This window comes from Quercus suber, unplaced genomic scaffold (genome assembly GCF_002906115.3).
Source record: "Quercus suber isolate HL8 unplaced genomic scaffold, Cork oak 2.0 scaffold_92, whole genome shotgun sequence".
NCBI classification, from domain to species: domain Eukaryota; kingdom Viridiplantae; phylum Streptophyta; class Magnoliopsida; order Fagales; family Fagaceae; genus Quercus; species Quercus suber.
The window spans coordinates 1,324,553-1,384,681 of NW_027069557.1; the positions used below are offsets into that span (position 1 = coordinate 1,324,553).

The 60,129-nt window shown below is 35.7% G+C and overlaps 2 protein-coding genes and 2 pseudogenes across 6 annotated transcripts; all 4 read right to left on the bottom strand.

The window, feature by feature from the left end:
* Window positions 1-2,923: 2,923 nt before the first annotated feature.
* LOC111986420 (uncharacterized) lies at window positions 2,924-11,586 on the bottom strand. 2 transcript variants are annotated; one of them, XM_024018047.2, is made up of 11 exons: window positions 11,179-11,586; window positions 9,762-9,837; window positions 9,599-9,684; window positions 8,989-9,082; window positions 8,816-8,892; window positions 8,459-8,586; window positions 7,465-7,536; window positions 5,199-5,269; window positions 5,018-5,093; window positions 3,426-3,569; window positions 2,924-3,343 (listed from the first exon to the last, which is right to left on the bottom strand). In XM_024018047.2, exons 1-11 carry the CDS (start codon window positions 11,536-11,538, stop codon window positions 3,304-3,306), a joined length of 1,224 nt encoding a protein of 407 aa, XP_023873815.1. In that variant the 5' UTR covers window positions 11,539-11,586; the 3' UTR covers window positions 2,924-3,303. The 2 variants fall into 2 exon arrangements, with proteins under 2 accessions (XP_023873815.1, XP_023873816.1); XM_024018048.2 differs by having other exon boundaries at window positions 9,779-9,837; window positions 11,179-11,215.
* Window positions 11,587-15,237: 3,651 nt separating this feature from the next.
* Window positions 15,238-38,309, bottom strand: LOC111999901 (disease resistance protein RUN1). Of its 4 annotated transcripts, none has more exons than XM_065774459.1 (9): window positions 37,692-38,309; window positions 33,446-34,544; window positions 33,033-33,329; window positions 31,625-32,923; window positions 30,827-31,546; window positions 17,734-17,788; window positions 15,914-16,145; window positions 15,665-15,829; window positions 15,238-15,590 (listed from the first exon to the last, which is right to left on the bottom strand). In XM_065774459.1, the coding sequence occupies exons 1-5, from the start codon at window positions 38,174-38,176 to the stop codon at window positions 30,890-30,892; spliced, it is 3,837 nt and encodes a 1,278-aa protein (XP_065630531.1). In that variant the 5' UTR covers window positions 38,177-38,309; the 3' UTR covers window positions 15,238-15,590; window positions 15,665-15,829; window positions 15,914-16,145; window positions 17,734-17,788; window positions 30,827-30,889. The 4 variants fall into 4 exon arrangements, with proteins under 4 accessions (XP_065630531.1, XP_065630529.1, XP_065630528.1 ...); XM_065774457.1 differs by having other exon boundaries at window positions 15,238-15,417; window positions 17,734-17,914; XM_065774456.1 differs by having other exon boundaries at window positions 17,734-17,914.
* Window positions 24,407-27,778, bottom strand: LOC111999902 (uncharacterized; annotated as a pseudogene).
* On the bottom strand, window positions 27,706-30,817 carry LOC136061274 (uncharacterized; annotated as a pseudogene).
* Window positions 38,310-60,129: the final 21,820 nt, after the last annotated feature.

Consider the following 60,129-nt stretch of genomic DNA (forward strand, 5'->3'; position numbering starts at 1 on the left):
ATGAATTGTAATTTAACCTTGAATTTGGGCTTCAGAAGTTAAAAATTAATGAATATTTTTTCAGTTCAAAATGAATTTATTTCTCCCCACTGAAGCAGTTTTGCATTAGAGATTGTCATCAGAAGCAGATAGTTGCACATTCTGCACATGCTCAAAGTCAAAAGGAAGCGACTCTCCATATTATAGACTTAACTATACCCCATATTATAGAGGTTGAGGTTGAAGATATTTTTCGATTCTTTTACCTTGAACTGTTGTGTTGATTTCGATTGTTCGCTGGGATGACACTTGTGTAGCCCACAATCTGGGCTATTGGGCCTTTTGTTGTAATAGAAACGGACTCGTCTCATTCCCATCCCATTTCTAATCTTAAAATATATTTCTGGAACCCAAGCATTAGAAAGCTAAAGATGGTTGCTGCTCCTTGTTTCCTTCAATACTTGTCGGTTGCTAAATTTGCTATTGGATTTGCTTCAAAACAATGACTTCAAGATTCTCAAACTCGTGCCTTTTTTTTGGAGGGCCCGTTGAGGTCGAGATTTACACATTGACTATGGATTTGTGGAGAAAGATTGAAATATTAGTGGACTCATTAAATGAGTCATCTATTATTGATATTCATCTATCACCGTGTTTATTTTTTAATGGAGCTCTGCACTCTATAGCAACTTATGAGGGGAACTACAAATTCATTTTGTCCTTTATGGCCTGTTTGAATGTTTAAAAATAGAGGGGGAGTAGAGTAGACGGATGACATGTTTGGATGTTTAAAAAAGGAGGGGGAGTAGAGTAGAGGGAGGGAGAGTAATGCAATTACCTTGTTTGGAAGTTTTTTAAAGAATGAGGGGGAGGGGTTTGGAGGGGTTTGGACTCCCTCTAACCCCCCAATTTTAATTCCCCCAAATTGGAGAGATTTGGAGGGGGAGTAGAGTACATAAACTATTGACCAAGTAAATTACCTAATTTACCCTTATTATATTAACAAAATTACACAAGGGGAAGGACTAATTACTCCCTTCTCCCTTACTAATTTTAAAAACATCCAAATAAGGTGGAGGTGAATCATTCTCCTCTACTCTCCTCCCCACTACTCCCCTTACCTCTACTCCCCTCTACTCTCCTCTCTCTCTAAACTTCCAAACAAGCCAGGAGGGAGAGTAATCCAATTACCTTATTTGGAAGTTTTTTAAGAAATGAGGGGGAGGAGTTTGGAGGGGTTTGGAGGGGTTTCAACCCCCTCTAATCCCCCATTTTTAATTCCCCCAAATTGGAGTGATTTGGAGGGAGAGTAGAGTACATAAACTATTGACCAAGTAAATTACCTAATTTACCCTTATTATATTAACAAAATTACACAAGGGGAAGGGCTAATTACTCCCTTCTCCTTTACTAATTTTAAAAACATTCAAACAAAATGGAGGGGAATCATTCTCCTCTACTCTCCTCCCCACTACTCTCCTCCCCTCTACTCCCCTCTACTCTCCTCCCTCTCTAAACTTCCAAACAAGCCATTAATGTCGATGACGAGAGATTTCATGGTTTAATGCTGCCTCAAAATTATTTACACAATTATTTTGTTTCTAAATGTCTTGCATTGTTCAAGGGATCGTTGGCTTTGATTACTTTCTCTTATTCTATGCTTTACAAGAGTGAAATGTGCCACGTATGGGTGATGAAGGAGTATGGTGTGTCTGAGTCTTGGACTCAAATAAGTGTACCAATGGGAAAAAAAATGAAAGGTTACTTAGCTACCCAGTTAATGGTGAACTTATTAAGAAGAGTAGCGATATTAGTGTCCGAGTTGGCTCACTTGACCATCAAAGTTTAAAAAGGGAAATTCTTACCATTCCACTAATTAGAGATATGGTTTACACAACTAATTTTGTATTTAGTTTTAATTGATGGGTAGACATCTAAAATCGTAGGTTGGAGTTTCTAGTAGGCAGTCATCCCTTTTAAATTCACATTTATTTTGGTATTTATGAGTAAGTAGATAAGTTATTATCCTCTGTTTTCTTTTCGTTTGTTATAGATTTTTTTTTTTTGAAGTGCGTTTGTTATAGATTTGAAAGCATTGCTTTTGATGTAAAAAACTAATTTTATTAAACAAAAAAGATCCCTTTGGGGACTATGGCTTTTATTTGTTAAAATAAAAAAAGTGAAAATGTTGTGCCTATTCTAAAACCAAGGCATGTTATGGTTTTAACATGCATGCTTAGTGGCCTAGGTCCAATTTTGCCAAGTCTACGCTATTTCAACCATATTGCCTTTAGTCCTTCGTGCACATAATAAGTAATCTTTTTATTTTTTGGAGGGATCAAGTGGTTTTTTCAAGACAAAAGTGATGCATAACTCATTTGAGCCTATTAATAATAAGGGTCATGTTAATGAGTGCCCTTAGAGCAATTATTAATAATCAATATTATGAAAGTTTTAACACTACTTTCATGAAAAATATAAAAAATTAAAAAAATTAATTGCTTTATCATTTTCCTATAAAATGTTTCTAAAAATAGTTCTTAAATCGATACTCTTATGGTGTTTTTGGATGACATGATTTGAGTATTTGAATTTGGATTTGGGTAATTTAAAATCCAAATAACTTGCTTGAGATGTTTAAAAAATGTCAAGGATTTGAATTTGACAAATTCACCAAGGATTTTAAACCTTTAAAATGCTTGGATTTGAAATAACTTCTAAAATCAATGGATTTGAAATCCCCGATTTCAAATTTATTAATTTAAAATCCAAATTCAAATTCAAATTCAAGTTCCCAAACGCAACATTAAAGCATTTGTTAACATTTCCCTAATAATAAACCAGCCACATGCATATAGAATCACGATCAACCCCAAAATCAAACATGTTATATTTGCAAATGTAATCACCATAGACTTCTTCAAAATTAGAACAAATGTCCATATCTCCAAGGTCTCAAAAAAATTAAAATATACATTGTTCAAATTAGTAAGCATCAGTCATTACTCTCGGTATATCAAGGTTTGTGTAATCACTATAGTTTCGACCATAATGGCATGGAAAAGGTTGGGAGGCTTCTTGGCTCGTTAAATTATTTTCGTAGAGATTACATCAATTTTTCTAATAATTTGACGAATACACATTTTGACTGTTACATAAATTGATTACATCAATATTCATCACCTAATATGGAATACTTCAAATTGAGATACATTTACAGTGAAGAACCTTCATAGATAAAAAAAACCAAATGGTAGTACATTTGATTATAAACACTTGCAAGAGGCCAATCTTTGGGTTGTATTTTATATGTAGGCAGCAAATTTAGAAATATACTCTCAAAGCTTCTATAACTTTCTCGGGCCTGTTAAAATGAGATAAATTTCAAGATTTTGTTAAAAAGGATGAACTTGTAATGCTCATTAATCTATAACTAAAATCCTTACCAGTCCTCTTGTGGCATATGACCAGCACCTTCTATTAACTTAAGCTTAATGGCAGTTGGATTTCCTTCCTGAAACTCTTCTGCAATAGATTGAGGCAGATACTTGTCTGATATTCCCCAAACTAGCAGTATCGGTTTATCCCATCTATAAGTCCAGAATCCGTTAATTCACAATTGGTCAGCAGAAAGTTGAACACCATATTAGTAACACAAACAGAGTTTGTAAAATACACAACTACATTTATTTGAACTACGGAAATATGACCATTGTCAACTTTATAAGACCATCCACAATTGCTATTGAATATAGCCATGGGTGTGATAAGGTAACTACAACATTGCATATGCATGTACCACAATTGTTCTTGGCATCAGTTTGTATAGTTGACACACTACTGCATTGAAGTCAAACCCCAGTTTTATTTTAGTCAAGCTTGCAAAGGTATGAAGCATAACTTAAGATGCCTACTAGACTAAATAACTAAGTTTCAGACGCATCATAACTCATCTTCAAATGAAAATTTAAAAAGATTTAGCATCGTGCAGGGGACAGAAAATGAGGAAATTTTCTACCATTAAGTCACCCATAAAAAGTTATAGAATTGTCTATCATTGAATAAGAAAGGACATATTGAATCTCTTGTGCATACAAGAATCAAGAACTAGAATGCAAGACTCATGAACATCAGTTTGACCAAAAGGCAGGCACTTAAGCTTGGAGCTGAAGCAGTTTGCTCATGGAACAATGTCTACTTGTTTGATGTTGATATGGAGTATTGGGTTATAAAGGAAAAAGAAGGGCATTTAAGCACAAGGGGAGATTATTAATATGCAGTTTCTAAATACTAAAATGGTCTGAAGTCATTTAAGCGCAGGGTAAAAATGGGCATCCTCTACTAGCTTCTTTGAGTTCTTTTTGGTTCTACTGATGCTCTAAAATTCAGAATTTGATTCTATTCTTTACTTTCCTTTTTATGTATCATCTTTATTTTATGGTGATCCCCTTTCTATACTTCTTTGAGTACTTGTCTTGTGCCTCTTTTGTACTTGCAGGAACCTGGGAAAAGATAAAATAGAAAAAGATGCTATCTCCTTTTTGCAACCAATTGAATGTTAATTGATGACAACTCTGGGCATTTAGAAATCAAGTGTTGGGCATGTAGTTTTCTATCATATAAGATACATAAAAGAATTACTAAAAGCTGAACCAGCAGCTTAGTACTTATTAGACCATTTAATTGCAGAGATTGATTGCTCTTCTCTAGCTCAACAACATTTCATTTAATTCAGGTGTCAGTATTACATCATATCATATTAATCAAATTTTAATCGTGTTAAGCATTAGAATGCAATCATTGGCTCAAGAAAAAAGGTTAAAATATGGATCTAAAATATTGTAGGAAAAAGAAGAAAAATAAAGAGAGAGTTTCTAGTTCTTTTGTCTAAGAGAGTATTGAACTAGAAATTACATTTCAGAACATGCATCACTTTCTTTTACCTTAAAGCATAAGAACTTGTGCCATAAACATATAAAGATGAACCAACGCATAAAAATGTTCACATCCCACAGGGAGAAAAAGAAAAAAATTATACCTTCCAGATGCAAAGCCTTCTGCTATTTGGCTTAAGATATCTCTAAAATTAACCTTTCTTGCAGCTTCAAGCAGAGCTGAAACACCAACATAGAAAACTTAAATAACACTGGCAAAGAAAACTTAAATAACTACAATTTTCAGGGGTCAAATATTTTCAAAAGCATAAGTGTACCACTCACCAAACCCAGGTCCACCACTTGACAAATATGGTAACCGATACACATCAGCCTTTTCCAGCTTCAAGACATAACTGCCAGAAGCATAGATTCTTTTGTAAGAGCAATAAACGCACAAGTATCAGTTCTTATTCTATAACATAAATGTTACATGCTAAGCATATAACTTAAGGGATGACTAATAGCTTCTTAAGAATAATGTTGGTATTTTATTTTGATAGCATATTAGGAAACAAATTAACTGTAATTTCAAATAATACTTCCACTACTTACATAAACAATGCCTGGTATGCAATTTCTACTGCAGCTTGCACACATATGCAAATAGCTTCACTTGAAGACTATTACTTTTTCTTAAAAAATTGAACAGGATACCTAATAGCTAGAATCAAGTGCTTTTGAGTGTGTGTTTAGGTGCTTATAATAATAAATGGAAAATTTACCATTGATACTAATAGCTTTTCTATATTAGGATGCTAGTGACAACAGATTTTTCCATAATCAGTTTTAGCTTTCAGAGATGAGATTGTAGGTATCTAACTAAAGCTATTAATCCAGTGGGCCAGGATCATATTACCTGTGAAGTAGGCACAGGTATCAATGTCTAAGCCCAAAATAAATGTCAAATGTGCCCAAACAATAAATCTAACAAGACCTGTATCCTGTAAAAATCAGGACTGTAACGTCCTTAACATTACACATTAGTTAGATCTTCTCTGTCTCTCTCTCTCTCATTGTTTTAGGTAGCAAGTTCAACGGTAAGTGATGTCTCCAAAATCAGCATCCTGTTTCTCTGGTTAATTTATTAGTAGCAGTGAGCTTTTCTTTGATATCAGAAAAGGACCACTCACTAAATTTTGAGGCTTAATTTTTGTCTGTTTCAAACACTCAACATGGGATTTACTAATATTGTTACTATGAAATCTACAGTTCTCCAAATGAAAAATGAGGTATTCTTACTCACTTAGTTGAATAGTAGGCAGGATACACATGAATGACTACATTTTGCACTATGAGAAAAGTTCATTTCAATAGCATGCTGGCATATTCTTCTGTTCTTTGAATCTAGAAACCCTAAGAGCTTGTGAAAGCATATGACTTTTGACAAACATTATATTTACATGTTCCATTTGAAATTGTATACACACTTCTTTCCTAATTTCATTTTGGGATAATAAACAAACCTTGGGGAATTCAATGCATGATATTACCATTTATCAACATATGCTCCTCTTCTTCTGGACTCTAAAAGCATTATACAAAAGTAAGTGAAATGCTTAGGAAGTTTCGGGTCCTAGAACATTAATAAAATTAAATTCGTACCAAACCACTGGTTAAACCGTGAAACCCGTGAACCAAAGCATTATCCGGAATGGTTTGGTATAAAATACTGGATATGCAATAACCCATTATCAAACCGTGTAAACTGATGGATTGCACAGGTTAATCTTTTTAACCTGTGGAAAAAAGAAAAAAAAAAAAATACCATGTGTATTTGTGAAAAAACTCAAAAAGACAATGAAGACACTGGACTTTGAAGTCATGAGTTGTATTTGGAGATTTAAATAATTTTGTTAAGCTCTAGGGTTTAATGATTAAGCTAAAAATTTATTTTGAATTTTAATGAGATATGTTGTTTCAAGACTTTTGGACTATATAACTTGGTTATTAGATGATTTATGTGAATGGCGTGTTTATTTATTTATTTTTTTTTATACTCTCTAACTTTATGTCATATGATGTAATTTTTTATTGTTATAATTTATTAATTTACCTAAATAGAGTATGTTTATTTCATTTTAGTTGCTTAAAAAATTACAAAATATATATTTAATTAATTAATAAATCTACAAATTTAACCAATGAACCATTGGTTGAACCAGTGAACCAATTTTTCAGCCAAGTTAACCTCCGGTATGGTTTTGATAACTATTCTTTTTAACTACTAAAAAAACCTGTAAGTGATGTGATACACTGTTCCTGATGGGTACTCTCATTTTTTCTAATACATGCAAGTCTGTTTCAGTCTTAAATACAGAAGGAAGCAATACACAAAATTAAACAAGGGTGGACTAGATTCCAGACTAGGTAGTCCAGCTCAAACATACTGCACAGAAGTTCATATATGAAATTAAAAAATAGATCAACTAAAAAACTTTACTGAAGCTCTAATATAAAACCCCTAGCATATATGAAACAGAAGATATTACCGACAGGAATCAGAAGTTAAGTAGTATCTCAAAGAACTGGATACACTTTGGATACGTACGGGCTACCTGCTTCAATAAAGCGCTCAGCCATAATAGCATTCTGGCATGTAAATTCACCATAAAGAGGGATTCTAGAAAGAAAAAAAAGGAAGTGGGAATGAGAACATGTAATTAAGAAAAAAAAAAATTAAGAAACTGTAATTTTATTGATAAGTTACAATGGATGAAAAAAAAGGAGTAGAAGCAGAGCTTCAGTCTGATGCTCATTATTACATAACAGGAAAAAAAACTGTCAGATATCAACACCAAAAATGGTCTATAGTCAACCACGTCATATATCAATCAATACTCCCAAGACATTTTAAGGCACATGACTTATAAACTACCTTTATAGTATTTGCCAATACAACATAATTATCGAAGCAAAAGTTTGAAGAATATACATTAATTTATGAAATAACTTTTTCTTTTTTGAAAAAATTCCAGGCATGACATATATAATTATTATACGTTAGTACAACCACATGCTAGGATTCTATATTAAGGGAACATGAACATGAAGAGTACCAAAACAAATGGATAAACATAGAGCTGAAGGACAAGAAAGAAACTTAGGCGGCTGACGTAACAATGGAATTATAGAAAAAGATAGAAAGGATGCAATTTTTAATGCTTGACATTTGAGACATATTAGCAGTCCAGGTGACCTAATTACTTCATTAGGGCGCTAAGTAATGCTACCTTTATGCAGGACATGGTCCCAATTGTCATGCAGTGATTTCACCAGGCCAAAGTTTTAAGGACAAATTGATTAAACCAAAAGGTCTAGAACAGATTATATATATTTTCATGGTAATTTTCCTATTTATATTAGCAGTAAAGAGCTTAAGCCTGCACTTTTTCATGACCGTGAAGGTAGCCATAATGAAGAGCGAAGCACGTATAAGCAGCAAGACTATGAATCAAATATAAGCAATTCACATAGCTAATTCTGTCAGCAAGATGATGAGTGAAATATAAGTATCCCACTGATGGTTAATATAATAACTGAACCTTAGCTTTTGAAACAGTCCAGGGATAGGAGATGAAACTGTCAACGGACTGTTTAAAATTGCGAGCTTCAAAATCTTGCTAGGGTTCTTCAAGGCCCATGTTAATCCAAATGAACCTACAAGAAACCCCTTCATGGAGAACGTGAGAGAACACATTAGATGAAAAATTTAATTGCAAAGGAAACCATAAGATCATTGTAGTCATGACTTGACTAGATGTTTACTAAGTCTTCCCCAGCAGCATATTCCTCTGAAAATTTAGGATACCTTTGTACGTTCTATAAAATAAATAATATAATGTTTACAGTTCATCATAAATACCATTCCTATGGATTTTCCTTTGCAAGATTTTTCAAACCTGAACAACGAGGAAAAAAGGAGATTTGACCCCCAGCACATCAAGTAATTTATCAAATTCCTCATGGAACTCCTTTTCTGTAACAGTGGAAACGTAAAACATTTATAATCATGACCATTATAGAGCAAGACAGATATTATATGGTAATGATCTTATTAATGAAATATAGAAACCTGTGTAATCAAAACCATATCCTGGCTGTGGCTTGTCACTAAAACCAAATCCTATCCAATCAGGCGCAAAACAGTGGAACCCATAATCTGACATCTAGACAAGATGATAGCAAAGTTAAACATCATTTAGCATGAAGTCACTTGAGGGCAGATAAGAGTAGAAAAAAAATCACAATAAATGGATGGACAAACTGAAAGGATAGGAAGATGGCATATTCAAGATGTGGTTAATAGCAACATCTTATAGAAACATCTGAAGGCATGTAGATGTTCTAAAGACAAAAGTTTAGATAACCTTAAGGTCCTTAACTATATTTGCTTGAGCTGCTATTACAAGACAACTAAGAAAAGTAAACCAGGAAAAATAAACTTGGTGGAGCCTGCCTTGCTGGTTTACTGGCAATAGTTTACCAGCTTTTGAGTATTCAGCAAGCCATGTTCTAGATCATAAGTTTGTGTCAGACTTTAATATTCTTTCTTAAACCATAATATAAGAATTTATATGTTTATGGAAGAACTGTATGTGTAAACAAGAGAAGGAAACTTATAGTAAATAATTTATAAAATAGAGGTATACTGTAAGATCTAAAAGAAAATTCAGCCTTACAACCTCAGACATAACAACTCGATAGCTGTAAGATTGTGTTGGAGCCCCGTGAAGGAAAACAATTGTTCCACGTCGGCTCTCAGCAGAACCTGCAAGAATGGAATCAACTTTTCATAAATCCAAGTTGATAAATAAAAGAAACTAATGTTGCTGCAGAGAAATTTACCAGTTTCTCTTACAAACCATATAAACTCTCCAGATTTGATGTATGAGCCGTATTCCTTTCCTTTGTCTTCTATCCTCTAGAATTGGAAAACAAGAAAGTTGTATGATACCAATGGATATGACATGTATTCAAAACCTTTCAACAAATCACAAACCAGACAGCATTAAAAGTTTACCAAAGGCACCAAAATGGAAAAAGAAAATAAGAACTTAATTCAATTGACTGATGCCCTAACTAAATACAATATCCATCCAACACATTTATGGTGTTTCATTGAGATTGTCAATGAAAAAGAAAATTGTATGCAAGTAGCAAACCAATGAATGCAAGTTAAACCAACTTCCAAACCTTAATCAACATAATTGAGTTAGAGGTCAATCAGAAAATTTCACCCATATCAAATAAGGCTAAAACTTATTACACAGTGTGTATACGCGTGTTTTGTAACTAAAAACATGGGTTTAAGCCATGATTTCAAACATGAAATCATGTGTTTTAGTTATAAAACACGTGTATAAACACGTGTGTAACCAATGGTGCTCATCAAATAAATAGCTCAAACAGGAAGCTACATGAAGTGTTACACATATGGGGCCTTTTCAATCAAACAAAGTACATAGTAGAGGCTTCATAGCTACTTCATTCTAAAGGAATTCGAAGATATAAGCTTTTAATTAAGGGCAGTCTCGCTACCTATTTAGTTGCTGCCCCTTACTTGCACATCCACAATTACTACCACAAGAAAGTCACCTGTATCTCTAAGCGTGGTTTTGGCCATTCCCTCATTTACAAGAAAGGGCTGATTGAATTCAGTCATTCTTTCACAGGGCAGCCAAATCTTTGGGACTATTGATTAGACAGTTACAGCATTTAACAACATTTGGTAGAATAAAATGAGTAACCCATATGAAGATTGAGAAATAGTCAATTTCTATAACTAGTTTTGCCCAAATATTGGGAATATTGATTGAATTTTTAGAGAACTGAAGAATTGGATCTAGAATTTGGTGAATTAGAAAAGAATAAATTCCTGGAAGAAAGCAAAATATAACAATAACACTTAATTTTAACCACACAATCATCAAGGATGATACCAATAAGCAAGAATCTGAACAATATCAATTGAGAGGTTGAGTTTAAGTACAAAATTTCATGAATTCAAAAATAAAAATAGAATAAAAATCTCTAAATCCTAATTAAAGTCCACAAGGTCCTTAATTTTAAGAATTTGCTAACTGATAAAAAGAATAAAAATGAGTAGCCAACCCAACAACATGAACTGAACAAACATACCCTCTAATAAAAAGTAAAAATTCCCATGAATATAAATGATTGAAACTATATATATAATAAGCGATAACAGTGTTTGAGAGATACCCAGCTGAAGAAAATGGTGAGTGAGAGTAAGAACACATACATAAAGCATTTCCCCGACATTGCCATCTTCAGCAGGGCTCTCTGGAAGCTGAATGGCTTCGCGGCTTGATGGGTTATCGGTTACAAAGGCAAAGGGACTGAAACCAGAAGTAGTGTCTTCGTCTTTGTCGTTGGGTTGTTTTTGGTCAGCAGCATTGGCTCTGATACTGGTTGTTCTTGTTGTTGTTGCTGCTCTACTTGTTTTAGTGGTGAACCTCTGTGTTCTGTTGAAGTTGGTCTTGGTGGTGTGAGGGAGTGAGAGGTTGAGAGATGGAGAGAATAGAGCCCAAGCCATTATAGGTGTCTCTAAGGTGGAGAGAGAGAGAGAGAGAGAGCTCTTGAAAGTTAACGCATGTAACATGTAACATTAGCCACTTGCTTCTCACTTTCCATATTCTCGTGGATGAGGACTATTGTCTATTAAGGCCACAACTTTTTTCATCCCAAACTTCTCTCTCATTTTATTTTATTTATTAAGATGTATAATTATGTTCTTCTCAAATTAATATGATGAAAATAACAATTGCCCGAATTAAAAGGTATAATTTTTATTTTTGTCTATAATCATTTATATTAATGTCACATCCTATATAATAAAACTTTAATTTGTTTTCACAGTATAACTTTTTTAGATAATTGTTTTGACAATATAACATGAAGTAATTATAGTTATTTATTTCTATTTGTTATTTTTTTTTGGAGAAAAAAGACAGTTCATTAAATAAAATTAAAGCGCGGCCAAATCAGCCTGAACAAAACGTAAGGTGCAAAACAGAACATCCTTCATCCACACGGTACAATCGTGTGTGGTCAAAGCTAGCCTAGCTAAACTATGAGCAACTTTGTTGCTATCTCTCATAATGTGAGAGTATGACAATTCTGAAAACAAACTTGAAAATAAAGAGATATCATTTATCAAAGGTGCAAAAGAAGTTAAACCATTATCCTTGTTCCTCAAAGTCTTAACAATCACCTTTGAATCACCCTCCACAATAGCATAACCCACTCCCAATTCGCTACCAAACTCCATTGCTCTACACGCAGCAATTGCCTCCACTTCCACAGGCTGATATGCTTGATCCAATTGCTGAATTAAGGAAGCAATTACCTCTCCATTACAGTCCCTAATTACCACTCCAACCCCTGCTTTATTCTCCTCATCTGAAACCGCTCTATCATAATTTATCTTGTATGTATTTGGTGGTGGAGCTATCCATTTTGGCTTTGGTTCAGGTCTTACCTGGTTTAGCAGTGGATTGACATCTTCTATTTGTTATTTTGTATTGTTTAATTTTAATTATATTATTAAAATGTTTTATTTTTATGTTAAAAATAAAAGCTGGCATTTAATATTATTATGCTCCTATTTGGCCATGCGGTCATCAATGTCAAAAGCCCTTTTTTCAAACAAATTTTCCTGCCTTTTCTTTGTTTGCAAGTAAGGAAACAATCAAGGAAGATATAAAGTCTACTACTACTACGACTAATAATAATAATAATAAGAAGGCAAAACTACAATATTGGTCCTTAAGTTTAATCTGTGTGCGCAATTGGTCATTCAAGTTTGAAGTGTGCGTAATTGGTCTCTTAAGTTTGTAAAATGAGCAATATAAGTCTTTTTACTAATTGTTATTAACAATGTTACTTATGTAGCTAACGGACAACCACTTGATATTTTATTTTAGTGATGTGACATATTTTAATTAAAAAATTACAAATTAAAAGTACACCTAAGAAACTTTTTTTTACAACGGTACCAAATTAAAAAAACTCTTCTTTTTTGTTTTTTTCTACCAATTGTAAATATATCAAAATTTGTGGGACCCACTGATGTGAACACAGACAACTTCTTCTTCTCTTCTAAATGACTTTTTTCTTTTTCTTTTTTTCAGCTCTTGCACGAAACCCACTGATTGTCTTCTTCTTCTTTCTTCTTTTTCTTTTTATTTCCTATCTTTCTTGCACGAACCCACACACTGGTGGTCTAAGGTCTTCTTCTTCATTTTTTTTTTTTTTTTTGGGTGTTTACTGTTTTGCTGTTTTGGTGGTCTTCTTGTTTCAAATAAAATAAAACCCAGTTGAATTTAACCCCACCAACAAAACAAAATTCATAAAAATAGAATCTCAAACCCAGAAAACAAAACTCATTTGAGTTTAACCCTCACCCACAAAACACAAACCAAATCAAACATTTAGAGAAAATAAAATAAAACAACAAAAGAGAAGCAAAGATGCTGCGAAGTGCTATATGATACATGCCCTGCTTTTTTGCTGCTATGCCTCTACTGGGATTCCATGGGTTTTGTTTCAACTTGTGGAGTGTCTGCAAATTTTTAGCTATTTTAGTTTACTCTGTTTTTGTATTTTGTTGCAGTTCTGTGTAGTTGTTGTGTTAATATATGTCTTGTTAGTTTGTGTATCTGTATCAGCTCGGTTGGGTTGTGAAGTTTGCGGTGTTGTAAGACTTTTTAAAGTGTGTTTCTGTTTACATTTAATAAAATTCCAGTTTACGCAAAAAAAAAAAAAAAGAAAAAAAAAGAAAAAAAAAATGCTAGGATCTGTTTAAAAAAAAAAAAAAAAAAAAAAAAAAAAAGAAAGAAAAAAAGATGCTAGGATCTGTTTCTGTAATTTAAATTTGTAATTTTTTAATTAAAATATGCCACGTTATTAAAATAAAATATCAAGTCATTGTCCGTTGGCCACATAAATAACACCGTTAATAGCAATTAGTAAAATGATTTATATTGCTCATTTTGAAAATTTGAGGGACCAATTGCACACGCTTCAAACTTGGGAGACCGATTACATACACATGATAAACTTGAGGGATCAATATCGTAGTTTCGCCTAATAATAATAATAATAATAATAATAATAATAAGATATATGGTCTTGCTCTTGCCTAAAAAAAGAATATGTATAGTCGTCTAATCTCAGCAACAAAAATATACTCATTCCTTCTCAGTTTGTTTGTCCTTTATTCTATTTTGAGATGTCCTAAAATATTATCCTGTTTCTAAAAATAAAATTAATTAATTTACTAATATTCTATTATACCCCTATTTTATTTTCAAAACTATTTGAAAAGAAAACTAACAAATATTTAAAAAAGCAATCTAATTGGGCTACCTTTTTAGTTACCTCATTAAGAATAACTCTTTAAAAAAAAAGTTGATAAATTTATTTAAGGGTAATTTTGTAAATTTATACATTTTTATAAGACAGACAAAATAATAAATAATGTTCACTTAAAAAGTTTGACTTTTCAAACAGGACAAATAAATTGGGACGGAGGGAGTACATTTATACTGTCTAAAAAACTTTAAAAGTATGTAAGGTCAAATCTCAAATCTCAACTCTCAAGTCTCAACACTTACCACCCATTTATTTTGAGTGGTATATTTGCTCTAAAACATGTCATTTAAGTGGTAACTTTTACAAAGTTTCTAAATGAAGAGGAGATTTCTACAATATTTGAAACATGTATCAATTTTTTTGTGTGTTTGAGTGTAATGTATTTCTAATTGTAGATTTTTTTTTTTTCTTTTATTTAATCTTCATGTGTAAAATAGGGGCTTGGGGGAAAAAATCTTACACCAGTGAGACTATTCATATTCATTTTCTATCTTTTGTCTTAGTTAATGTCTTCTTCTATTAGTGTGTTTTTCTATTTAAAGACCAAATATTTTTTTAGATTAAAAACTGCTGCCATTAGGTTGCAAGCACTATAAAGATATATGGGTCTGGCCTTTCCCCCTTCTGTGATTGATTTAAGGTATATGCACATTCATTTCCCAGGTTAAATGCACAATTGAGATTGCAATTTTAAGCTAAATAAATTTGACTGAGCAACCTAAAAAGGGATTGGACCTGGATGCACAGATTTGGGCTTGGGTTTTGGCATTAGTGTTTAGGAAAAAATAGTTATATAACTCTTTGGTAACATGGGCGTTCCCTTTTTTTGGTGGGAAGTAAAAGTCCAACAAATTGCTACTTTTAGCACTTTGCCCTTTTTGTTTAAAGCACAGAATGCCGTTGCAATGATACATAAGAGAGACTCAAAACTGATTGAGAAATCTGTAACATAGATGCCATTGCTAACAATATCTCAGACTACCAAAAAAAAAAAAAAACGTATGATAGAGAGCACAACAAAAGACATTTACATAACAGACATGCTTTAGGCCTAAGCAAGATCTTCCACAGAAGGCATCTTTTCCTCCAGATTCAGACATGTCAACTGAACATAGGCAGTCAATAAAAATTTTAGCTCCTGAAATATTCTTCTGATAATATTGATAAGAAAATTCTTTGGAAAATAAAAAACTTCAGTGTTTCTATGGACTTTGCCTAATATCAAGTGCTTGTTCTAGCAATTGAATAGGAAGCACCAAAGGAGATAATTACCAATCCCTGAGAAATGAGCAATGTAATTAAGAAGCATGTACACATTTGAAGTTCCTATAAAAGTTAAAAGAAAGTAGTACCTTTGCAATAGTTGCAGGATCCACTCTGGAGGTATCAACAGCTTGATTTTCAATAGAATGCAGAAGCCATACACCTTCAGCATTTGCAAGTACTTTGATTCCATTTTCACTTGTTGATACAGCAAGCAGTATCCCTTCCTTGTAAAATTGAATGCAAGGAGTAGCCTATAGGATATTCAAATTAAAGATTGTTTAATTATAAGAGCTTCTTCAAATTACTATCAAGAAAAGGGCTTCCATGACCATTACCGGTTATCTACCCTCTGCGGCAGTAATTGTCAAGAGGTAACCATTGTCCATGTCCCAAAATTTTAATTTGAACGCATATCCAGTAGCTAGGAATCGGTTCTTCATTGTATCAAATGGCACAACCACCACAGACCGCTTCCAAAAACCATGATATACAAGCTTGATATCTGTCTAACATTCACCCAATTCCACAAGGTATGGTTGTCCTTTACTAGTCACACATATGAATAGCCTTTGATTCACAAAATAAAAGAAAAATGAGCAATCACCCAATCATTGTGAAAATTTGAAGGAAATAAACAGTTGGATTAGTAGTAAACATTTGCATTTCCCATTTGACAGCTCAGACCATGAATCCTGCTTCACTGCCACTGTTACTCTCAATAATAATAAACCAAATCCACTCAACAGGAGAGGGGGGACCAAGTGGCAACTTTATCCTTAGGGTGTGACAATTAAGCTTCAAATTTCCCATTTTTAGTACCATGAAAATTGCAATATATATTAACCATATGGGTTATTAATGAAAGCAGGGAAAATAATTCAGATGGAAAGAAGAAAGCTTTTTTGACAAAACGAAAGCAATGAAGAAATCTATCGGCTCTTATTAATGTACTGATTAATGCACGAGCCCCCTGCCCCCTTTTGCAAGCATAGCCTTGGTATAAAATAAGTGCACCAGAATATTTAGGTGAAGCTGCTTAATTATGAATAATAGCCTGGGCCTAAAACTCTGGCTGAGGCATGAGAAACAGGCCCTAGAAGTCTCATGAAAAGTAAAAAAAAAAAAAAAAAAACTATCAACTAGCAAAATTGCAAATAAAACAACTGCATACATGAAGGTTTTCCTTATTATGAGGGCACATGGAGTAAGCTGGTGCTTTATGCCCTTCAAAAGTATACAGCTTATTACCAGCAACAGCATTCCACACTTGCACAGAAATGAACTTTCACAAATGCAGTCCAACATTGTTTTTATACTGAAAGAATATGCCAAGTAAAGTAAACCACCACAAGTTATGATGCATAGTTTTCTGTTTTGATTTGAAAAGGTGAGATCATTAACCTTACCGAGATGAGCATCAATCTGAGAACAAAAAATTCATGGCAAATACACAATTATTAACAAAAGGGGCTAAACAAACCAGTTGGCATCATAGATGGTATTGCAAATCATCACCACTATCATAGGAATATATCTGCACTATGTCTTCCGAATATACACACTTGATATGGAAAGTTTTAAATTTCAGAACAATGGTTTAACCCACACTAGGGAGAGTGTTAGAACAATGGTCAAATGATTGAATTCACACTTTCCTAATACTTTAAACTTTTGGGACAAATGGTAATTTAATAATAAAAAACCAATAAATAAATCTCCTCAAAGTAACATACCAAAAACAGCACCATCAGGACTACACATCACACGGTATACATATAATCATAATTATTGGCCAACAATGCCTATCATCTAGTGAAATAGAGATTATTACCCTCATAAGTTTTCCTAGCACACATATTCTCCAACTTAAAAAAATTATATACTAGTTACGTTAGTCTATGTAGATATTTGTCAAACTTCCAAGGCCATTGAACAGGCTCGAATGTCCCAAACATTGAAGTTTTGAGAAACAAGCCTTTCCCTCCTACCTACTTCCCAAATTGTGATATCACAAATATTCATTCCAGCTGAATTTGATAGAACATAAAACACATAATAGAATAGAATTTTAGCTAAAACAACTACCCCTTGACTACCTCATAGTACAGAAATTTGAAGATGTATAGTATCAGCAGCAGAAGCAGCAAGAGCTTACCAAGAAGCAAGGTTTGTTGCAATGGATGAAAATTTATGGTGTTGACAGCAGAGCCCTGATTCAAGTTGACAATGACAACAGCAGGACATTAGAGGACTCAGATGGGATGAGAGTCTATAGAGGCCCCCACCTTCTTGACAAAATGCTTGTGATAATGTGGCAGAGGAGAAAGTCCGGTAGACTGCTTATAATGTCAATATCAGTGTCATATAAAGACACACCATGGAATTAGAAAATATTAAAAACAGAGGAGGCACTGCTTATGCTTTATTTTAGCAATACAAACATGAAATTGGAACATTTATTAAAAGTATTCAAGTACTAAGCTTTGGCAAAGCCTAGACAAATTTTTTTGATAAAATAATGAAACGCCTATCCTTAAGTCTTACTATCATGATAAATATGGATCTGACATCGACAAGAAGTATTGGAGGTTTTCAATTATCTTAAATATGCAAGAATACAGGTTTATTGACCAAATCGGAATTTAAACTAGCCGTAACTTAGGAACCTTAATCATTAATTTAGTTATAAAGCATGGATACTTTTCACATATCTTAGTACCTATATTTCACCAATAATATTGGTCAAGTCACCAGGTTTAATTGAAAGCTTGGTCATTAAGAACTATCACTTACTACTTCTCACAAAAAACTAGGCAAATTTTTATAGGGAACTAAACATTCACATTGGTAGGCAAACAATAACTGGAGCTTGATTTTAACAAAAAGGTCTGGATGATGACAGAATCACTATCATTGTAACCATAACTTTGGTATATACACTATTTTGAGAAGATCAACCTATTAAGGTTTATCTTCTATCTTATAAGATATTGTCTCTATTAAGTCCATTAAAATCAAACATACTTCTAAATTAGATTATAGCCAGGAATATAGAAGTAGAACTGGATGCAAAAGTTGTGGTGGAGTGGGTGTCTGATCCTTCTCTTGTGAACATTGCTCATTCTGCTCTCATTTCAGATTGCAGGAACTTACTGGGACTATGATTCCAAGAGTAAAGATTAAGCATTGCTTCAGGGAAGCTAACCAGTGTGTAGATCTTCTTGCAGCAGCTAGATTTTATGCTTTTTGATGTTCCCCCTTCGGATATTAAGTTTTTGTTGTATTTTGATTGTATGGGCAGATTCTCTGAGAGGATTTGCCTTATTTCCTTTTAGTTGCTTTAATATAACAGCGTTTATTAGCACCCAAAAAAAAATTTTAAAATTTAAAAATGGTGAAAGTGATTTTGTATCATCAACACATCCATTAAGCCCAAAGTCCAGTTTAATATATTAAAAGTCATTGCAACATGTTACCCAAAAACCGTGAGAAAATAGGTTGTAAAGGATTTTAAATGTACAATAAAAGCACTGCAAATAATTTTTTTTTTTGAGAAACAAACACACACACACAAGGGAGTTAATGTATTATATATATATATATATATATCAGTAAACTATATCAGATATGACTACAAAATAATTTATATAATTAGTGTAAGGACCAAAATGGTCGTGATACAAAGCCCACCGAGTGTAATAGGACAATCTAGTTTAAACTTTGGTCCAAGCCAATAAAATTTATAAGAGATGGAATAGCACAACAAGCTTGGAGTCTGCTCACGAGTTTTCTCTCACTCTAAATCTCTGAACTACTCTCCCTAATAGCTCTCCACTTTGTTTTCTCACTTCACCCCCCACCCAAAAAGTCCCCTTGTAGAATCCCAAACCTCCCTTTATATAGCCTGTTGCCATTTCATCCTCTCCATCCATCTCTACCTGGCTTTCGTCCCCCTTCCAACACTTGTCACCTTCTCTCTCTGATGCAAGTGGTAGTGGTAGCTGGCGTAGCTGTGGCCGACACTGTTCAAGTCATTTCCCCATTTAATGCGGCTGACAGAACTGGTGTGCGCCATTTAATATTGATGTGACAGGGGGCCGTTGCCCTGGCAGCTTCCTATCTGCCATTGATCTCCACCTCCTTTAGCTCTGCTCTTTTTCCTTTGGCGCTTGGTGCGATGCTCCAATGGATCTGGCTTATTCCTCGGGCACTACTATTCTTTGGGCCCCTGCTAGTGTTACGCTCGACCCGATACTTGGCTTTTCCCATTCCTCCTTGGGCCTTAGGTACCCACAATAGCCCCCTAAAACTTTCACTATCTCGCCTAAGGCAAAAGTGAAGTTTTAGCTTCGCAGATGAATTACATACGTGCCGTATGCATTCACACGAGTCAATGTCTCTTCACCTGTCATTCACATGCTCCTAACGCTTCGGAATCCACGAACTCTCATTTATGGCGCCTGGCAGCTGCCTGTTTCCCCATGTTCTACAGTCTGATTAGGATCGTACGGCTTCCATTTCTCCTCATTTATGGGCGGGAATTTTACCACTCATTTTTTACTTCCTATAAAAGGAGCGACCAAGGCTGGCTGAGGCTCATTTCTGGCATTTTGGCATTTTTACTTTGGCGAAGAGGAAACTACTCCCGAGGAGCATTCTTTATTTTCCACAGTAGGTGTGTTGGCTTCCCTTCTGTTTTGTTCTTTTTCAAGTTTCATACTTTGCCCCTTCTTGTTCTTTTGCAATCCATGGGTAGGTATGCTAGGTTAGTAGGCTCCGAGGCGGCTAGGATAGCTTTTAGGGCCCAGTACAGGATTCCCGACAACATAGAATTTAGGCATTGTGAGGAAGGCGAATGGTTGGTTTTGAATCAGCCTCCTGAGTCCGTGGTAATTCCCATGATCGCCTTTATTGAGGGTGGGATGGAACTTCCCATAGGCCTAGTGACTAGGGACTACCTCATAAATTATAGGTTAACCCCGACCCAGTGTTCCCCCAACATCTTTAGATTCCTCGGGTGCGTAGAGGCCATTAATCGTAGAATGGGGACTCACCTTACATGGCATGACGTGAACTGGGTCTATAACTGCCAGAAGGGGGAGAAAACCAAATACTATATGAAGAGTAGGGTCCCCGCAGTTAGGTTAATCTCCTGCCTACCCGATTCAAGCAAGGGCATGGACGAAGACTACCTTCTTGTCTCGGGTGAGTGGCACGATGGGCGGCACTGTCCCACCTAGGAAGGGGAACCAGGTAGCATTCCCGAGGACCTGGGTTATCGTTTTAGGCCTTTTAGAGGAGCTTCCTTTTTTTGTGTGGTAGTTTTTTGTTTCTTTTTTATCCCTTTGCTAACAATAACCATGCTTTCTTATGGCAGACGAGTATCACACCGCCCCGGCAAAACATCTGGTGAATTTTTGCGACCTGAATCGAATTCTTAGGTCCGAGATATTCCTTCACCGAGACGGGCAACTCTGGGCAGCGCATGTCATCCTTGGCTACAAACCTTCAACCAAATGCTTTCAGAGTCCGAAGAACGTCATCAAGGCCCGTGACTCATGTTTAGCCCTGATAGACGTTGCCATCCCAGGGTTCTTGCTGACTGAACCGCCTCCCGAGGGGACACAAGTCGCCCAGCTCCCTGCGCCTCTAGCTGCTCAGCTCTTGTACTCCCAGGAACCTCCACTGCCTTCCAACAAAGAGGCGGAGGGATCCACATCCACTTCTGTCCGAGAGGTAACAGATAGAGACTTTGAAGTTTTCTATCATTCCGACGCTCCGAGTGTTTCACAAGCCCCATCATCAGTAGCTATGGGCTTCGAAGAAAGGACCCCCGACCTCCTAGCACTGTTGTCGGCCCATGCCGGGGGTCCTCCTTGGTGGTGACAGTACCTCCTTGCCCACCGACCCTTGCCACTACTCGCACGTCCCCGGCCGATGCGGCAGATAAGAAACAGAAACGCGGCCTAGGGGGAAAGGGGGTAGATGTGTCAGAGGAGGGGGAAATATCTGAGCCCCCAACTAAGGAGGCCCGGGTTGGTAAAGGTCAACCGAGGAAGAGGCCTGACCATACTGTGTCCTCAAAGGAGAGTGGCGGGGACCAGGCCAAGAAAGCTTCCGCTTGGAGGCCCACTTTCACCTTCAGCTCGAGCGCTCCTGTGCTGGATGATGCCAACTTGAGAGATCCCTCAAAGGGTAGCTCGGGCCTGGTAACAGAATGCCTGGGGAGGGCGCTATGCCTTCCCAAGGACATGGAGGAGCTGAAATCCTTCCGAAAAATAGAGGTCTTCCTCTCCCTGAAGCAGGATCTCGCCAAGGTACCTCGGCCAACTTCTTCATTTGTCAAGTGTTTTTTATTTATTTATTTATTAATTGCCTATTCAATTTCTTTTGTTTTCCATTCTCGCAGGCCGTTCAGGCTGCCTTCATGCCGGAAGAGTGGGTTGATCACTTTTTAGACGTGGCTAGGAAGTTTGAGAAGGCCTATGAAAATGCTGAGAAGGCTAGGGCCGAGGCGGAGAAAAAGCTGATGGAGACCCTTTCCCAGCTATCAGAGGCGGATAAGGCCTACCGCAACGCTGAGTCTGCCCTAAAGGGCTATGAGAAGCAGGCCTTCGATGCCTTGGAAGCTCAGAGAAAGGCTGAAAGCACCCTGGCGCTTACTGTGGTGGAGCTGAAACAGGCAAACCAGTAGCTAGTGGCCAAGGAATCGGAGAAAGCACAGGCCGAGCAGGCAGCCTACGATGTGGGCATGAACAATACTACTGCAAGTCTCACTGCCCAGCTTCGTGACGTTCTCGTGCTTTCTGCCAGGAGGTGTGGGGGGAGGCTTTAAATGTTGCAGGTATCAGCCCTGACTTAGAGCTGCGAAATTCTGACCAAGTGTATTATCCCCCTGCTCTGCGCCTGGCCCTTTCAGCCCCTAGCCCTCCTGTGGATCCAAGCTCCGCTCCTGCTGCCTCTGTCGAGCCCTAGGATCCGCTCCCTTCTCCTGCTTCAGCCAAAGGGTTACCGCCTCATGAGGACATGGTGGACTTGGAGGCTGAGAAGGGGGTACTTGAGGGGATGCCCACAAAGAAGAAGAAGGATAAGAAAGAGAAGAATGCCAAGGACAAGGAGCCCCAGGCTTAGCTTTCTTATGAAAACATTTTCCTTGTGGAATTTTTGTAATAGGGCAGCACATATGTAGCAATTTTTTGTAAATGGGGCCTCGTCCATGTTGAGCCCGATCCCCTCTTCTTTTGTAACCAGCTTTTACAATGAACACTTAAGATTTTTGAGGGCATCAGTTTTATTTATATGTATATGTACATTCCCCCCCCCCCCCCCCCAAGGCAGAACCTAACTTCTGTTTAACACTAAAAATTTTTCTTGCAATGTTAATTTACCCTAAGCTTGTGGCCGAGGAGCCAGCAAGTCCGAGATTCTGTTTAACACTTGGAATTTTTCTTGCAACGTTAATTTACCCTAAGCTTATGGTCGAGGAGCCTGGCAAGTCCGAGGTTCTGCTTAACACTTAGAATTTTTCTTGCAACGTTAATTTACCCTAAGCTTGTGGCCGAGGAGCCAGGCAAGTCCGAAGTTCTGTTTAACACTTAGAATTTTTCTTGCAACGTTAATTTACCCTTAGCTTGTGGCCGAAGAGCCAGGCAAGTCCTAGGTTCTGTTTAACACTTAGAAATTTTCTTGCAATGTTAATTTACCCTAAGCTTGTGGCCGAGGAGCCAAGCAAGTCCGAGGTTCTGCTTAACACTTAGAATTTTTCTTGCAACGTTAATTTACCCTAAGCTTGTGGCCGAGGAGCCAGGCAAGTCCGAAGTTCTGTTTAACACTTAGAATTTTTCATGCAACGTTAATTTACCCTTAGCTTGTGGCTGAGGAGTCAAGCAAGTCCTAGGTTCTGTTTAACACTTAGAATTTTTCTTGCAATGTTAATTTACCTATAGCTTGTGGCCGAGGAGCCAGGCAAGTCTTAGGTTCTGTTTAACACTTAGAATTTTTCTTGCAATGTTAATTTACCCTAAGCTTGTGGCCGAGGAGCCAGGAAAATCCTAGGTTCTTTTTAACACTTAGAATTTTTCTTGCAATGTTAATTTGCCCTAAACTTGTAGCCGAGGAGTCAGGCAAGTCCTAGGTTTTGTTTAACACTTAGAATTTTTCTTGCAATGTTAATTTACCCATAGCTTGTGGCCGAGGAGTCAGGCAAGTCCGAGGTTCTGTTTAACACTTAGAATTTTTCTTGCAACATTAATTTACCCTAAGCTTGTGGCCAAGGAGCCAGGCAAGTCCGAGGTTCTGTTTAACACTTAGAATTTTTCTTGCAACGTTAATTTACCTTTAGCTTGTGGCCGAGGAGCCAGGCAAGTCCTAGGTTCTGTTTAACACTTAGAATTTTTCTTGCAATGTTAATTTACCTATAGCTTGTGGCCGAGGAGTCAGGCAAGTCCTAGGTTCTGTTTAACACTTAGAATTTTTCTTGCAATGTTAATTTACCCTAAACTTGTGGCCGAGGAGCCAGGCAAGTCCTAGGTTTTATTTAACACTTAGAATTTTTCTTGCAATGTTAATTTACTTTAAGCTTGTGATCGAGGAGTCAGGCAAGTCCGAGGTTCTGTTTAACACTTAGAATTTTTCTTGCAATGTTAATTTACCCATAGCTTGTGGCCGAGGAGCCAGGCAAGTTCTAGGTACTGTTTAACACTTAGAATTTTCCTTGCAATGTTAATTTACCCATAGCTTATGGCCGAGGAGCCAGGCAAGTCTGAGGTTCTGTTTAACGCTTAGAATTTTTGACAAAGTAGAGCAAGATGCAACGGCTGCGATTTCTATTAAAAGTAATATCGTCGCAAATTGTTTACATTCCACGGATGAGGGATTACATTTCCATCTAGGTCCTCCAATCGGTAGGCCTTGATTCCTGCTACAGAGGTGATTCTATATGGTCCTTCCCAGTTGGGGCCCAGCTTGCCCCAAGATGGGGGCCTGGCTGTCCCCACTATCTTCCTCAAAACCAAATCTCCCGGGGCCAGTGGTCTGTGCTTAATCCCTTTATCATACTCCTGCCTAAGCTTCTGCTGGTAGTGGGCCATTTTTACCGTGTCTACCTCTCGTCTTTCTTCGGTCAAGTCAAAGCTGTCTAGGAGTAGCTGAAGGTTTCCCTCGTGTTGAACTGTTCTGTTCTTAAAGTGGGAAATTCGGCCTCTAGAGGGATTACCGCCTCTGAACCATATGTCAATGAAAATGGGGTTTCCCCTGTTGACTTCCGAGGCGTGGTGCGGTAGGTCCACAGCACGTGGGGCAGCTCATCAACCTATCTTCCTTTGGCATCGTCCAGCCTCTTCTTGAGCCTGGCTACTATGACCTTATTGGTGGCCTCGGCTTGTCCATTTCCCTAGGGGTATGCTGGCGTGGAGTACCCATTCCTGATTCCCGATTCTCCACAGTATCTTCTGAAAGACTTGCTATCAAACTGAAGCCCATTGTCCGAAATCAGGGTGTGCGGTACCCCAAATCTGGTGACGATGTTCTTCTAGACGAATTTCTTGGCGTCAATGTCTCTAATGTTGGCGAGGGACTCGGCTTCAACCCACTTGGTGAAGTAGTCTGTGCCGACGAAGAGCCATTTTCGGTTCCCTGGGGCCTGAGGAAATGGACCTACTATGTCCAGGCCCCACTAGGCGAAAGGCCAAGGGCTAGACAAAGGATTCAGGATTCCTCCTTGCTGGTGTATGTTAGGGGTGAACCTCTGGCATTGATCACATCGCTTGACATAGTCCTGGGAGGTTTGGTGCATTTGGGCCACCAGTATCCCTATGTGAGGGCCCTGTGTGCCAAGGATCTCCCGCCAGTGTGGCTCCCGTAGATGCCCTCATGTAACTCCTCGAGCAGAGGCTCCACGGCCTCCGGGTGTACGCACAGTAGATACGGTCCCAAGTATAAGCGCTTATATAGCTTATGCTGCTTGGACAACCAGTAGCGGGGGGCAGTTCTGCGTATCTTCTCCGCCTCACCTTTGTTCTCTGGCAAGGGTCCCCCCTTCAAGAAGGTCACAATGGGGTCCATCCAGCTTGGGCCCACATGGACACTACACACCCCCACCAAAGGTGTCTCCGTAAGAGTAGGGGTGCTGACTTCTTCTACCAAAACGGCCCGAGGAAGGTTTGATTCTAACGAAGTGGCCAGCATGACTAGGGAGTCAGCATGCTAGTTCTGCCCCCTTGGGATTTGCTCCAACTTGAAATCATCGAAATGATTCCGTGCACTTTGCACCCTGGTAAGATACTTCTGCATCCTTTCATCTCGGGCTTCGAACTCCCCATTGATCGTGCCAACAATTAACCTAGAATCCGAATACACCTCTACCATCCTTCCCCCGAGCAGTCTGACCAGGTTTATTCCCCCCAGCAGGGCTTCGTATTCAGCCTCATTGTTGGTGGCCAGGAAGCCTAGTCGCAACAACTTTTCTATTATTAGCTTCTTGGGCGTAATCAGCACTATTCCCACCCCTGCTCCCTTTCAATTGGAGGCCCCATCTACATAAACTCTCCATACGGAGGCGATGGAAGTTGATGAGACCATCAGGCTCGTGGCTATGCTCTCCTCCTCATAGACACCCTCGGCGAACTCCGCTATAAAGTCTGCTAAGACTTGCCCCTTTATAGCTGTGCGGGAAAAATACTTAACATTGTAAGCCCCTAACTTTGCTGCCCATTTGGCAATCCTGCTCGTGTAGTCGGACTTCCTCAGCAAGGCCTGCAATGGTAGCTGAGTTAGCACTGCCATCGTGTGGGCTTGGAAATAATGAGGGAGTTTTCTAGCCGCATGCACAATGGCTAGCACTGCTTTCTCCAAAGGGAGATAACGTGTCTCCACCTCTTGCAAGGACTTGTTGATGTAATAAACGGGCTTCTGGGGCCCGTCCTCATTCCTGATCAAGACAAAGCTAACGGAGTGCCTCGTTACCGCCAGATAGGCATAGAGCACTTCCTCCTTGTTGGGTCGAGATAGGATTGGTGGGTTGGACAAGTATGCCTTTAGGTCCTCAAATGCTCAGGTGCACTCTTTGGTCCACTGGAAGTCCTTCCATTTATGCAGCAATTGGAAGAAAGGGCAACATCTGTCTGCGGACCGAGAGATGAACCTGCTCAGTGTTGTCGTCATTCCAGCCAGCTTCTGTACTTCCTTTGGGTTTCGGAGGGGGGGGGTGCAGGCTGTTGATAGCCCTAATCTGTTCCGGGTTAACTTCGATCCCCTGATGAGTAATCATGTACCCTAGGAATTTGCCCGAGCTTACCCCAAAAGAGCACTTGGATGCGTTGAGCCGTAGCTTGTGCTCCCTGAGCACCACGAAGGTCTCTGCCAGATCGTCAAGGTGGTTCTTGGCCTTTTTACTTTTGACCACCATATCGTCTATGTACGCCTCCATGTTTCTCCCGAGCTGTTTTTCAAACATGCGAGTAATCATTCTCTGATAGGTTGAGCCGGCGTTTTTGAGGCCGAAGGGCATCACACGATAATGGAAGTTACCAGTGGGAGAACAGAAAGCCGTTTTCTCCTGGTCAGTTAAGGACAGCGATATTTGATGATAGCCCTGGAATGCGTCCAGAAAGCTCATCCGCGAATGCCCCACCGTGGCGTCCACCAATTGATCTATCCTGGGAATGAGAAAAGGGTCTTTCGAGCAGGCTTTATTGAGGTCCGTAAAATCCACGCATACCCGCCACTTCCCACTTTTCTTCTTTACCACTACAGTGTTGGCCAGCCATTCCGGATAAAAGATTTCCCTAATTGCTCCAGCCTGTTTCAACCTACTCACTTCCGTTCTGACCGCCTCGACATGAATATCAGATGACCACCGAGGAGGTTGTTTACGTGGCGTCGCCTCAGGGTTCACGTTCAAGTGATGGCACGCCAGCTCGGGGCTAATCCTAGGGATGTTGCTTGCATCCTAGGCGAACACGTCCATGTTTGTTTTCAGGAATTCCACCAACCTCGATTTCTCTTTGGGGTGCAATTGCGATCCTATCTGGAGATATTGCTCTTCACTTGCTCCTACTAGTACTTTCTCCAACTCCTCGGAGGACTCCTTCGACACCTCAATCGGCTGCTCGTCGGCAGCCTCCTTTAATTGCTATTGGACCATATCTTTATCACTAGAGGCCGGATTAGGCGAATACCGCGTAACTGCCGTTACTAGGCATTGCCGGGCCATGGCTTGATCCCCCACTAGTTCCCCCACTCCCCCTCCAGTGGGATACTTGATCTTAAGGTGCAGGGTCAAGGGGACAGCTCCTATGGCGTGCAGCTAGGGTTTGCCGAGGATGGCGATGTATGGGGAAAATGCTTCTACTACTATGAAATCCACCTGAACTTCAACAACGTCAATTTGTACGGGCAGCTTAATCTTTCCTCGGGGAACCACCATTTTGCCGTCGAAACCCATGAGCGGAGAGTGACATGCATCCAGGTCCTCGGGCTTTAGCCTTAGCCTTCGGTATAAGTCGGGGTACATCACCTCAACTTGACTTCCCTGGTCAACTAGTACACTTTTGATGTTGTAGCCCCCGATTTTCACAGTGACTACCAGAGCGTCCTCGTGTGGTTGTTGGGCTCCCCACTTGTCCTCCTCGGAGAAACTCAGGTCGGGGATCATCGCCCTTGGTCTTTTATGATGCCACTCTCCAACCTTTGAGTGCGAACTCCCCACTACAGACAGGACCTGGGGATTCAGCCTGGTGCCACTTCCTGGTCCGGACAGAATCATGTTAATGGTGACCAAGGCAGGGCATGAATGATCGTTTCCGTGCAATCCCATTCCTGAGTGCCCAGTCTGCCCCGCAGGTTGATGCAAGAAGTGGCCAAGTTTCCCAGCCTTTGCCAGTTGGCTTAAGTGGTCTTGCAATGTCCTGCAATCTTCTGTCGCGTGGCCCTTGTCTCGATGATAATGGCAATAGAAGCTTTGGCTTCTCCTGGTCGGATCCTCGCCCATCTTGTTTGGCCATTTGAAGAATGGCTTATCCTTTATCTTTTCTAGTATCTGGTGCACTGGTTCTTTGAATAGCGAGTTGACCATGTGAACCCCTTCGGAGGCCGAACGGCCGGGGAATTCCCTTTGTGGTCAGTCATTTTGGTATCCTCCTTCCCGAGGATCTCTTTTCTCGGGGTACACTTTAGCTTTGCCATTTCCTTGCATTTGGTCCTCCTCCAACCTCTTGTATGTCTCTATGCGTTCCATGAGTTGGTGCATGTTCGAGGCGGACTTCATCGTCAGTGATTTTCTCAAGTTGTGTTCAGTTGGAAGGCCGACTTTGAAGGTCCTCACTACGACATCTTCGAAATCATCGTCCACCTCATTGTACATCTCCCAATACCGGTCCGCATAGGTCTTGAGGGTCTCCCCCTCTCTCATAGCCATGGATAGCAAGGCGTCCAACGGCCTGGGGGCCCTGCTGCAGGTTATGAACCTAGCGCCGAATGCCCTGGTTAGCTCCTGAAAGGACCCTATGGACCCCTTGTCCAATGCATTGAACCAACGCATGGCCACAGGCCCAAGGCTAGAAGGGAAAACCTTACACATGAGTGCTTCGTTGCTAGTGTGTACGGCTATCTTCTGATTGAAGTGACTAACATGCTCCACAGGGTCCATTCTGCCGTTGTATAAGGTGAACGTTGGTGGGGAGAAACGGTGAGGAAGCTTAGCCTTGTTAATCCTCCTAGCGAAAGGGGAATTGGAGATTTGTCTTAGGGCCTTACTCATAGCATCGTTTCCCCTGGAGTGACGAGAGGGTACCCTTTCGCGCCTACGGTCGCCCTTGTCTGGCCTGTCCCAACATGAAGAGGCTGAGAAGGTTTCACTGGGCGAGGTCCTGGACCTGCGTTGGTACAGTCGGTCCAGGCTTCCCTATGAATCCTCACTCAATACGGGGGACAAGCTCCTCCTATCGCGTTTTCTTCATCTCAGCTTCCTGGGCAAGCGATCAACCTCTCTTTGTACCGCTAATGTCTCTTACCCATGCGAGGCTTGATTCTCGTGCCGGGGGCAATTTTGCTCAGCTCGCCCAGAGTGACGTGACCCTCCTGCCGCACTGGGGGCCCACCGCCTATTCCTCCTGTGCTTCAAGTTAAGGAAAGGGTCCTCCTTTTGTAATCCAACCGACCTTTCCTCATCCCGACCTTCGTTTGCCATCGCCACTCGAGACAGATTCACAGGCGCTTGCTGTTCCCATAGATGGTGCCAATTGTAAGGACCAAAATGTTCGTGATACAAAGCCCACCAAGTGTAATAGGACAATCTAGTTTAAACTTTGGTCCAAGCCAATAAAATTTATAAGAGATGGAATAGCACAACAAGCTTGGAGTCTGCTCACGAGTTTTCTCTCACTCTAAGTCTCTGAACTACTCTCCCTAATAGCTCTCCACTCTGTTTTCTCACTTCACCCCCCACCCAAAAAGTCCCTTTGCAGAATTCCAGACCTCCCTTTATATAGCCCGTTGCCATTTCATCCTCTCCGTCCATCTCTACCTGGCTTTCGTCCCCCTTCCAACACCTGTCACCTTTTCTCTCTAATGCAGGTGGTAGCGGTAGCTGGCGTAGCTGTGGCCGACACTGTTCAGGTCACTTCCCTATTTAATGCGGCTGACAGAACTAGTGTGCGCCATTTAATATTGATGTGACAGGGGCCGCTGCCCTGGCGGCTTCCTGTCTGCCACTGACCTCCACCTCCTTCAGCTCTGCTGTTTTTCCTTTGGCGCTTGGTGCGATGCTCCAATGGATCTGGCTCATTCCTCAGGCACTACTGTTCTTTGGGCCTCTGCTAGTGTTACGCTCGGCCCGATACCTGGCTTTTCCCATTCCTCCTCGGGCCTCGGGTACCCACAATTAGTTTTTTTGTTTTTTGAGAAAGATTTAAATAATTAGTTAATTACTACTCATTCTTGTATATGCGTTAATACTTAGAGAAATAATATGTCCACAACATAAATACTTAATACTACGCTAATAACATAAATACTTGCTCCACATCATAATCATAAAGGTAAACACAATAAGCAATAGTAATAAAATAAAATTATTGGATTAGATTTTTTTTAAGCATTAGTAATAAGCAATACTCATAAAGTCCAATTGAGTTATTAATGTCCGTAGTGTTCAATAATGAGTACCACAATAAATTCCTGAAAATGGCATTTGTGAAGTAGTTTTATTAAAAATAAAAAAAAAATTGTAAGAGGGGGAGTTGGTGACTTACAAAGAGTTCAAATAAAGAGGGTCCAGATTCCTGAAAGCCACCATTTGATTTTTGACGGAGTCCTCACTCACCATCAGAGGGTCGTACTCTCTTAGTCTTAGGGTGTGGTATGTGACTAGAGCCACCTTCTCCACTAGCTCCATTCTCATCATCACGACTTCGCTTACTTTTGATATCCTCTTCAAAATGATCTACACCCTCATTATAAGGAATTATGCTGCTGTTGCACTCACTTTGACCCATGCTTTGTTTCAGATCTTCCATTTCTTCCTCGTATATCATATGGGCTCCACATTTCTTTATCTCTGGATCAAAGGAATCGAATCCAATCGCAAGTTGAAAGCTGGATCCATCAGCTTTTTGAAGAAATTCTTTTGGGAAAAAATTAGGGAGCAAATACATGAACCAACGATGATCTGATTCAACCTTATTAAACTCTTTCGAAAACGATATGCATGGACCACCAGTGTTGATTATTTTTCCATTGGCATAAAAGCCACTCCCAAGGACAATGTCATGATAAGGATTACGTGGACGATGCTGGTGGGGTCCAAAAACAACGCAGACAACAATTCCTCTAAATTGTTTAAATAAATCTGAAGGCACTTCTAGATTTATTGAATCCCCCACACTCTGATCCCTAAACCAGTTTGGAACTTCACTTCCAGGAATAACAACATCAAATCTTCCTTCTTTAGTTGATTCTTGATAGTACAATTCCTGAAACATAAAAATCAACCATGTCTCAAAAAAAAAAAAAAAAAAACCATGATCTTTAAAGCTGGCTGAGGGAGAAACCTGTAAATATTCTCTTAGTATTGTAGTGAACATGTCACAGCGGCTTCGATTTTCAACAAATTGGAAACAATTGAGAAGATGCAAATAATTTCCTGGACTACCTTTCATTTTAAATGGTAGTACAGATTCCAATGAAATACATCCATTTGCCATAACTTCAACGGAACAACTCAATCCAAGCTCCGGCAACAATTGAAGTCTCTTGCAATTCTCCACCCAAAATCTTTGCAACTTAGATATTTGATTAATGCTTTCCGGAAGGCAAACAAAGTTATTTTCACTTAGATCTAATTCTTCTAATGAGGACAAACAGCCAATATCACTAGGGATTGCTTGAAGATTACAGTTCCTTATATTCAATCTAGTTAATGAACACAAACCTGATACAGAAGGCAATACCAAGCCCATGAGATCTGGAGTTTTTGTCATTAACAGAAAATTAAGCGACTTCTTCCATGACCATGATTTAGATGACAGCCCTTTACATCCTTCGAAAGATAGTATTTTGAGATTTTTTAAGCAAAAGATGGAGGAAGGTGCCTCTCTTATAGCAGTTCCACTCACATCAAGTTCCTCTAGGCCTTCTAGATTCCCCAAATTCATTGGCATATTGTCAAGTTTTAAGCAACCAGATAGAGTGAGAGATTTTAGAGTTGTCAAACTACAAATGGCTCCAGGAAGGCTTGAAAGATTTTTGCAATTTTTTAGATCCAATTTGATAAGCCTAGATAATTGCTCCATCGATAATGGTAGATCTCTTATACTAGTACCACTCATGTCTAGTTCCTTTAGGCCTTTAAGATTCCCCAAATTCTCTTCCATTTTATGAAGTTTTGAACAACCAAATAGAATAAGAGTTTTTAGTGATGTCAAACTACAAATGACTCTAGGAAGATTTGAAAGGTTTTTGCAATTTGTTAGATCCAATGTGATAAGCCCAGTTAATTGCTCCATTGATAATGGTAGATCTTCTATAGCAGTCCCATCCAAATAAAGTTTTAGCAAGTGTGACATATTCCCCACAATTTCTGGAAACTTCTTCAACTTTGAACAACCTGAAAGAATAAAAATTTCAAGAGATTCCCAGTTGATCTTGCACGGAAGGCTTTTAAGACATTTGCAATTGTTCAAATCCAACAAAATAAGATGTTTGAGATCTCCAAGGGATGCATGAATCATAGACAATTTTGTGCAACCTTTGAGAATCAGCTTCTCAAGATTTGGGACTCTAGCAAAATCCAGGGTCATGATCAACTCTCTAGAATCGCTAAGGTCGATGATTCTTAGCCACTCTAAACTCTGTTAGCATTGAAAAACAACCAAATAGAGAAAATTCAATGATTATGAACATGATTTTTTCCACCAAAAAAAAAAAAAAAACTTTGTTTCACATGAGTAAAGTTCTTACCCAGTTTCCCTCCCATAGTTGTTTGATAAGGCTACAAGGCATAACAAGTTCAACAAGTTTGTCAGGATTGAAATTTTTTGGCATGAATTTTAAAGGACATTCAGGCCATTCCATAAGACGTAAATCACTTGAAAGAGAATTAAGTCCTTGAGGAAGGCCCACATTACAAATTTTAAGCAATCTTAGATTTCTCATCTCTGAGAAGGCTTCGGCATTCAAGTCCTCTACTTTTTCTTCAATGTTGAAGTCCTCTTCTTTTGAAGGGTTGATGAATATGCCTTCAACTTTTTTAGTTCCCTAGTAACCAAAAAAAAAAAGAGTAATTGCATTGGAAGGTATTAAAAAAAACTTCAATGAATCTCACACACACACACATTCATAACAAAGTTTAAGATTATGCATAATAAACTTACTGTATTATCTTTTAGTACTCGAAGGATATCCTCCTTCAACCACAACCTACTGCGTCCACCAGGCTCATCGAGAGATTCATAACAAACAATTTCCTTACCCAATTCTTGTATTAAATCATGCATCTGCATTGTTCCATTTGAGATGATTATAAGAGATTTTTCCACAAGAACATCTATATCAATGTGTGGCCTATAATGGGAAGTTCTTAGTATGCTTGCTACACGATCTTTAGTCATTCCTTTGAAGAAACAAGCAATATCTAAAAATATTTTTTGCTCTGTTATCCTTAGGCCATCAAAACTTATTCGGAGCACATCCAAGATTTCCCATTCCAGACTTTCTTTTAGTCTACCTAGTTCAGATTCCCATGCATCTAGATTTCTGTTAAACATGAAGGAGCCCAAAACTTTGAGTGCTAGAGGAAGGCCTTGAGCATAATATATAAAATTTTCAGATAGTGCCTCGTAACCTTTTAAAGGACTATCCTGCTTGAAAGCTTTCAGACTAAAAAGCTTAAGAGCTTCATCAGAATTCAAAATCTCAGGCTTGTATATTTTTTCTTTGGCCACTTCATGTGTGATTAATAGATGTTGATCTCTAGTTATTATAATGATCACACTCCCTTGACCAAACCAACTTTGCTTGCCTGCTAATGCTTCTAATTGTTTAGGTTGATCCACATCATCAAGAATGACAAGAACTCTCTTATGACATAATCTATTCCTTATCAAATTGATTCCCCATTGAACATCCGAAATATCAATATTTTTTTCAAACAAGACATCAGAAAGAAGTTGTTTCTGTAAACTAACTAGACCATCATTTCGACTTTTTTCTCTAACATTTGCAAGAAAACTGCTGCCAGCAAAACGATAACGGATTCTATCATATAGGATTTGTGCAATAGTTGTTTTACCGATTCCACCCATTCCCCAAATCCCTATAAAGTGAACATCATTCAACGCCATGCTTAAATATAAATTCTCCATTTCCTCCACACGAGATTGTATTCCAACAAGATCCTCACGAACTGAGTATGAATAATGCAAGCCATCAATTAATTTTCTGGCAATCTGTTCGATAATTGTTGACTCCTTCCTGCCAGGAATACAAAACCATAATTTTTTTAGTCAAGATAGGCCATAACAAGACAGAAGGCTCAACAAGTGTACTATTTTAGATTCGTTCATTATAGAAAATGGAGCTCTAAGTTCCATAATATGAAAAAGATATGATAAATTGTGAATTGGAAAAATAAATTTTGTACTACATATTTGGGCTGCTGTAGAAAACATAAAATAGTAAGCCATTGTTTAAGAGGGGAATAAAAAGATCATCATTGGGTGGAAGTCATCTGTGTAGTGGTACCTTACCATTAAAACTACAGTGCACGTATAGTGGTCTTGGTTAGGAAGAGTTGGAAGGTAGCTATTGCCTTTTAAATCTGGAATTAACAACTTTCAATTAAACTTCAAAAAATCAACATTTCAATTTTACGTGATTCTTCATTTGTTGTAACTATTCTTCATTACAACTTGCATGTCATGTTATATTTTATCTTGACTATATTTCTAATTCATCTTTTGGAACTCTTCGGGCTTTCATTGCTTGATTTAGAAAATAGAAAAATAAAGAAAAGATGCCTGTGATCCCAAACAAATGTAGTTTAAATTATTGTTTCTGCAGAATGAATATAGGTTCTTGCTTTCAAAGAAAGGAGCTTGCCTGCTCAGAGGTAGGAGCCTTTGTGCAATTCCTGTACTTTCTGAGTGTAATTGGGAATGGAATAAAGTTTCAAGATTGAGGTCAGTAACAACGCATTCTTGAGGAGTCATATAGAGAATGGTGAGGCATTGAGGGCATGTTCTATGGACTTCTAGGGAATCAGAGACAGTGGCGGCTCTAGGAATTTTGTTTAGGGGGTTCATTAAAAAATTTTATTAAAAAAAACTTGAATATATTGAGTTACCGACATAAAAAAAATAATAATAATAATACATGAAGTTTTATAATTTTCTTTTACAAGTATTCAAATTTTGAATTGTTATATGATAGTTCATTATAAGTATCTATTGCCAATGTGGGTAGTTATGAGCCTATAATCATTTTATTTTGTTAAGTTTATCTAACATTTTTATTTTTATGTAGTTTTTATTATCTATTTGTTATTGTTTTTATAAAAATATTTTAAACTAAATGACTAAAGTAAACTCATTGGTTTTGTATTAATTATTGATGCACACAACCACACTTATTCATACATAAAATTATACAATAGTGTCTACTTAACTAATTAAATGCTTCGACAATAACTAACTTTACATTTTTTTCTTGAATTTACTAACTTTATAATAAAAAGTTATTATAACATGATAACAATATACACACATGTAACAAACCATATCTATTTCCTAATTATTAAATTATATATATTTATATTATAATGTACACACAAACATCCACACACATCATAATTCACACAAATAATATTATAACAAAAGTAATGCACACAATCAATATTAGACACACTCACACACATAATATAAATTTATAAAAAATAATGACACTTACAATTCACAAACACTTACATTTTATTCTTAGAGTTGGAAGTACTTGTAATAAGAGTGTATAAAATTTAAGTCAGAGTGTGCAAATATATTTTTAAGAAAAAAATTAAAGTATTAAACTAAAAAAATATTTTTTATATATAATTTTTTTTTTTTTGGGGAAGTCAGGGGGTTCATTTGAACCCCCTGAGAACAGTGTAGAGCCGCCCATGATCAGAGATTCTAGTTGTGATTAGTGGAAATGGGAAAAGGTTCAAATATATAAATCTATATATTTGGTCAGTTGGACTCTTTCAATACTGACAAATTCAATTGCACAGCTACTTATGAAGCCATCAGATAGTCTCATTTAATTCTAGATTAATGGAAAAATATTTGGTTTTCAAATGCTTAAGCATTCATTTATAGCTTAGTTTATTATCTAATAAAAAAAAAAAAAAAAAAAAGAGATCGATACACAAGTAACAAGTTCAGTGGTGAAAGAATGGAAACGCTATTCTCATTTTTTATGCCTACAATTCACAAGACATATTTGGAAAATTGACTTGAATTGTTGATCATTATGCTGACATATTAATGATTGGGAAGCAGAATTCAGATGGGTTATACAAGCTGCTAGTATCTGTTATATATAAACTAGAAACAAATCAGAGATTTCATGCTGCGAATTTTAAAGATGAAGAAGCCATTTTCAAAGCCATGAAGAATGATTTAAAATTTGGATTCGCCTCTTGCAAAAATGTTGAAGGGAGACGCACGTAGAGGAAAATAAGAGTTCCAGGAATTATGCTATTTATAGTTACTAACTGCTACTTAAGGTTGTGCTCCGTGTCTACAGCTTAAGCTGCTTGTTTTGATCTATTATTTGTTCAATTCATCAGTTGTATTAAAAGATAAGATCAATCATTTCAAAAAAGAAATTAAGCTTGCTTAGGCTCCTTATTAATATAATAAAGTAACCAGTTGACAATTCCAATTTTATAAATTATATGAGAAACTCATCAAATTCTCAATGTAGAGTAATTGATTAAAGTCTAGTAGTAACTAATCATATTTATCCTCAAAGGAAGTGTCAAGTAGCTAATCTATATCTATATATATAATAATATGTGAAGCTGAGAGAAACTCAAATTAGATTTCCAAATTAGATTTCTAATTTTGCGCCATGTGTCCTAAATTATTTATTCTTAAAGAGTTTAATTTATTTCTTAATTTTAGAATCAAATGTGGGATCATATCATAAATATTCATCCATGTGAGTTATTAAGTACCAAAAAAAAAAAAAAAGGTGATTCACAATAATTTTTTTTTTAAATGGATAATTTACATTTTATACCTAATAATGTCCTTACAAAATTTTTTAAAAAGTTAACAAAATATAAAAATGGCTATCAATAGTATTTAAATTATATATATATATATATGAATTCTATTATGCATCTTATTATATATCTTTAAGTGTTTCTATGCATATGCAGGGGTTACAAGCTAGTATTTGATTAATGGACACAACATACGTATTAAGTTCAGCAATCCATGATTAGATTTCTTTTCTATCTGACTGAGTAAATATATCAAATTACATAAATTGAAAAAAAAAAAAATTTTATTTGGCCTAGTGAACAAAGCAATGATGTATAATATTTATATTCTAAAAGCGTTCAAAAGAAATTCATACTTATTCCGTGTATCCCATCCAGAGAGATTGGCAACTTGAGTCAAAGCAGCTCTCCATGATTGCAACTTCTCTTCGTTCTTGATAAGTTCTTCATGTTTAGCAAAGGCCTCTGCAAAACTACCTATCTGTTTTCGTACATTAGAGGGATCCACACCATAAAAAATAGGCAAAACTGTTAGCCTGGTCTCAACAATCTTTACAAGTTCGTCCAAGCACCAAGACGAAGATGCATAGTTTTTTGATAGAACAATGATTGCGAACTTTGACTTTTCTATAGCATTCAAGAGCTCCGTGGAAATGGGTTTTCCTCTCTCAAGTCTTTCATCATCTCTAAAGGTTCTAATTCCTCTTTGATCCAAGGCAGCATATAGATGGTCTGTGAAGTTATTACGGGTGTCCTCACCTCTAAAACTGAGGAAAACATCATACTCCCATTTGGGCAATGAAGAAGAAGAAGAAGCTATTTCAGAGGTTATGGAAGCCATTGGAAACTTACAAAGCTTCAGTGTGTGTGATATCAGCTGTGGCTTTGGTTAGAGCTATATTATCATATGCAAGTAGTTCCCTTATAAAGACTCAAAAAGAGAGAACGAATAATTTAAAGTCTTCTGCGATTTTATTTTATTTTTCCTAATTCCTTTTAGTTTTTTGGTAAGTTGTAACTTTTAGGAAACTTTGAGGAAATTTCGTAAGAGATGCTAAGAAAATATTATACAACTGTAAAGTGTAAACTATGAACACAAGATGCCTTTATTTCATTCTCAAAAAAAGAAAAGAAAAGAAAAGGGAAAGATGCCTTTATTTCCCACTTCCACCACCCACCGTCCCACACTCTCAAAAGAAAAGAAGAAAGGTGCTAAAGTGCTATATTGAAAAAGAAAAGTGTGTAGATATGAAATTCTCTATTTTCTTGTGAAAATACGTTTCTTTGGACAATCAAGTAGACATGCTCTCTTTCTAAAAAAAAAAAAAAAAGCAGATATATTCTTTTTCTTTTCTTTTTTTCTTTTTTTGGTGCTGAATGAGTAGATGTGTTCTCTTACTACAATGCAACTGTTACCTATGTATGACTGTGACAAGACCGGGCAACATTAAATGAGCTTGCCTATTATTATTATTATTATTTTTGAGGAAACATGAATACTTATTAGGATATACAAAGACGAAAGTAATATATAGAGTATTTTAAATAGGCTTATAATACATTACATAACCAGAACTTGCCTATTATTAATTCTCCTACTTCATAAAATGAGGAATAATCCAAAGTTGTATTGAGCCAAAAGCATACAAAATTTATAAGTTATCCTCGAGGTTTCGTTGAAATAGGTATTGAATAATTGACTGATTGATATAACCAAAAAAAAAAAAAAAAAGATGCTTAGTTCCATCGCCACTAAGTCACGAGATGAGCTTGCCAGCCACTTAGTAGAGCTCTTAGGATTTGAATCTAGTTTAATAGGCTAATAGCCATTGGACATGCAATTATCCCTTGATTAATGTGAGAGCATTCTCATCAGCTCTTTCATAAAAAATGTCATTTTGACACACCAAAAACTTACTTTATCATTTCAACACATCATTTTACAACATACCATTTATCAGATATTCTATACTTCAATTTTATACATTAAAATAATATTTACTACACATTAAAATAATATATTAATTACTCCCTATCATCCTCATCCTCATCGTCAACAACAACAATGGCACAACCACCACTCCCGCAACAACGGCCACCAACCACCACTTTTGCAACAACACCGAAAGCCACCATCGGCACAAAACCACATCCACTAAGCCACCTCAAAAAAAAAAAAAAAAAAAAAAAAAAAAAAAAAAAAAGCACAACCAGAAAGATCAGCATAAACCCACATCCACCAAACCAAACAAACCTACATCCCAAACCCACCACTGGCACAAACCCGAGATTGGCGTGGCGAGATCGGTGATGGCGAGATTGGCGATTGCGAGATCAGTGTGGTGAGAGGGCAATGAGAATGCCAAACAGAGATGTAGAACGATGGCATCTTTAGATCAGCGATGATGGAGTCTTCAAACGAGAAGCAATGGCAGCGCCTTGATCGGTGAGGTCAGTGGCTTGATCGGTGTTCGGCGGCTTGATCGGTGAGGCCGCTGTACCGTTGATTTGAGGGTGAGGGAGGGTGATCTGAAGAAGAAAGAGAGAGAGAACATGGGTTGGAGAGAGAAATCAATGAGAAGAGAGAGAAAACGTTAAATTAAATATTGAGAGGAGACAAAAAAGGTTGAATAAAAAATTATTATTCTGAAATGGCATTTGTGTTCGTACGGTCTCATATTTGAGATAGTACTGTAGCATGTTCCAAAATTATAGAACATTTAGAACACCTCATAAAGCTTGAACAGTAGTGTTTGGTGTGCCAAATGCCAAATATTTGGCATTTGGCACACCTGATGAAAATGCTTTGAGATATAAAAGTTAAGATGGTAAAAGAAAAAAAATTAACTTTTTATTTTTTCATTATCCTTTTAACCTTTTACTTTTTTTTACCATTTAACTTTTACATCTCACAACACAAGATAATTGCATGGTGCAATAGCCCTAGCTAGCGCTATTACATTGACCTAAGGCTAAATCTGAGCTCCTGAGCCTATTGGGAGTCTTTGTTTATTTTTCTTTCATTTTAGATGGAATTTGAGTCATGGGCTTTTTGTCTTATCCAACAAGCTAATAATTCTTTTCATTTTAGGAGGGTTCTTCAACTGACCATTCCTTTTTCGAAGTGTGAAAAACTAGTGATAATTGCAAAATATAAATATGATTTTGATCTTGTCCCTTTCTTATGTGGAACTGTTCAATAATATATTCCTTCGTACCTGGAGGTCCCATATTTAAGAACTTTCCATTTTCCATAAATTTTCTATCGTGCCCTTTGCACCCCCCCTTTTTTTTTTTGCTAACAGTAATTTCATTTTTTTTAATAACATGAACAATTTCACAAAAGTACAAGGAGTAGCATTAATAAACAATATTTATGTCAAGGAAAAAAAATCCTTAATTATCCAATTAATTAGTAAGAAGAAATTTCCTTAGGCAAGTCATACTATTTTTTAAAAGTAGTCAGCAGCTTCTTTACTTTTTCATAGTTGTCAGTTTATTTTGACTCATAAATCTTGTAATTTTTCAATTCATATAAGAAGCTAAGTTTGATTAACAATAAATTCTATGTGGATGACGAATGTCCATCCCCAGTTCCTAATCTATATATTACTAAAAGCTGAAGCGTAGCATTTATTGTTGCTACGCTTTAATTGAGCCACATCAGCGTCCACATTATCTTTTTCTTTCCAATTTTCCTATAATTTTTTTTAACATTTACTTTTTATTTTATTTTAATATTTACATTTTTTCCAACCTTTCTTCATCCTTACCTTTTCATCTCCCCACTACCCTCTACATAAATATTATTATTCTTATTTCTCTTCATCTTCCTTTATTTTGTCTTTTCTTATTCACACTCTCTTACTATAAATTGGTAACTATCTATTCCATTCTATGCATGGTTTTCTCTCACAAAAAAAGGCTCTCTCTCTCTCTCTCTCTCTCTCAATTTTTCGATGATTTTTTTATACATTCTTCTATTTATGCCAAATTACTAATCTTTGGGAATCCTTTCTTTTCTTTTTTTCTTCTTTGTTTTTCTACACTAGAATCATTATGCTCATTTTCACTTAATTTAATCGGGTAGTTTGTCAGAGTTCAAAAAAAGGTTCTCTCTCTCTTTCTCACTCAATTTTTTCGATGAATTTTTTATACATTCTTCTATTTATGTCAAATTACTAATTTTTGTGAATTTTTTTTTTCTACACTAGAATCATTATGCTCATTTTCTCACTTAATTTAATTTGGTAGTTTGCAGGAATTCAAGTAAAACCAGACAATAAGGAATTTTACGGCATTGGAGAATGCCTAAATATGTACTAGCCAAAAGTTGAAAGTCAGCAAATTAGTGGAGCTATGATTAAGCTTCAAACGGGATTGATGGTGTTGCCAATGTTCTTTAATTAGCATCCTTATTTCTATTTCTCTATATATGTTTCCTAGAATTAGTATTAGTCTCATTTTTATTTTCTCTATTATATTCTAGGTAAACCAAGAGTTCTTTAAAACTCAACATTGGTTAATGCCACTTAGATTTGTTTTTAAAAAAAAAAAATTTTCTCTTTAATTTTTAAATGTTACCCTTTTTTTGCTCTTTCTTATAACTCTAATTAATGTTGATGTTTTTTTTTTTTTTTTTTTTTGGTAGTTAAGGTTGATGGTTCTTTCTTACAGAGAAAAGAAAAAATTGAAAGCAATTGAATTTTGTATAAACCTGTACCTAAAGGGGACAAGAGCCTTTATTTATTTGATTAGAGACAATATATTAAAGGGGCATATCCTTTGGCCATTGCATTGCATTTCTTAGAGGTTAAAAGATAAAGCTTGTCATTATAGGAAAACATTTTGGGTGGGGATAAGGGCGTCATTTTGTTTGCTCTAAGAGTAACAAAAGATCCTATTATAAAGGGAAGCCCACAATCAATCACATGCTTATTACACTAACCATGAGCACAACCCATTATTCTCTCTCACAATGTTTCTACTACATTTGCATTTAGCAACCTAAGATTAGAATTTATTCCCAATAGAAGACTTGTAGAATCATTTAGTTTTTATAGGAAACTAGCCACAGACTCGCATGATACGTGGGAATATAAATATTATGCAGTGAAATGTAGTATATAAAAAGTAACAATTACTTCAAGCATTGTCTTTTTTTCAAAAAAAAAAAAAGATTTTTACACTTTTTTTTTATTATCTTTTTATCTCTACAAATATATCATTTTAATATTTTTTTTTTTTGTATTTCATTAATAATTTTTAAGGTGAACCATATTCTTCTAACTTTGTTGTAGTGTGTTACATTTGCTTAATATACAACTCATCTCTTAAGGAATAAGGAAATTATCATAATAATAAAAAAATCATCACAAAGTTACAGTGTTAACTTAACAAAAATTAAAATAAAACTAAAGAAATAAAAAATAGATTTTATAATAATTTATTAGTCAAAAAATTAGTAGGCATATTCAAATTTCTATTTCCAAAAACAACTAAGTATTAATCCAAACCAAAATTCAATCAAAATTATAAAAGGGAAAGAAAAGACTTTCTTATGGGAAATTTAAAAAAAAAAAAAAAAACCATCAATCTTAATTTGAGTCATAAGAATGAACAAAAATCTTTTATGTGCAATTGTTCTCTTTATTGGTATTTATTGTTATATATTTTATTTTTACTTTTTTTTCTTCTCATCTTATGTTATTCAACATTTAAATTCAGTCACATCTTCTACACCATTAAATTATTTATATTTTCTCTCTTTCTTATTTTTGATAATTAAACATGGAATATTTTATTTAAATAATAAAATTATCCTTAAAAAATTGTACTTTTTTTTTTTTTTTTTTTACATTTTGTCCGAGCTTTTCCTTACCTTTTTCTTTTCATCTCCCCACTACCTTCTACCTTAATATCACTATTCATCTCCCCACATCTTCCATATCATTAAATTATTTATATTTTTCTCTCCTTTTTATTTAAAAAATTAAATATTAAAAATTAAAAATTTTACTTAATTTCAATAAATAAAAGTGTCATCATAAAGTGGAGTAATACTAGGGACACACTCATTTTTAACCCAATACATCAAAGAAAAAATATAATACAAAACAAATGCCAATTAGGAAACACTAAATAAAAATAAAAATAAAAATAATGGGGATATACTAACTTAAGGGTAGAAAAATTAAAAAAAAAAAAAAAAACTACAATGCAAATTTAATGTAATAAAATCATCATCAAATTTTGGAAAATAGTAGGTTGCCTATGGAGAGAGAGAGAGAGAGAGAGAGAGAGAGAGAGAGAGATGGTAAAGAAAAAAAAATCAAATGTCAATTAGTAACTATTAATTGGAAAACAAAGCGGTTGTAAGGAGAAGTAAAAATAAAAAATAAATATGATCAATATGGAGAACATTAAAAACTTTACAATGCAATAAAATCAACTATTACATTCACTTAAAAAATTGAATCAATAATCAATAATTATACACAATCATAGCAATATATTTAAACTAAAAACTAATCAAACTCTAATTCATAACTAAAAGAGATGTTCTCATGTAATAATAGAAATTACATAAGAAATAAAGTTAGAAAATTTTAAAATCCCTTTTTTGACATTTCATTTAACTTTATATATATATATAGTATGTATGTATGTATGTATGTATGTGTGTGTATATATATATATATGTGTGTGTGTAATCTTCATACACAATTGCATTTAAAAATCTAATAAACAATGCTACATCTCATTTAACACCTTTGTTATGAAGATCATTAGCCAGTAAATATATGATAATAGTAAAAAATGTTATAAATGAAATTATGAAAAAAAGTGATAAAACTAATTAGCTACTATCATTATGAAGTAGTAGTCTATGATTTTACACATCTAAAGAAGTGGAATATATAGAGTTTACTTAAGGTATATGTAAAGATTCACATTAAAAAAAAAAAAAAAAGATATGTAAAGTTTAAAAAAATGTATATTCTATAAATAATTAAAAAGGTATATGTAAGGTTTTTATTAACTTAAAAGAAAATGAAAAATCAATAATTAACAACAACAACAACAAGAATAATAATAATAATAATAATAATAATAATATAGGGGTAATTACATTCCCCTTCCTTGAGGTTTGAAGAAATGACACTCTACCCCAAACTTGAAAGGAAAAAATATTTTCACTCTTTACATTTGTTTAACCAAACTTTGTTTAATTAATATTAAAATATTCTATACTAACCTGCCTGTGCTTAAGATAGGTTCCAAAATTATCCTTAATTTTAAAATTAGATTCTCTTATTTTAAAATTTTAAATTAAAGTGTATTTCAAAATATTAAGTAATGTCTTTTGCTTTCCCCCCCCCCCCACCGCTTTTCTTTTCCCAATGAGTTATGGAGAGATTTGTCATTTCAAATATTTTGGTATTTTATAAATTTGTATTTTAATTCTAAAGTTATGAGTAATGTCTTTACTAACCATGGTTAAACATTTATAAACAAATTCTTAAATAAATTTAAAATATTTTGTTACTAATATAAACAAAATGGGAGAGTGTTATTACTTATTACCCTAAATATATTTAATAAGATCACCCTAAAAAAAAATTATCTCGCGCAATGCGCAGGTCTGCAACTAGTGAATATAAAAACTCTCATTTTTCTTCAAAAAATAGTTATGAGCTGCTAAACAAAATTGAATTGATCGCAAATTTTATTTACTTATTTTCTGGTTTTTAATTTGTCTAATATATATACCTACTTTATGTTTCAATTCAAGGCTAGAAAAGTACCAACATTGTGGTCAAGTTTATTGTTAGGAATAGCTATAATCTCTAGTCAATACAACTCAATAAGGCAAAAACTCAAGGTGTGCCATTCGTTCGATTCAATGCATTCTCAATAAGGCAAAAACTCAATTGCCAAAGACATTATTGTGTTAGTAATGTGAACAGATTTGATGTAATGAAAATGGATTTGAGAATGCCTTTTGTACCAATTTCTTAGTGCTACTCTATTTGTATTCTCCAATTTCATAGTGGAATTTTCTATGCATCATCTTTCTCAAGCCCAACATAGTACTACTCCTAGGTTATCTATCTTTATTTTAACTGTTCCTCAAGCAGCACAGTTTCATCAACAAAGTAAAGAGAGCATTATAATGAAGCTGTGTGTTAAAGCTCTAGGTGTGCCTACTATTACTTATGACATGGCTGTCCAAACTCGTCTTCTTCGCAAGCTTTGTGAACCTATCATCCTTTTCGGAGAAAAGGAGATGGAAAGGTACGAGAGGTTGCTGACGATTATGGGAAACTAGATGCTGAAGGGCAGTTATTGATGAATCTCCTCATGAGGAGGAGGAAGAGGGTGTTGCTTTTGCTGCAAAAACAAATGTTGAGGAAGAAACTATTTAATATCCCTTTTAAACACAAGGCACTTTGGCTCTCAAGAATGCTAGAGTTGATATTGCAAAGTACTCTCTTCCACAGGCAGCTTCATGTATTACACTTGCGCAGAGGAAAAGGGATGATCTAAATGAAGATATGGATGCAGATGCAGAGTTGGATTGGGGTCTGAAGCAGGAAGTGATTTTTATTGGGGATCACAGGCCACTCTTTGGTTGTTCAATCTCAAGACATGGAAAACTGCTCTTGGCTACCAGCTCTTTAAGTGGCATTACTAAGCTGTGGAGCATAAATCAAGTTAAAATGGTTCCTACATCAAAGGGACACAGAGCTTGAAATGATTTCTGCATTTAATGCATATGAAGTGCTAGTCCACATTGAACTTTTAACTAAGTCTCACTTATATTGGGGAAGTTGTGCAAGAAATCTTGTAAGGGACCTTGAAAAGAGAATTAAATTGACATCACAGTGTTCTGCATACCGTGTAAGATGGAAGATTGTTTTAAGGCACTCCAAAAGCAGTGATGTTTGGCCGGTTTGGCAATTTGCCTTATTGAGGCCATGATTAGTTGCTTAGTTGATTAGTTGCTTACAATTTTTTTTTTTTTTCAAGATTCCTAGTTGTCTGATATTGTTTCTGATATGGGGGTTCTAAAGAGTCAGACACAAAAGTTATGTTTCAAGACCATTGACCAAAAGCTATTCAGGGAATCTAGTGCTTAGTAGAAAACTCCTACATATTTATATAGCTGGTCGATGGAAATTTTGTGAGTCTGTAATATTGACAGCAGGTGTTGTCTGTTGAAGCTTTCGTGTTCTTGACTATAGTACCAAAAAATCTTTAATTCTTTCATTACCTTGTTAATTAATGTGACAACAATAGAATGGGACCTAGCAAGTTTTGAAAATTTGGTGCAAAGCGGCGTACAACCACAACTTTTCAAATTACAAAATACTAGTCAAATGTAACTTGTGTGCCTTTGCATTGAAACTATTTTAATCCCTTTTGACTTCTATTTAGAACATTTATACGTAATTTATATAAGCCTATCCACATTGTGCCATGTTTGGAGACATCAGCTGCTTTAGAAAATTTCTTTTTCCTGTCCAAGTAGCTACAGGTTAGTTATATGTGGATTCTTTCACTAGCACAATCATTATTTGTTCTTTTTCCTTATTAGTATTGATCTTCATCCTGATACTTAGAAGTTTCAGTCATTGAAAATTCTTGACAATGATTTCAACTTCACCATTTTTCCCTTATTTTTTTCATTAATCCTTTATGAGAACCCAAAATCATGAGAATTTCTGTAAACAAATAAAAGAATGTGCCTCAAATTATTTTTATCATCTATTCCTGTTAAATTTCATTTTTATACATTGTCAAGTCACACATAGATAAGATATACCCTGTTTGATGATCTTTCTATATGGTGGAGTCATGGAGCAATAGTAACAAACCACATCAAGTTTCTTTGCCAAAAATATACCGTCTTTTGATAATAAAAAGTTCATTTAAAAAGTTTAAAAAGTTGAGGGATGAAGAACCGCGTGGACCAGTGGACTCTTCAACCACTTATTTATTTTATTTTTTTTCTTCAATTTCTTACCTATGTCATCCTCCATCAACTCTCTCAAAATTTTATCCTTTTTTTTTTTTTTTATTTTTTTTTTTTTTGGTCTTCCATTGTTATCAATTTCCATGCGAATGCCCTATCCATTGCAAGTATTCTTGCAATTTGTTTTCTGTTGCCCATAGAATAGTCAACAAGGCATGAAACGTTTAAGTTCATTTTAGCAGAGACTTAATTTAATACACAGAATCCTGACACCTAGAAATTAAGGCATTGTAGTGTTTAAGTTGTTGCTGAAACATTGCGTTGCTCACACCTGGCCAACCACTTGCAAATGAAGCCTTAATGAGGACAAACTGATGCAACAAAACCTAAAATGCCCCATCTGGTATGAGAACCTGAATTTAAGTACTCAATTTAATGAATTTAACAGACATCCTCTCAAATTCCATGAAAATAATTAACACAACATAATGAAAATCCCTATTGCATAATAAATTCCTTAACTTCTAGAATTTTCTAACTAATAAGAGCTAGAAAATGAGTCCTCAACCTCATGAACTTTACAAACATACCTTTCAAAAAAAGCCCCATGAACTACAAGTCTTCTATCATCTGGAGGTATCAACTGCATGATTTTCAATAGAACGCAAAAGCTATAGACCATCAGCATTTGCAAGTATATTGATTCCATTCTCTCTTGTTGATACTGTGAGCAGTATCCCTTCCTTGTTAAATCGAATGCAAGGAGAAGCCTAAAAGATATTCAAGGAAAAGATTGTTTAATTATAAGAAGGGCTTCAAAATACTTCCAAGCACATCAAGAAAAGGGCTTCCACAGGCATTACCAGTAATCCACCCTCTAAAGCAGTAGTTGTAAAGATGTTAACATCAACCTTGTCCAAAAATTTTATTTGAAACTCATCACCAGTAGCTAGGAACCGGTTCTTCATTGTATCAAATTGCACAATCCCCACAGACCCCTTCCAAAGACCATTATATACACGCTTGATAGCCCTCTCACTTTCATTCTATTCAGCAAAGTATGATTCCCCGTCTTCACTAGTCCCACATGAGAATAGCCTATGATGCACACAATAAAAGAAACATGATATAAAGCTTGAGCAATTGCCCAATTACAGTGAAAAATTTAAGGAAATAAATAGTTGGATAAGTAATGTAATAAAACATCCTTACTACCTTGTCCCAACAGCACTGTAAGCCATTGTCATGCAAGATTGGCCTGTAGCATCATAGTCAATTCTTGAACCCACATTATCATATTACCAAGCCTTAAAATCCCATTGCATCCCATTCTCAAAATATCCTTAATCACCAAGTTGTAGGCATATTTTTAAAATGGCTAAAAAAGCTGTGTAATAAAAGTATCTTTATTTCTTTTTCTGATTTCTGATTTCTGAGCAGCAGCATAAAGTCGTGTGCTGTTGATGGAAGGAAAGGGAGACGTACAAGTCAAGACTGCAAGAGCTGTTCCCTCATAAATCATGGAGTTTACCAGATTACATGACTAAAAATGATAGCCCAGACCATGAATCCTGCTTCACAGCCACTGTCATGCTCTATAGTAATAAACCAAATCCACAGTGGCGAACCTATGCTTAGGATATGACAATTAAGCTTTTACATTTTCCATTTTTTTTTAAAAACAATTTAGATTGGTAAGGAAGAAAGTAGAAATGAAAGGTGCCATTTTTAGCACCAAGAAAATTGCAATATATATTGACCATTTGGGTTATTAATGAAAGCAAGGATGGTACTTCAGATGGAAAGAAGAAAGATTTATTTGACAAAACAAAAGCAATGAAGAAATCTATCACCTCTTAACATTTTTTGATAAACCTTGTTCTGATTAATGCATGAGCCCCCTGCAAGCATAGCCAAAGTGTAAAATAAATGCACTGAATAATATCTTGAGCCTAAAGCTCTGGCTGAGGCATGAGAAACAAGCCTTTAATGTCTCTCATGAAATGTTAAAGAAAAACTGTCAACTAGCAAAATTGCAAATAAAACAACTGAATACCTGCATGTTTTCCTTATTATCAGGGCACATGGAATAAACTGGTGCTTTATGCCCTTCAAAAGTGTACAGCTTATTACTAGTGACAGCATTCCACAGTCCACTCCTGCACAAAAATGAATTTTCACAAATGCAGTCCAATGTCGTTATTATACAAAAAGAATATGCCAAGTAAAGTAAACCTTAACAGTTTTGTCCTCTCCACAAGTTATGATGCAAAGTTGTCTGTTTCGATGTGGAAAGGCAAGATCATTAACCTTACCACTTGAGTGTCAATCTAAAAAAAAAAAATCAAGGAAGATACACAATTATAAACAAAAAGGGCTAAAAAATCCAGTTAGCACTTAGCATTAAACTTTAAGAATCACTAAAAACTATAAGAGTGTCCGCACACATACACACACAAAGACACAAAGATGTGTGTGTGTGTGAATTTACACTACATATATATAAACAAACCTCCAAGTGGTTCTGCAAATCATCACCACCATGATAGGATATCTCGGCACAATATGTTTTGAATATGCAATGCCTGAAATGGAATGCAGGAAAGATCATCAGAGATGCATTTTGTTTCTCAAGAATATCAATCCCATACGTTAGGCCCTACTTATTAACGGAAAGTTTGGACTCACACATGATGGAGAGTATTAGAACAATGGTCAAATGATTAAATTCATACTTTCCTAATAGTTCAAACTTTCACGGCAAATGGTAATTAAAAAAAAAAAATCAATAAATAAATCCCCCCAAAGTAACATACCAGAAGGGGCACCATTAGGACTCCACATCACACGGTTTACAGATGTAGTATAATCATTGGCCAATGACGCCTATCATCAAGTGACCTAGAGATTATTAGCCAAATAAGTTTTCCTAGAAATACTCCAATTTAAAATTTTATGTACAAGTCTGTTTCGGTCTGTGTAGATATTTGTCAAACCTGCAAGGCCATTGAACAGCCTCCAACATCCCAAACATTGAAGCTCCGAGAAACAAGCCTCTCCCTCCTACCTACTTCCCAGATTGAGATATCACCAACATTTGTTCCAGCTAAATTCGATGGAACAAAAAACAGATAATAGAACAAAACCTTAACTTAAAGATATAAAAGTATTGGTAGTAGCGAGAGCTTATACCAAGAAGCAAAGTTTGTTGCAATGGATGAAAATCCTTAGTGTTGATAGCAGAACCCTGATTCAAGTTGACGACAACAGATTTTGGTAGAGTCAGATGGGATGAGAGTCCAAAGAGGCCCTCACCATCTTGACAAAATGCTTCTTTTCTGAATTCTTTTTTTATTCATAATTCAGTAGTTATACAAGAAGTTTGCAAAGAAATTATGGAATGGCTAGTAATCTATTCAACCCAAGATGGAAAAGCGGATTGATATGATAGGAATGACAGCAGTGAGTCATGATAGGCACTAGCATGAGTGACCAACTTGTCTAAAACTGAAAAGAAAGCATTACTGAAACAAGGAGGGAATGTGCAGAATAGCTGTGTAAAGGGGTTGTATATAGTTAGTTAGGCAACGTGTGAAAGAATAATGGAAAGTAGCATCTCGAGTTTTAAAAACTCCAGTTCCACATTAAAAATCGAAAACTTGCTTTGTACTGATTTTGTGGTGCTCAGTTGGACGAAAATGCCACATAGATCTCGAGTTTTAGAAACTCGAGTTCCATGCAAAAAAAATTTTAGTGTGATCGCCCCTATAGTGGTGTTTTTAAGTCCTATAGTGACGTTTGAAAGCCCTATAACGGCGTTTTCCTGTAAAATTTTTTATAAGTAATCAATACAGGTTCAGGGAGCCCTATAGTGGTGTTTTTAAGCATTATAGTTACGTTTTAAAGCCCTATAGCGGCGTTTTCCTGCAAAATTTTGTTATAACTCGATTTTTAAGCCCTATAGTGACGTTTTTAAGCCCTATAGCGGTGTTTTCCTGCTGTGGGGCCAGATAATCCCACGGCCCAGCCCACTTCATTCCTGGGCCGAAGGCCCGAGCCGAGGAGACATCCAAGTCCGAGGACGACTCCATCATCGGACGTCCAAGAGTTTGAGGGATAGGCTCGTAGCAAGCGGTCACCTCAACATTAAATACACCTGACAACCACCCTGGCCGCCTTAATGAGGAAAGGACCTTCACCAGTGTCACCTTGGAGGCCGTGACTCCCCAAAGAGACTGGGAAGGCGGCTGATGGGACAAGCACCTAAGCAAAAGCCCTGGTCGCTCAACAAGTGTAGGGCCGGGATCAATCGGAAAAGGGGTATATAATGTAAGGGAATCCCTCCAGAAAAAGAAGAAGAAAAAGGAGGGGGAAAAGAGGAGAAAAAAGAAAGGAAAAAGAAAAAGAGAGAGAAAAAAGGGTAAGAGCCTCCTCGGCCATGGGCCGAGGAGCCCATCCCAGTTGTAAACTGTACTAAGTCTATTTCTTTAAATAAAAGAGACCGGAGTTCACACCACTCGAGCGCCGGCCGGCGCCTAGAACTTCGACCCACTCTCTACAAATTCATTGCGGGGTTCGTTGGGCTTTTGACCCGTGTCCGTTGGGCTTGGGCAACCAAAAACCCAGTCCCTACACCTGCAATTTATGGAACTCGAGTGTTTAAAACTCAATTTTCACGTGGATTTTTTTCCACATCAGACCCATCCACTTGCAAATCGAGACTTAAAAACTCGATTTTTATCTTGGAACTCGAGTTTTAGACACTTGAGAAGCTAGTTTCACACATTCTTTTGAACCCGGGGAACTAACGATATTGTTAGATATCCTTTGTTATTTGGCAAGGGTGTTCCTAAAACAAGGAAATGAGAATTAATTATGTTCTCTAAATCAAGAGGCAGAGACAAAAGATAATAACAGAGATGTGCAAGAATAGATAAAGTGACTTTTTACATTTTAGTGATGCTAAATACATTTTCAAATGGAAATACTTTTACAATATAGAGTTTTCATCGGTTTCAAAAAAAATTATATAGAGTTTCTAGAATACAATTTTCAATTTTAAAATATTTAAAATAAACATTCTAAAAACCCTTCATGATAAATATTTACAGCACGGTAAATATTTTGAAAAATGCAGACCTCACATTGTGTCACTAAAAACAACCTTTTCTTAAAAATTGATGCTCATACCCAAATACCCAATACACGCTTTTGCATTATAAGTTACCTAAGTTTTTCAATACACTTGTATAAAGTTTGTTTTCACATTGTTTTGAAAACAAAAACACTAATTCCTTTCGACCTTTCCTAAAGGATGATTAGTTGATTACAATTTTTTTTTTTTTTCAAAATTAAAATGTATGATATGTTTCTTTTAAAGATAATGTAAATATATTAAGGTTATACGGAATAAGGCAACCACTATAAGAAGTTATTGTAGTTCACATAACCCAGAGGCCAAAAAGTCTCATCAGGTTACTTACTAAATGAAATTGAACAAAAGATTAATCGATAGATAACTAAGCATAGTAGGTACCATGGAATTTACTTAACATACAAATCAGTCACATGATGGATCCAAAAATTCTTTTCTAAAATAAATCCAACTTGGAGGTTATACACTTTTTTTTTTTTACTCTATTCCTCCCGCTTTCAGAAGTCGTAAGACATGCTGGATGGCATTCGCATGGATAGGTTATGTTAGTTGATTAGAAAATATAGATTAAAATTTCAAATTCTTAAATAATAATAATAATAATAATAATAAAGAACTAGTCAAAATAAAAATCTCCTAAGTCATCTTCATCTGCTCTCAAAAAAAAAAAAAAAGTCATCTTCATCAAATGGTCCATAATCAGAAATTTCTGCCATGATTCTAATTTTTTTTTTTTTTTTTTTTTTTTTTTTTTTATAATTTTTAACCTAAATTTTAAGAAATAAACATACATACACAAGAAAAGGAAATGAGGTTTCCACAAAATTACTTCTCATCAATTGAAGAAGAACTTAAAACGTACATAAGATATCACATAGAAGTCAATTAATTTTGATCATCCTCATAAATAAGTGATTTTAATAGATTAAAAAAAATTACTTTTCCTTGGTTATCAAAAATGAGGATAAACATGCATGCATAAGATCAAACTTATAAAATAGTCTAGTAATTTTAATTATTAAAATTAATTGTTTGTGTTACAAAATAATTAATTAGTTTTGATAAATCAATAGCTTAATCACTTAATATTGTTACCCTAATCAAATGAGAAGTCAATTCCAATAAAAACTTATGTAAGTATCCCTTACAAATATCAAAAATAGAAATGAAATATGTTAAGTGAAAATATAAGAATAAAAAATCTAGGAAATCGGTTCTTAAAAAAAAAAAAAAAAAAACTAGGAAACCAGAATCAAAGTGCTGGTGTTGGGGCAAATCATATACACATACTAAAAGTTGAGACTTAAAAGTCATGGTTGCACCAAATTTCACTAGTTTTTTTTAAAATAATTAATTTCACCAATGTTTTAAATAATTATCTAATATTGGTTGTGTGTGTCTAGTGTCTGCTGTTTATAACCCCAGTCTACAACTACAAAGGTTAGGCCCTTTTGTAGTTGTACTCTGATTATGTAATGTATTATAAACCCGGTTTAAAACACTAATATTATTATTTTCGCGTGTGTTCTAATAAGTATTACTGTTTACTTAAAAAAAAAAAAAAAAAAACTAAACGTCGTCTTCTTTATATTAACTCGCGGACCCGCGCGTTGCGCGTGATAAATTTTTTTATTTTTATTTTTTATGATTGTGTTATTATTTTGAATAATTTTCAATGTATTACTACTTAAGCCCTCTCAAAAGCTGGGCTCCGATATTGAATTTTAAATTATTTTAAATTCAAATTATTTTGAATAATTTTCAATGCATTACTACTTAAGCCCTACCAACCATCATTTAACCGTCATTATAACAAAAGATCATTTCAAATAACTGGTGGATAATATGAACCCTACCAATAATATAAGGACTATTTTAGCAAAGCATTTCATTTTAGAGAGACCTGAAAAAATATTCCGGCTTGTGTGAACTTGTAATTTAATAGATAATCCATTATAATTTGGTAGAAACCAAAAGATAATATAAAAATTATATTAGCACAACAAAAGATAATATAATCTCAATGTTATAATAGCCATTTCATTAATTGAGAGTTGGACATACTTTACGAAACAATCTAGCTGTTGAACTTGAAATTTAACAGATAATCCGTAATCAACTGGTAGAAAATATGAACAACCTACACAACCAAAAGAAATTATAAAAAATATTTTAGCATAGCCTTTTCATTTTATAGCTGTTGAACTTGCAATTTAATAGATATTCCGTAATCAACTGGTAGAAAATATGAACAACCTACACAACCAAATAAAAATATAAAGAATATTTTAGCAAAGCCTTTTCATTTTATTTATAATTAAAAGTTAGAAATACTTGAAAAAACAATCCAGTGTAAAAACATGTAAATTAACAGGTAACTTGTGAGCAACTGGTGGGTAAAATAGTAATCAAAACGATGACAGGTGTCCATATCAATGAACACCAAGACCTTTTTCTTTTCTTTTTTAACCTTTTGATAAATGAACACAAACACTCACATGCAAATACACACTCAAACACTAAAAAAAATATAATATTTTATGTCATCTATGTATAGTGTCTTCTTGCTTGGTAAGTAAGTTCACACAAGTATCATGAAGACCATTTTTCTAAGACTATTTGGAGATTCTTGTCTTTATGCAGTTCCGTTAAAAATTAAAATATCACAAGGTAAGACCAACTCAAAAACTTAAACTATAATAGTTTTTTAGACCAACCTCATTCTTTTTAATCTCCCTTCTTTTTGCTTTTAATCTACCTTTGTTTTTACTCTTTCACTTTGTGTTAAAACCTTCCACTGCCAAGCATGTGAATTTCGGTCAAAAATTCATTAAATAACTTATTGCTCTACAATTGATTTTCCAACTGCTATAATTGCAGTTAACACCTTCCTTTTGAATGAGATCAATAGACAAAAAACCCAAAACAATACCAGTTTTGTTTTTTTGTACTTCGAAATGTATTATGTATACAACCATGTTTTGAAGCTTGGCCTTTGGTAGCAATTATTTCACAGAATGGACCTCACAAGAAGACTAAATTACTGAACTTTTTTGAGAATCAACTAAATTATTGAACTTAATGATGTATATAAGGCTACATCCAGGAAATAATTAATTAACCATGTTCTAAGGCATCAAGATGGTTGCTGAAAAATGTCATAGACACTAATCTCAATGTTGATTTCTTTTTCCTTAGCTCATTTTGCTTAAATAGTAGTAACATGACATAGAGGCATAGATTTTAAAAAAAGTCAGCAGTTAATTAAAACTTCTCAATTTGAGGAAAATATTGCACCTACATTAGTTTAGGACGTGCCCATTAGGAAAAAATATCACAAAAGATCCAAAGAATTTTCCAAGTGTTATGCACAGGAAAGTTAAATTGTGGTCCCAAAGAGCAACAAAAAGTTGTTTTCGGGCCCCCTAGAAGTGTTCTTAGTTTTCCACGGTGCCTTCGATACTCCCAAACCAAAAGTGCAACTTAAATAGTCTCATTGTTCTGCTCTATAGTTGCTGTCCAGCAAACCTCAGTTTGGCAGGACTATTGTGGGAAAAATAATGAAAGAAGCCAATATAAGTGCATCAACCAACCATAAAAATGGATTTTCAATTCCAAATTTTCAATAAATGATAAGCTATTCCAAGTCCAATCAAAGATAAGTTGCAAAACAACAGGGCTTTGAACATTTACATTCCAAGTTATTTCCAATCGGTCAATGGGCACAGTTGCCTAAGGCAGAAGGTACAATTTCACCACAACTAATTGGGTATTAATCCCACCAATAACCTATTTCATAAATTAAAACCTCCCTTAAACATAAAAATAAGACACAGAAGAGAGAATTGGTAAAAAGGAAAGTATAAAAATAGAGGAACCTAGAAAAAGTCCTACTATGGCTTTATGCCAACTTGCAAAAGAAAATGCAAAAGTATAAACACTGTGTTGGGCATTTTTCTTAAGGTTCTGTCAGTTTGAAAATACAATGTAAAAGACAATGGCTAAACAAAACAAAAAAAAAACAAAAAAAAAAACAAAAGTAGTCCCAACTGGCTGAATAGGTATATGCAATTAGACAAAAAGTTATTGTATTTGTGAGTGCAAACAGTGAGTGAATTGCATTGGTTAAGCAAGTCAAGGACAATGTAAGCTTTGATCTGTCAACAATCAAAGTTCTTTATTCATAATTAAAGGGCTTGTTTTACTCCATCTCAAATTCTCCATAATTCAACTTTAAGCGGTTTTGGACAATTGTTATGTCCATATTTGCTCATGATCTTGAATCAACCCGCCTGCACCGATTGGTCTTGGACGACCCACAACGACCCAAATTCTTGGGCCAATAATAAAGATTCAATTTTGAATGTGTGTTTGTCTTCCTTATAATCTCAGAAACTGAGTTGTGTGTTCAAAACCAAGCAGCAAACCACTACTACCAATCCATATAAATCAAAAGACAAACTATTGGCAGTATTTCTGCAGCTTCTGTCAAACAGTGCACCAATTAAAAACCACAGCAAACATAACAATCATCCACACCACACCACAAAAGAGGCCATAACAAAATGTAAAAAAGGAAACCAAAAACATCAAGCAAAATAATGGAGCACAAAAAGAACTGGCGTTTAGAGATACCTCAACCGAATCAGCTAGATTCCGTAAGTATTTATACTGTCAGGAGAGGAAGACAGAAAGGAAGGAACTCAGATAAGCGGCCGTTACTGTGAAACCGTAGAGCAGGAAGGTGGGGAGATTTCCAGACTATTTGGTTGTCCTTGAAACTGTTACTGTGAAACCGTAGAGCTGAAGCGCGCTGAACTCTCTGGTTGTCCTCACGCTGTGCTTCTCACACACAACCCTTTAGGTTTCCACGGTTTCAAATCTTTCCTTTAAGTTGAAAGGGCCTTGGACTGGGCTTTATGGTGGAAGTAAATAGATAAAGAGTGGGCTAGGATTTATTGTACAGATTTATTGTAGGGCTGGGATTTATTATTCTGAAATTTGTAAAAATTGTAGGTAAAATAAAAATTAAAAAAAAAAAAAAAAAGGGATTGGGATGACATGGCTTCTGACGTGGCGCAACGTGAGCGCAGCGACATTAAACTTTACGCTTCAGCTTTTAGTAATATATAGATATAGATATCAACATCGTCTTTTTTTTTTTTTTTTAATTCATTAATTTTTAATTTTTTTAAACGTTAATTATGGAGTTGTGAGAAATTTTAGGATTGGGAAAGACATTTAGACAGGGATAAGATTCTTAAAATAAAACTCATCTTCATTTATATCAAATTGAAATTCTTATTTAATATATAGTAATCTAGGATTTTCTTCTTTTTGTTAATATCAATTGCTTCTTATTTTTTATTTTTATAGGAATCAACTTTTTCTTCTTGTTTATATTGCAATGATACTTTTTAATAGTATCATTTGATACCAAATACCTTCTTCTCAACTAGAGCAACCTTCTTAGTGAGGATTACACTTTTAAATATTACTTTTTTAATCAATATATAGATATGATAAAATTTTAACGTATGGTGTCCGATTGTTTTTTATTTAGCTAAGAAACCAACAAATACGTTCTCCCCAACTAGAGTGGCATTCTTTTTGAAGATTACACTTTTAAAGAGAATTTTTTATAATAAATATACACCGATCAGTTTTTGGTGCACGTAAAGAAAAGCTATAGTCATTTTCCTTCTTGTTCTGAAACAAAGTTGCTCTTGTCTTCTTTGCAAGCTTCACTACTCTTTGATTTCTTCTTATCTTGATAGAAATTACGTTAGGAAGTCATACTATTTTTTAAAGTAATCAGCAACTCCCTTACTTTTTCATAGTTGTCAGTTTCTTTAGACTCATAAATCTTGTAATTTTTCAGTTCACATAAGAAACTAAGTCTGATTAACAATGAATTCAGTGTAGATGATGAATGTTCATCCCCAATTCCTAACGAATATAAAAACGCTCATATTTCTTCAAAAAATAGTTATGAGCTCCTAAACAACATTGAATTGATAACAAATTTTATTTATTATTTTTTTTCTGGTTTTTAATTTGTGTATTATATATACCTACTTTATGTTTCAATTCAAGGCTAGAAAAGTACCAACTTTGTGGTCAAGTTCATTGTTAGGAATAGCTATAATCTCTAGTCAATAAAATTCATTTGCTATCGGTTGGGCAAATCTAGATATTGAAATATGGAGATCTCACTCATGTTGTTACACTTCTTTATCATCAAAACAAGCAACCCTATTCGAATCCACAATTTTTTTTAATTCCCCTAATTCAATTAGATTAAACTCGTGGTAGCTTGAATACTGTCATCTATACTAGTAAGTTATGGTTGTACTAATTTCGTTCTATTCAATTCATTCTCCATTAGGCAAAAGCTCAACTGCCAGAGATATTAATGTGAACAAATTTGACAGTTAATGTAAATGAATTTGAGAACAGATTTGACAATGCTCTAGATCTGTTGTAATATGAATGGATTTGAGAATGCCTTTTGTACCAATTTCTTAATACTACTCTATTTGTATTCTCCAATTTCACAGTGAAGTTTTCTTACACCATCTTTCTCTAACCCAATATATTTTCACAATCATTCTTGGTTTTTGACTTTACTTTTACAACACTAGCCACTAGGTGCCTACTCCTAGGTTATCTATCATTATTTTAATTGTTCCTCAAGCAACACAGTTTCATCAACAAAGTAAAGAGAGCTTTATAACGAAGCTGTGTGTTAAAGCTCTAGGTGTGCCTACTATTACTTGTGAAGTGGCTGTCCAGACTCGTCTTCTTCGCAAGCTTGGTGAACCTATCACCCTTTTTGGAGAGAGAGATGGAAAGACATGAAAGGCTACTGACGATTATGGGAAACTGGGTGCTGAAGGGCAGAATCTCCTCATGAGGAGGAGGAGGAGGAGGAGGAAGAGGTTGTGGCTTCTGCTGCAAAAGCAAATGTTGACAAAGAAACTATTTTGTGAGTCTGTAATACTGACAGCTGGTGTTGTCCGTTGAAGCTTTCGTGATAGTACTAACCTTTTGTGTTCTTGACTATAGTATCAAAAAATCTTTAATTCTTTCATTACATTGTGCCATGTTTGGAGCCATCAGCTGCTTTAGAGAATTTCTTTTTCCTGTCCAAGTAGCAAATGGTTAGTTAGCTAGCAAATTATGTGGATTCTTTCACTAGCACAATCATTATTTTTTTTTAATTTTTTTTTCCCATAATAGTATTGATCTTCATCCTGATACTTAGAAGTTTTAGTCATTGAAAATTCTAGACAATGATCTCTTACTTCACCATTTTTCCCCCAATTTTTCTCATTAATCCTTTATGAGAACCCAAAATCATGAGAATTTCTGTAAACAAATAGTAGAATGTGCCTCAAATTTTATTTATTGAATTATTTTTATCACCTATTCCTGTTAAATTTCATTTTAATGCATTGTCAAGTCAAACATAGATAAGATATACTCTGTTTGATGATCTTTCTATATGATGGACTCATGGAGCAATAATAGTAACAACCCACATCAAGTTTCCTCGCCTAACATATACTGCCTTTTGATAAAAACAGTTCATCTAAAAAGTTGAGGGATGATGAACCACGTGGACCGGTGGACTCTTCAACCAATTTGTTTTTTTTCC

Coding starts and splice junctions, on each gene's coding strand:
- LOC111986420 (XM_024018047.2), bottom strand. CDS start 11,538: ATGTTACATGCGTTAACTTTCAAGAGCTCTCTCTCTCTCTCTCTCTCC. Junction 9,083..9,598: donor ATCGAGTTGTTATGTCTGAG/GTTGTAAGGCTG, acceptor CATCTTGTCTAG/ATGTCAGATTATGGGTTCCA. Junction 8,893..8,988: donor ATATGGTTTTGATTACACAG/GTTTCTATATTT, acceptor CCACTGTTACAG/AAAAGGAGTTCCATGAGGAA.
- LOC111999901 (XM_065774459.1), bottom strand. CDS start 38,176: ATGGCTTCCATAACCTCTGAAATAGCTTCTTCTTCTTCTTCATTGCCC. Junction 32,924..33,032: donor AACTATGGGAGGGAAACTGG/GTAAGAACTTTA, acceptor CAATGCTAACAG/AGTTTAGAGTGGCTAAGAAT. Junction 31,547..31,624: donor TACTAAGAGAATATTTACAG/GTTTCTCCCTCA, acceptor TTTATGTTTCAG/GAATTGTACTATCAAGAATC.